The following is a 72,089-nucleotide window of genomic DNA, read 5'->3' as shown; positions in this document are numbered from 1 at the left end:
CTTTGCCAGCAGCCTCTGAGGCCCACAACCAGCCAAGTGAGCACTCTCATAAGCGTGGAGAGTCGACGGGCTCATCGGAGGGCCCATCCTTCCCGGGGGCAGCAGGTGATCTGGCTCGCGGTGAACAGCGGCCCACCAGGGCTTGCAGCGTGGCCACTTGATCCACCTGGAGGGATGAGAACATACTCAGCCTGCCCTGTGAGAAAGAAACTGCGAGCGGAGCGGTCGTGCTTCCCCCGGTGGGTGGACGGGGGCAGTGCCCCAGTGGAGCAGCGGCCGGAGCCTGGAGCGACTCAACCGACACGAGTAAGGAGCATACTGCGGCAGGCAGGGCAAATAAGAGAGGCCTAGAGCTGCAGGCCTGCACAGCATACTGAGGGGGGCTGCGATCCTAAGGCCCATGCAGACTCATTAGAAGCGGAGCGTGGCTTGGCGTAAAGAGAGCTCTGGGGGGGTTTGCAGTCGCACGCGGGAGCACTGAGGCCCTGGCTGCAGGCCTGGAAGCACATAACCAGACTGGTGCAAGCTGAGGTCCTGCACCTCGGGAGGATAGTAAAAGCTGGAGAGCGGTGCTATGGTTAGCCTACATGTGAAGGGCCCATGTAGCTGACAGGAGAAAGCTGTGGACGGAGGGCGCCTGCTCCTACCTGATCCCCTCCAGTAGGCGCTAGCCGGCTTGGGGAGCTGGGGAAGCCCGATACTGTTCTGGAAGTAGACGGACCTGCAGGGACAATCGAGGCCTCCTAACAGCCGCTCAGACTGGGACCCATTCCAGTGAGAAGGCTCTTTCAGTCACGGCGGCAGCTGAAGCAACTAGTTGACCAGGGACTGCGTGCAAGAAACACCGTGACCATTGGACCAGCCAATACTCTATTGTGGGACGCAAGGCTCCCCCATAGCGACTGACCCTCCTGGAGGTGGCGTGAAGTGAGATCTGTACTGTTCGAACTTGCATTATCGAGTTGAGTGGGCAGAACATACCCGGGGACCAACGAAGGACAGAGCCCAGGACACACAAGCCTCCCTGGTCTGTGAAACGTCCCTTAGCACAGTAGGCAGTGGATAGAGAGGTGCAAGCGGTTCGTCGACGCAGGGGCTCAGGACTAGCAGCTAGGCACGAGCTGGAGGATAATGGTTACACATCATGATGAGCACCCAGGTGAAAAAAGATAGTTCAGTCAAGGAGATGATCCTGAAGCAACCCTTGTAAGGGGCCACCGCGGCGACAGGGCAAGAAGATGAAGGGAACCCCGGAAACCTGGAAGAGGCGGACGCCAAGGCTATTAAAGCTTTCATGACAGCATTGTTCACATCCCTGCGCGAAGATCTTCAGGAGCTCAAAGGCCAGCTTGCAGCGGACCTCAAAGAAGTCAAGCGGGATGTGGAAGAAATCGGCAAAAGGGTATCAAGGCTTGAAGAACACGGAAACAGCCACGACGAAGAAATAGAATTGATGCAGCAAGAAATCCTTCGGCTCAAGGAGCAGCATATTGAACTACAGGCCCATGCGGAAGACCTAGAGAATAGCACCTGTCGCAACAACGTGCGCATCTGGCGAGTGAAGTCTGGGGCGGAGGAAGCAGACGTGAAAGAGTTAGTCGCGGCTCTCTTCACCCAAGTGTTGGGCACGGAGCACTCGACTGCAGTTAAAATTAACAGGGCTCATCGAGTGGGACTGCCAAGTGGGGGCAAGGCCCCACCACCGGACATCTTGGTCTATGTGCATGACTTCCAGCTTAAGGAACTTATCATCAAGAAAGCGAGGGATACACACCCCTTACAGTTTAGAGGTCATTCTCCTACCCTTTTCCAAGATCTGTCCGCCGCCACCATCCTTAAAAAAGGGAATTTTACCCAATCACAACGCATTTGAGGGAGAAGGGGATTTCCTAATCTTAGGGCCACCCCTTCCGCATAATTTTTCGGTATGAAGGTCAGCTACGACAGATCTGCTCACTCTCGGAGGCTAAAGAAATACTGGGAATGTCAAGACCCACGTCCCTGGAATTGCAGCGCAAGCCTTCGGCAGGGCCCAGACGCAACAGCTATAGGTGGCAGACTGTAGGTAAGTCGACGGCCGCCCACAAACCGGACATAGCCACCATTGCAAAAGAAAGAGAAGCAGTTATCTCCTCACTAGGCTCCTCTCCTGCCCGATCCTTCCTTTCCTGAACTATTAACAAGGTGGGCTATGGTTGAGTCTGAGGCGGAGTCGGAGCCCGCATCTGATCGTTTGTGAGGGACCACCAGGTTTACAGGTTCCCCCTCTCAACGTTTCCTTGGCAAACTGTGGTCTTTAGAGACTTTAGATCTTGCTTTATTCTGTTGGATGCCAGTGGTTTATTGTTTATATCCTTGGGGTCTTATTTACATTGGGTTACCTGCATCAGTTCTGGAGCTCCATGCTGTCCCACTGATCGGACTCCCCAGTGACCTCCTCATACAGGAGCCACCGCCTTACACTAAATGATGATGTCCAACCCCTACGGGTAGAGGTCTTAAGATTGTAAGTCTCAATGTACGGGCTTCAATCACCCTGTAAAACGCACTGCTGTCCTTTCCTTACTAGAGCATACCGACCCAGACATCTGCATGTTACAAGAGACCCACTTACTGTCCAGAGACTCGGTCGGTATGCGCACATGATGAATTCCCCGTCAGTACTGGTCCTCTAGCACTGCAAAGAAAAATGGGGGGGCCATCCTTTTGGGTGCAAAATTTGAAGGGAAGGTTCTTTCTACCCTCTATGAAGCAAAGAGCAGAGTCCTTGCACTTAGGCTCCAATAGGGGCTACCCTCTTTACACTGATTAATGTCTATGCGCCTAACTCACATCAAGAGCCTTTCCTAATCAGAACTCTCTCAGAGGGCCTAGCTTCTCCTGATGCCGCCATAGTAGTGGTAGGGGATCTCAATCTGGTTATGGACAATGACATAGACTGCTCTGGTGAGAGGAGTACACAGATGGGGGCGCTCTCCCCAGAGAGTAAACAATGGCTGATCGATAGTGGCTTCCATGATGTTTGGTGACTCAAGCACCCGGCATCGCAGGACTACACACACTACTCTGCTGCTCACAAATCCTATGCGCGCCTACACCTGTTTTTCGTCTCTAACGCGCTATTGCCCAGGGTAAGCGAGGCCTCCATAGAACGGCGTTCTTTATCAGACCATGCACAGATCACCATTACCATCCAATCAGGTGGAGACATGCGCGCTCGTGCGAGGTGGTGCCTGTGGGTGGGCACTCCTGGCACTATAAAGTTCACGCACCAAGTTAATTGAATATCTACAGAACAGCGACAAGGGGGACATCCCCCTGGCAGCCATCTGGGTACCTCTTAAACTTTTAATGAGAGGAGAACTTATAGCAATTTTTTCGGCTGACAACAAAAAGTGCAGGGAAGTCCGGCAGGGCATACAACAGGAAGTGAGGGAACTAGAGGCTATACATAAATGTACTGGAGCGCCGAGGATTTGAAGGAACCTAGAGAAGAAACGGCTCCTCCTAAAATGTTTAGACCTCGATAGGGCAAATATGCGCTATTACGCCTCCATCACAGGTTTTATCTGAGTAGCGATAGGTGTGGGAGAATGCTAGCACAGAGATTACAAACCAAGACTATGGCTGCTGCCATCTCATCACTTACGCAGCCATCAGGAGAGGAGGTACACTCAGACTCCCAGATAGTCGAAGAGTTTAAGCAATTCTATCAGTCCTTATATAGCGAGGAGACAACGGATTAACAAAATGCGAGCACCTATTTGGAATCAAGCAAATTCACTTGTCTCCCTGAGGCCCAGTCGGCGCAGCTTGAGGATCCAATATGCCTGGGAGATGTTATCACAGCCATTGCTAGGTTGAAATTGGACAAATCCCCGGGCCCTGATGGCTACCCTGCACTATTTTATAAAACATTCTGTAGGGAATTGGCCCCCGTGCTGACAAGGCTTTTTAACTCTTTCCTGGACAGTGGAGTGGTCACAGACTCCATGACAGAAGCTGCAATCTCAGTGATTCTCAAACCTCATAAGCACACTAGCTTATGCAGCTCTTACCGCCCTATCTCGTTATTCAACATAGATGCCAAGAACTTCGCTGGTATTCTGGCACCTGCATTCCATGGACAGAATTCACAGGTCCTGCATATTCCTGTCTGTGGACGCGGAGAAAGTGTTCGACAGGGTGCGGTGGAATTATTTATTTGACACACTGCATGGCTTTGGGTTCGGGTGCTCTTTATTCATTGGGTTCAATGCATGTACCATTCACCCCGGGCTCTTGTTAGGGTAAACGGGGTATCCTCGACCCCTTTCCCGATTGCTAGGGGCACGAGGCAGGAATGCCCGCTTTCGCCACTCCTCTTTGCCCTATATATGGAACCCTTCGCCCAACGGATCCGAGACCACCCAAGCATCTAGGTCCTCCGATTCGGCGGTGACATCCACAAAATAAGCCTTTATTTGGATGATGTCATCTTGTCTCTCTCCGACCCCCTCTCATCCCTGCCCGAGCTTCTGAATGATCTGGAGTCTTTTGGGAGGGTATCGGTATTTAAAGTAAATTTCAGCAAGTCCCAAGTTCTCAACTTGTCCTCTCCCCATGCACATATCGATCTACTGAAAAGGAGGTTCCTGCTACAATGGACCAGTGACCCGATAACCTACCTGGGTATACTCCATGCCCCTACGCTATCACTAACGCTGGAGCTGAACTACTCGGCTCTGGTTGAACAGAGCACAAAGGCGCTGGACGGGTGGTCCAGACTTAAGCTGGCCTGCTCTGGGCGCATAGCAGCGGTAAAGATGACGATCCTACCATGGATTCTGTATCTGTTTCAGACCCTACCCCTGGTGCCCCCTTCGAAATCTATGCGCACTTTACAACTGGCTATAAATACATTTGTCTGGGGAGGTAGAAAGGCGCGCCTGCCCTTATCCCAACTGGCATGACCCAAGAGCGAGGGTGGTGTGAATTTCCCGTTGGTCCATAGATACCTACAAGCCTCCCATCTTCGCTATGTTTTAGAATGGAACCTCCCTCTATCCCAAAAACACTGGACCTTCATGGATCAGGCAGTAGCCGGAGCAAACATATGGAGGGAAGTGTGGCTACCGCATAGGCTGAGAGGCTGGAGCCTATTATCCTCCCGGTCACAGCGGCGACACTTAAAATCTGTAATGCAGTGGTGCTCAAGAGGGGGCTTATAACATTCCCCTCCCCAATGAACCCGATGGTTGATAACCCAGATTTCCCACCAGGCTGTAAATCCGAGGTCGCCCAGCACTGGGGAGAAGCAGGTTGCAAACGCTTAGGCTCCTTGTTTGATGAGAAGGGCATCCTTTCCTTCGCTCAGGTGCACCAGTACTATAATCGACCCAACTCCAACAGGTTCTACTATCTACAACTGCGACACTGGGCTACCTCGGTGGCCTATTTGCCGCATGTCTTTCGCCGACTTACCCCTTTCGAACTATGGCTAATGCGCAAGAAGGATGACAAGCACGTAGTTGTGGAACTCTATACTTTTCTTGCAACGGGTCAGGACGGGAAGCGTTCAAAGGGTCAGCTGCGCTGGGCGGAGGGACTAGGGCGGGCCCTTTCAGATAAAGAGTGGGGGAATATTCATTATAGAGCACACCATACTGCTTATAATACTGCCGGAACCGAGTCTGCGCATTAGGTCTCATCATATTGGTACCTCGAGCCGGCACGTATCCTTCGATGGGATAAAAACCACATGGAGAGAGGCCGGCTCACTAGTGCATCTTCTTTGGCACTGCCTGAAGTTAACACGATTTTGGGAGAAGGAGCTGAATGACATAGATGCTGCCTGGGGACTGAGATTACCCATTTCCCGGCATACACACTATTAGGGCTCCTAAATGCGCTAACGTTCCCCCTCGCGCTGTCTGAGGGGCAGGCAAATGGCTTTGGCATTATTAGTAGGGGTGGGCGGAATTTGCGGAATTAACCTTCGCAAATTATCGCGAGAATGTTTAAAATTATCGCAAACAAGCAGAAATATCGCAAAGATGCGGAAGTTTTTTTCCGGCATGTTCGCGAGATTTTCTGCATGGTTGCGGGTCGCCAACTTACCCATGTGGTTGCTTGCGGGCGCGGCCATCTTGTTTTGAGTTCTTCTCGCGGTGCATGATCGCGAGAAGAAAGACGTGATCGCGCGACGCATGACGTCACTGCGGGCGCGAACTGTCGCGAGACAGCGCAAATGGCTAAAAACAATACAACATCTCATGGAGAACGCGACCGGATCAAGAAAACTTGTCGGCGAACGCAGGGATTCAGGTAAGGCGATCGCGCGCGCGCGAGAATGTATCATTTTACAGCGCGAGCAAGAAACAAATTATCGCCAAGCTGCGGAAACCGGAATTTTTGACATTTTCGCGCTCTCCGCGGAACGCAAAAATGTCAAATTATCGCAATTTCCGCGAACGGAACGAAATTTTTGCCCAGGCCTAATTATTAGCAGCGCAGCAAGTGATTCTAGTGAATTGGGGCACTCCTATGGTACCGAAACAGATGGCTTGGCTACATAGACTGTGGTCGGTGAAGTACTGGGTATTTAAAGCCCAGCGGTGCAGGGGAACACACCCTATGACTTCGGGGTTCTTCCTGTTTCAGACCTACAGAAACACAGAGTCTTCTGGGTGAAGTCAAAGATCAGTTTATTGGCTGCAGACCAATTACAGGTATCCTAGAAGTACAACAGCGTGTATGTTCTCAGGAAATTGCTGCAAATCACAGAAACAGGCTTCTCCTTAAATACAGAATTTCCTGCCTCAGGCATACATTCTTTAGTTTAAGATATGGCTATCACACGTATACATTACAAAACGAAAAGGCAGAGTCATGATGACCATCCCACATTCCAGTTAAGCCAGCCCGCAATTATTTACACAGCAAAGCTCAGATCCCACATCAGATATCGATAGGCCCCAATAAACATGAGCATCTCCTGTTTTGGGAAACAAGCCATAAAGCAGGAACAGTCAGGTGTGAAAGAGATTAGCTGGAGGCTCGTGTAGGATGAAAAGACTTTATGGTGTGTCAAGCCCTGATGCTAATCACAGGTGGCCAGAGGACGGGGAACTCCTGAGACCAGTTTGACCTGGGGCAGCGGAGCCAAGCTGCCCAGGTCACAGAAAAGTCAAGGAAAGGCACATGTGCTCTAAAAGGCCCGTTTTAGCTTCATGCTATATAGCCTATGTGAGGGCAACCATAAGATGGCCACCGCTACAAAATGGAACCCACGCAGTGATGTGAAATAGCGTATACACAGTGCATTCATAGCTAAAACGTTACAGAAAGCACTCGTACATACCGCATTAACCATTCGCGGTTCACTACTACCAGGATAGACAGGGGTAGGGCACTGCCTCCTACGCGGTCCCAAATTCAAAAGTACGACAGACCCTCCTTTTGCCCTTACATAGGCAATAACTACACTCATTTCAATCCGAGTCTAGGTCAATATTCACGAAGTCATGGAGATGTTGCTGTAGCATCATCCTATTACTTAGCTCGTCCCTCGATACAGGTTTCCTTACACATAATGTAGCACAGAGGCCACATATCGCAGGAGCACACTGTATGCACAGACAGAACAGGAAAAGGATGGCTAAGATCATTCCAATGACCATCAGAACTTTCCAACCCCAGGCAGATATCAGTTCCCAGAACCATCCCACCAGTAACCAATCTCCTTTATCCACGTGTATGGACTCAGATATTTTATGCAGTTTGGAGATGGCTTGATAGACTGTTGGAGCGTTGTCTGGTATGAAAATGCAACAACTGGATTGGATAACCTTACATACCCCACCGCGGTCTGCAAGTATGACGTCTAGAACCATGCGGTTCTGCAAAGTCATGAGGCGATCCGCTTGGAGCTCAGCTGTCAAATTACCAAGGGCACCAGCCGTAACATTAACAGTGGATTCAACCACACGAGTCAGTTGTCTGAGGTTCCTACTATTGACCATAGGTCCCCAAAACGGCAGGAAACCCAAAAAGAAATCTCCCGCTTCCTGACCGGCAGTATCCTCCTTACTAATCACGCCTCTCACAACTCTGGTCTTGTGATAGTCAGAGGCGGCAGTAAATGTTGGCGGTAGCAGATTTGCAATATAACATGTGCCCGAGAAATCAGGGGGCAACCATGTATATGCTCGGTCATTGCAAATAAAATATGTACCCTTGGCAGCCAAAAACGCAGGGGAAAACTGTGACGGAAAAGTGTACGTTTCAGTACAGTCACTTCTTCCCAGTTGAGCTCTAGGATTCTGACCATTACCTTGTAAACAGAACCGACCTATGTGGGGTACGACCCAGATTGGGGATGAGATTTTCCGCTGTCTTTCACCTAGACTAATACTATACCCCGTTGCGTTCCACCCTACATAAGCTCTCAACTCTTCTTTGGGAATGGATGAGTATGCATCGATATCTCTACTCATATCGGCAACTCCTTTCACTAAAGCTTTGTTATTGGTGCTAGGTCTGATGGAACGCGGTTGTCGCGGGGAGTAGGCATCTAGTGCATAGAGAAACATGGTCTGGAATGCCCATGACGATCCATTGTAACTATACGGCAGCACCAGATAGGGAATACCCTTATTAATGGTATGTGGCATTAAACCGCACACCCAACAATTTGTTGTATTCATGACTAGTTGGTGCTGGTGCAGGAGCTGAATAAACGAGTTATTCACAAACTCTGATCGTCTAACTTGTTCATGTTCAGGCAGAGGGTGAAAAGAGTGTGAGGAGGTAGTAGGAGGAGGTATAGTCTGTACAGTGGGGGCAATGGGCTCTTGAGAGGAGAAGAATACAAATCCTACAGTAAACACTACCATACTACATAATACAAACAGGCATAAAACTACAAAACGTTTGGTTGTCATTATTTTACATATTCTTGCTTTAAAGTTCATTTCCTCAGTGAGTCTCTCCATCTTACAAAACTCCATCCTCTAATCGTGCCGCTCGCGGCGGGTGAGTATCTTCTGCTAAGGAGTACGCCTGTCAGTCCAGGGAACGCCCTAGACCAACCAGAACCGTCGACCTAACGTCTTCGGCCTGTACCCCAGAGTCTTGGCACCGCGACCCTGCGGCTGAACCCGGATGGTGGTTCGAAAAACAAAAATCAAGAAAGTCCTTCAGATGGGAGAGCTCTGGTTTTCAAAAAATAAAAAGGTAAAAGAAAAAGAATATTTATTTGTCCGTGGGCCTTGGCCTTAGATTGTAACGAAAACGGCCAGGCACTGTTTGATCTTGAAACAAGAGTTCAGGCTCTGTGGTGTCCAATCGAATTGACGGTGGCACAGCTTCTTGTAAAATATCGTCACTTTCCTGCGCTGAAGCTGTTTCTTTTATGCGTGCATCACTGAACGGCACAAAACGAGGTACAGTGTCTGTTTCAGAGTCTGCGATACCCTCCTGGACCCACTGGTCATACGGCAGAGGCAAAGGGATCCTCTTCACGTGGGCGCCGTGGATCCAGTTTTTCTTCCCCTTCACTCGAACAGCTGATCTTGTCGACAGCAGCACGAGGTGAGGGCCAATCCAGCGGGGCTCCTCATTGGTTTTCCGCTGAAAGTTTTTCACAAGGATCCACGTGCCTGGTTTGATAGAGTGTCCAGGAGCTTCAGAAGCCGGGGGGAGAGTATCATGCACCTGTTGGTGTAAAACACGCAGTTTAGCTGTCAATTCGTGCAAGTAATCAAGTAACACTGGATGCTCGATCTCACTGAATTTCGTCGGTCTTGGCACACCCCATACATTGGCCGGGCGACCAAAAACGACCTCGTAGGGACTAAGTCCCACTCGTGAGTGTACGGTCATTCTGGTGGATAGGAGTGCTAGAGGCAGAGCGTCAGGCCATTTAAGACCTGAGCTCGCTTGGATTTTGGCCAGCTTAAGTTTGAGAGCGCCATTGTAGCGCTCTACTAATCCAGCTGATTGGGGGTGATTTGCAGCGTGAAATTTCTGCCTTATACCTAGTTCCTCACACACATTCTTCATCACTTTACCCACAAACTCACTCCCATTATCACTCCACACCATTCTTGGCATTCCAAATCTAGGGAAAAATTCCTTCTCAAGGGCTTTGGCTGTGGACAGAGCAGTGTTATCTTTTAGAGGATAGACCTCTATCCATTTTGAGAAAGCGCAAACAACCACCAATACATATTTCAGGTTGTTGCATCTCTCCATGTGGATAAAATCTAACTGTAAAACTTCAAATGGATATGATGGAGGCGCAAAATGACCAGCTGGAGTTGGGGTTCCCCTACCAGGGTTGTACTTCAAGCATACCATACAATTCTTGACCACATTCTCTGCACACTTAGGAATTCCAGCATTCTGCCATACTGGAGCCAACAACTTACAGATTCCTTTCGTACTGATGTGTGCCATTCCATGTGCCATAGTAACCACTGGAAGCACATATGCATCAGGCAACAACGAATGCCTCACACTAGTGCAAGATCACAAGGGCGAAAATTACCTAGAGTTATGGGCTCCCTTCATATCTTTACTATCTAGAAAACTCAGAGAAGTGACATGCACCAAATATCTACAATCTTACATCTGATCCCGAGGGCACAGGACAAGGCATTGCCCCGTGCGTAGTGTGGTGGGTTTCAGGGCAGGAGCAGGCTATTGGGGATGAGTGGCTCCAAATGACCCAGCCGGACATAGTGTGGGTGCCCTTTTCATGATTGTTTTTTCTTTTGTTTGCTGAGGGTGGGCTGGAGGGTTTCTGTTGCTCAAGTTTTTGTATTCCTGTAGAGATGTTCATTTTGTTTTTAGGGTAATCATATAGACTCAAACAAGCCAGACATCGCTTCCAGCCTCCGGGTTGTAGGCATTGAAGCCGTGTAAATGTGTCTTTTGCATCTATACCATGTTGCCGACCAAGGTGGTTGTAGGCATTCAGCTATTTATTGTTGATTGCTTGCTTTATAAACTGAATAAAAAGATTTGTTCCATAAAATAGTCACACATGCAAATGCTTTTAAACTGCACACCTATCGTTGAAAGGGGTGTATAAGTTAGAGATTTTATAATACAGGTTTTTGACACGCTTGATCACCAATTACTCTTCAGGGCTTTACAAGAAAGGGCAGGTGCTGATGAGGTGGTCCTACATTGGTTCTCCTCCTTCTTACACAGCTGCTCACAAAGGATAAAAATCAAGAACTTTACTTCCGACTTACACCCATCAGCAGGGGCATCCCCCAAGGTTCAGTGCTCTCACCACAACTGTTCAACATATACATGGATCCCCTCACCACCATACTTAAAAATGCCAAAATCCCTTTCCACCTATATGCAGATGACACCCAGATCTATCTAGAAACCTCCTCCATAGGCAACATTCACAGACTAAATGACACTCTGAAAGAAATCCAACACTGACTGTCTCTAAACCACTTAAAACTCAACCAAGGCAAAACAGAGATCCTCCTCATCTCCAACAAAGAAGAGAACCCTCAAATTTCAGAATGGCTAAAAGCAATGGATGCTCTCAACGGCAAGCTCACTCTGGCCAACTCTGTAAAATCATTAGGAATCACCCTAGACCCAAAATTCGACATGGCCAAACACATTAGGAACTCCGCAAAGAGTGCCTTCCTCAATCTGAAGCTACTCAACAAAATAAAACCCTTCATCCCAACCAAAGACCTCAAACAAGCCACCCAATCACTGGTGCTATCCAGACTCGACTATGGGAATGCAACCCTCACTGGTACAATACAATCTCACCTAGCTCCCCTCAAAACAACTGTCAACCCTGCAGCCAGAATGGTCACTGGAGTTAGGAAATACGATCACATCTCACCAGCACTCAGAGATATAAAATGTCTCCCAGTTGAATTGCGTGCCAGCTTCAGAACTGCCTGCCTCACGCACAAAGCCCTGCACACAGGAAAACCTGACTACCTGGCCTACAAACTCCAGAGGGCCGGTCTGACAAGGAACCTCAGGTGCTCCAATACCCTACTACTCATCCCTATGAAAACACGCAAACAAAAAAAAGCCGTACGGTCCCTCGCCGGAAACGCTCCCAAAATTTGGAACTCTATCCCAGCAGATATCAGGACTATCCCGTCCTTCACAAAATTCAAAAAACACCTAAAAGACCTCTTCCTCAACCGCTCCCTCCCAAACAGATAGCCGCCACCTAAATGCAAATCCCTGCTCGCCGTAGCTCCCCGACATTGTATCACTAAGACCTACCACCTCCTTGCTCTTTGAACCCTACCTGTTCCCTCCCCCCTCAAAGAGGTTCAATCCAAGACAACGTGCACTCAATGAGACTATCTCAGGACTTACATACTACTTCAATGCTGCACAGCACACTTGGACATCCGAACCAATATGTATACTACTGCCCTATTGTATGACTCTTGCACTAAAACTGTTGCAAAGCGCTCCAATACCCCCGGGTCCGGCCAGCGCTATATAAAACTCCTTAATAAATAAATAAATAATAAACTAACACTAGTTTTACACACACACACACACAATATAGTAATACCCAAAAAACAGCAATAATGATTTTTAATTGAACCTTTTCCTACCTATTTGTTGCCAGTAACAGCAATATAGTTGCTTCCCTATACAGTAGGTAAATAAATGACTCATAAGTCATGACACCACCCACTGCTGTCCGTCATCTAGTTGCATAATGGAGTTAGTGTGTGTGCATAAATGTGCTGCATTGCTACGGGTGACTACTTTAAACAATCACGAAGTGAGTAACCACCAAGATAAGTGTGTGATTTGCACTTTAAATATGTTCAGTACAACACAAGAACATAAATCCGTAAATAAGCGATGGACCGCATTGTTCTTTACCACACCGAAAATCCTTTTACATTTACCTAAATTGTTGTCGAAATGTCCCAGACTCGGCCCATCAAATGTAATGTGATGAATTAATGTCTTGTAAAGCGAGACGAATACCAGAAAAACACAATATGGAAAGAGCATCAGAAAGGACAAAAATACTAACAAAACAAAGAAATTTTCTACGCCCTCCTAAATGCCACTTTTAATTACATTAATTAGGTTTTCTCTTACTATAATATCAGTCTCTTTTGCTCATGTGTCTCCCTTCTCCCCAACATATATTTTTCGACAGTATATGTCACACATACCATATAATATAACCAAGCTCATAAGTATTTCAATCATCAACTTTGAAAGGATATGTGGCTGAATTATTCCTAACGCTGTAACCTTCTGGGATTGGCCGTGTGTGGCCATCTGCTTATATTGATTTGTGCTGTTTGTGGTGCATTAACTCTCAGGCATATATCATTATATTTGGATCTGAACTAGGTTCTACAGAGCTTCCTCCAATCAGTGGTGGACTAACACACGGACTTTAAAATTAACCTTTTGACCTCCTCTGAAAACAAGTGTCTTTCGTCTAGTTTGGCTCGTTGACCATTAAAGTGCTTGAATGTGTCCAGGTAAAAAATATGTTTTAGGTGACCAAAGTGCAATAAGTGAATATAATTATTGTCACATCTAATCAGTTTAATGACTATTATAGCTAGATACATGCTACAACTTTTCACTTTCTCTGTCCACTGCTGTTGGCACTGTGCATGTTGCTAAAGAAGTGCTTTATGCACACATTCTACCATGGACCTAGCCATCTATTAAACCTTCCATCAAGAATCTCAATCTATCCACCCTTCCATTAGGAATCCATTCATCCATGAATGTACCTCTTCCATCATCCTGTCCATCCACTCACTCATCAATCAATATGTCATCTTTCCATTCACCAAGCTATACATCCTTCAATAACACCATACTACCAATTCATCCATCCATCCACCCCTTCCTTCCTGAATCCGTGTCTTCGCCCCACAACCTCATCCATCCATAACCCACACATCCATTCATTCACCCATCAACACATTTGCTCATTCATCATCCATCCTCCTCAAAAACATCCATCTACTCACCCATCCATCTTTCCACATCACCAGTCATCCATCCATACATACGTACCTGCATGCATGCATCCACCAATCCACCCATCCACAACTGGCACATAACACTGATCGATTTCTGAACAATGAATGCATAAAACATTAAGGCATTCCATGTCAGTGATTTAGTTCCTGTTTATATTACACATTTTACCTAATCTTGCATTCCTTAAGAGTGCTCATAATTTGCAGGATGCTGTATTTCTGTATTTTTTTGTGTAGCATATTTCTCTGGTACAGTGCATGCTTTGAACTGAGTTGCCTTCAGGCATTTTTAACAGGCCACCATTAAGAGTCCTGGAGCAAAGGCTAAAGGCAGTCCATATTTCTCAGAGTGCCTGTCAGTGGGTCAAAAAGTTGTTCAGAATACTTGGTCATCCAATCCTTTGCCTCTCTGGTGAAAAAACACAGCAGTGGTCACTTAATTCAGTTGCAATTGAGATTCTATGCAAGTGTGCGTGAAGGTGGTACACAGATGCAAAAATGTTCAGAAGGCAAAAGTAAATGAAAATACAGGTGAATCGGTGTGTTTGGGGGTAGTGACGTTCTCTGGTTTTACTGAATAGGCAGCTACCTACATCATTATCATATTAAATATTTTTATTGATGTCATGACTACACTTTCCCAATTGCTTTATTAACTTTCTTGTTTTCTCCAATATGCTTGAAAATGCACCATTTGCCCACTCCTTTTTGAAAAATTTCCAAGGGTTAGAACACCCCCGGAACCCCGTTTATGACGGTCGAGCTCGCTCACTATGCTCACTCGCAACACACTTATCATTCACTTATGCCTCACTACTTTCAAATGTCACCAGCCACCACTGCTTGAAGAGAAGAGTTTGTTTGCTCAAATGATCTGTAGGTGTGGAGCACAAGCAGTCAGAGAAAATAGCCAAGTTTTGTGAGGATGTTTGTACATCAGGGAATCAGCCTGTTAATGCCTGCTTGATTTAACCAGCTGTAAAATATTACCACCAAGAAGTCAAGTAAGCACATAACTTCATTACACTTCAAAAGCCCTGTGCTCCTCTGCGACTATTCGGTTTCTGCCAGGGGCGTAATGCAGGCACCTGCAGGCCCTGTGGTTCAGGGGGCCCCAACCCTCCAGTGAAGCCCCCAGTTATTCAAGGGGGTCCCATTCTTCCCAAGGGCAATGAATATTTGTGAGATAGGAGAGACTTGGATGCCCCTCATTATATTCTACAGGGGGCCCAATCATTTTGCATTACACCACCAGTTTCTGCAAACCCGATGAACCCAACATGCCAGATTGCCCACTAGAGATAAAAAAAAATTATAATTACCTACTAGAGATAAAAAAAAAGTTTTATAATACTGGCAGCCAAAGAACCGACTAAGTGAAACCATTCAATTCAACAAAATAACGCTGCATCTATTATCTGCTGCCAAATGGCATCTATCAATGCCTGGAAATTGTGTCTGTTCTTCATCCATCTTCACCACAGCCTTCAAAGCAGCCACTCAACATTATAGTGTTCTCATTGGCTACCTCCTGTAGACTAGTGCCACTAAAAGATAATGAACAACATAAAAATGTCTGTGTCAAGGGATAACTTTTATTCAAAGGTAAAAATCCTGAAGCCCTCCCCAATTCAATACTCTAGAGGGCAAGACTGACGTTTGCCCAAATCCCACTAAAAAGAACAATACCGGAACCTGACAATTTTTTTTTATTTCTCTCGCATTCTGCATAGACATGCAATTATTTCCTGATCCTGTTGGTGTTAACTAAGAAGCATCATCAAAGCCTAGGGCACAGACCCACTGGCTTTGAGAAGACGTTTTTGGCCAGATGGCCTGCACACACCTGGTGCCAATTCTGAAATGGCTTTCATAAAGCTTACGAAAAAGAATTGCAGAAGTTCAAGATGGGTGCCACATGTACAGTTAGGCATATGCATGGGTGACCATTTTGGAATGATAAAAAAAAATCAAGAATTGCGACTTGATGCTGTATTAGCGGCGAGAATTGAACGGAGCACGATGGGGGCAAGCAGGCAATGGGTGAATTATTTTATTTAATAAAAAGAGCAGGAAAGTGGGAGAGTGAGAAAGGAGGGCGGAGCAGGTAGAACAAGGAGAGAGAAGGAAAGATAATAGTCCCTCACGAACAGCAGTGCAATGTGCTGAAGTTATCAGTGGAAGAATACCGCTCCCCTAATCAAAACGCAATGTGCCTAAAATTCTCCTTGCACAGGACAATGACAGAAATTGGGAGCACGGAACAGAGCCATCTAGTCATGAGCACGGTGCAGGCGTAAAGCCCACTCCAAATCTATACTGAATACCATAGGTCTGTTGACAATAGGTAGCTAACGCTGTCTGCAGATGAGACATAAAAATGGTTACATGCATTTTGTTCAGATTTTTTATATTTTCCTAAACCATTTCATAGTAGTTAATGGATAATATGGACCTTAGATTATTCATAATTGTGCCTTTTTGTATTGACAAATATAGCAGCCACAGCACCTTTTCAAGCGCAATGGGCTCATTTAGTGTTAAGTGGCTCACCTAATTTCAACTTGTCCACCTCATCAGTGGACATTTTGCACATTGTTTCTCTCCAGAAGCTTCAGAGATATGCAGTGGTGGCTGCCTTGAAAACGGGGGTGGTGGGCCTTGGGGGAATGGACAACATTTTTTTTTAAACTTACCGCCGCTGCACACTTCTCCTCCATCCTCTTCATCTGCACTGGCAGCACCGGAAGCAGTACTCTCCCAGCCAAGCATGAGCATGGTTGTGATTGGTCTGAGCGGCCTGTTTGGCCGCTCAGTCATTGCCTGGGAGCCAGGGCATGTTCTCCATCGGGCTGTGCAACTCAGCCAAGTAGAGAACATGCCAAGTGTGCATGTTTGTTGGGCGGCCAAACAGTCATGTACACTTAGGGAGGGCAAACCACTCCTCGCTCTGCTCTGGCGAGCTCAGCCTCGCCCCGGCCGACCTGGCTCCAGTCCCACACAGAAAAACTAAAAGGATAATAACGTCTTGCTATTATCATTTATTTTTGCACTGCTCAAATAGCAGTGGGGTGATGCTCCTGCGCCTTAGCGGAGGAGCCGCCACTGCAGATATGATTGGAGTTGCTCTGGTGAAGAAATGAGGTATAACATCAACAATCTCAAGCCAGCATGGCACCCCTACCTCTGTCATCCCTTATCCGATTTTTGAAGACAGACCCGTAAAGCAGTGGTCTCTCTTCAGAAATAACGGAGTTAAGGCTCTGCATGCAGGGGGGGCTTCTCCTAGCACATGGGCCCATTTTAGAGCTTTATCTCTCTGATTTATTGATGCAGGAAAAGCAAAGGAGGGCAGAGAGAAATTTTACTGTTGCATTCCTCCTCTTTTTATATAAGGGACTAGTCTTGATCTCGGTACTTTATAGTAATGGCTGGGCCAAGTGTACTTTGAGGAGCTTACGGATTGCCAATGTTGGGGCTGCTGTCCAGGCTTATTAATTTTGTGTTCAGGTATAGCATGTATCAACATCTAATGAACATTTCCCACCTGATTCTACCAAGGAAGTTTTTACTCACATGTGTTACAAAGGTACAGTCAGCGACCATAAACATATTCTAAAAGGACAACCTTGTAAATTCACCAAGGTGTTTAGAGATAATATTCTCCTAATTACATGGCTAAAAGATGCATTAATGGTCCGAAATATCATGTTTATGTCCTAGTAAGTTCAACCGAGGTGTGCAGAAAAAAACTGCCAATCTTAAAACCACGCTCCTTATTTCAAAATGAGGAATAACTGATTTTACTTTCTCAAATGAGATTTACTCATTGGAAATTTCCTCCAGATAGTGGAATTTCCCATTTGCAAATGTAGAGTTATGGGTAGGGTTTGTAAGTGTGTCTACTTTCAAATATTCCTCAGCAGTTTGCAGATAGTTCCCCACCCCTGACAGGCACTCATATCTACTCCCATCAGAAGCGTGAGGAGTGAATTTCCAGAGTGGGTACTCTGCTGTATTTCATAAGAGTCTATGGAAAGGTTTTTCTTCTTGGAGATAAGTGAAATATAGTAATGCACATTTGCATTTCATTAATGTATGGAGAATTGTTCATCTGTTTACAAATTCAGATGCAGAAATATTTCTGCATTTGACCATTCCTAAAAAACAACTTTGGTAGCTAAAGTAAGACTTGTTTCTAAGCAAAGGAACTCCTACTAGAGTTAACTTCCAGGGGCACATGTACAAGCCACCTGCGCCACCAGTACGTCACTTTTTGTAACGTACTGGTAGAGTGTTTTACTGCTCCATATCTACAAGGACAGGAAAAGCCACCCTGCGTGGCTTTTCCTGTCCTTGTAAATATTTGCCCTTTACACGCAGCACTTTGCGTGAATGGGGTATTCCATGGGTGTTGTTGTGGGTGTTCCCACGCAACACCCATGGAACTAGACACATTTCCAGATTTACGAGGAATCGTAAATCTGGAAATGCGTCTGAATGCTACGCCTCCCCAGGGCTGGCGTAGCAAGGCACAAAGAGGAGAAATGTTTTAATTTCTCCTCGTTTTTTCCTCTTTCAATGCATGCTGCATTCTACAGCACACATTGAAAGAGGAAAATGCCTATGGTGATTGTTTTTGTGTTCCTGCACAGAAACAATCTCCCCATGACGCAGGCATCCTTGCACCATGGTGCAAGGATGCCTGCGCATGGCAGCTCTTTGTGCGCCAGAGCAGGGGAGTGCACAGGAATGCAACATATTATTGTAAATATGTCGCATTCCTGTGCTTTGGAAGTGCCGCAGCGTGGCACAGCCAAAGGGCTTGCGTGGCCGCGCTGTGGCACTTCCTAGTAAATCTGCCCCCCAGTTTTTCCATTTATTCTGAAGCATGTGTAAATTGGACTCTCTCTGGGCTGAGCAATGAGATAATTGTCGTTTAAGCACTAGCCATGTTAAAAGCAATTGTCAAAGTAAAATCGATGACTGTCTTCTTCCAGGACATGGTACTACAATGTTTCTCATGACCTTATTTAAGTGATGGCAACTTGCCTTGCTTGCATTCTGTCAGTGCTTTCACATTCTGAAGTTCAGATGTCACACCCTGTGGCTAAACCATTCACAAAATTCTGTGGGGCATATTTCCTAGGAAATGGAGTAGCGTGGTGCTGCGAGCAATTTAACAGCGCCGCTCTGCGTCATTTCAAACATGCAGGGTTGCACCGTATTTATGAGAATACAGATCACCTCTGTGCTTTCCCTTGCACTGGCGCTACAAAAGCTGCCTAGTGCCAATACAGACACCCTTGCTTCATAGTGCAAGGGTGCCTGCATTGCAGGGATGATTGCCTGCAATGCAGGGGAGTTTGTGTTGCAGGCATGATTGTTTATGTGCAGAAAGGGACATGATGAAAAATGCAGCACACAAAGAAAGAGCAAAAACGGGAGAAAAATAGTATTCCTCCTCGTTGCGCCAATCTAACGCCTGCCATTTCAGTGGCGTTAGTTTTGGGCACTGCCTCAGATTTACAGATCCTTGTAAATCTGAGGCAGTGACAAAAAACAATGGGTGTTGTGGTGGAACACCCACAGCAACACCCATTGCACGCCCCTTTCAAACATATACCTGTGTGAAAGGGGACGGTATTTATTAAGTGGCGTCAAGCCATGCAAAGTGGCTGAACACCGCTTTGTAAATAGGGAGCAGGATGTAGTGCCACCAGAACATCCAAAAAAGTGACGTTCCGATGGCCCAATGCCCCTGGAAATATGACCCTCTGTTCTTACATTTGCACTATTTTAGTGGGATCCATTGTTTCTGTGGAAAATAATTTACAGTAAACTTTTGATTACTTTTTTGATAATAATTAACTTCACTGTCAAAAGTAAAGGATATTTTCACGTTTAAATGTGCTCTGATGCTCACACCATTTGTATTTAAATTTGTGATGAATTTGATGTCTGGGGTGACAGCGCAGCTGTCTGATAGAGGTTTTGTAAATATTTACACACATACAGTGGAGTTCAGAGGAGTACCCATCTCGCACATTCTGCAGTTTGGTGTATCATTCTGCCTTCAATGGAGGGCTGCAATTGTAATGAGTAAGACCCTCTTTTACATCTTGAAAGTATAATCGTTTATCTAACTTATTATCACATTCAATCTTCTATGCCACAAGTGTATTTTAGAAACAGAGCAATCATATTTTTCATTGAAATCGTTTTATAGGTCTCTCCTAGCGTTGCAGCACACATGCGCTGCTCGCTTTGCGAAGCATATTGAAGTAGGGTATGTTTTAGAAGTGAGTGGAAGCCGCGCCCATCTTTTTCATTGGCTGGCATCATCGTCCATGGTAAATTCTGGCTTCTGATTGATAAGAAGGCTTCTTAGTCTCTCCTTTTTACCGCCTGGTCTCCTTTTGGTACCGCCCATCACGACTGGATTATTTACTGTGTCCAAACTCGGGAGCTTTCATTACCAGCTCCGAGAACTATTTACTTTATTAAGGGACACATCACGCACAGGTAATGGGCGACGCTTCCTAACATAATTTGTATTTCACTTTCTGTTTTTGTTTTTTGATTTCAAACTTTTTTACGGAGCGCGGCGCCCGCTTCACGGACACCGCGCTCAGTTTATTATTATTTTTTTCCCCCGCCCGCACTCTGCTGTCCATGCATTTCCGCACCCCCCTTCCACCACCACACTCGGTTCCCCCTACAGTCCACGTGAGCTAAATGATGAAAAGAAGGGCCAGCTCCTCAAAATGGCTGATCCGAGGGTTTAAGGGAAATCATCGCCGTGCGAGGCTCGATGCGCTGCAGGTTTGTAGATGAAGACCCAGTGTAATCTTTCACAATTCACGGGAGATTGCACCGCCCCCTGCGCCTCCACAGCTCTCACTGCTGCCTTCACAGCGCCCTGCTTTCTCTCTCAGCCGCCGCACATTACACTCCCCCTTCTCTAAAATGTGTCCTAATTTCCTATGTTTACAGTAATATATAACTGTCAAGGGAAGCTCTATTTTTAAATATGCAACTGCAAGTGAAATTTCATTAAATGCAGCATTATTTGCTCATCTCAGCCTGGCTTCACATAGAATAATTAAGGCTTTTTTTCTCGTACGTTATTTTGCACCTGCCCATGGACAGTTCGCTACCCAGGGAAAAAAGATGTTGTTATGCACGTCCGGCTCATGATTTACACAGGCTCAAAGCATGCACGCTGTTATTGATGTAAGCAAACAGTCACTAACCGTACGTGAAAAGTATTCCGATTTATATTTTATAGAAAGAGCCTCCCACCCGGTCGCATGCCGTTTTGAGTGAGGGGGGTTCTGCCTCTTTTTGCATAATTGAGGGAGAGTTACAAGCCGTCCGGGCTAAGTGGGGGGCACAGTGCCCATACACATTCAGATCTACATATACGCTTTTCCTATAAGCACACGGGCACATAGGGGACATAGGAAGTACTCCCTGCTGGTCCGAGGCACAAAGGTGGGAGAGGAGGTCCGGGACAATGGCAGCTGGAAGGAATGCCTGTGCACTCTCTACACAGCCGTACAGCGCGAGAGGAGATGGTGGGGGAGGGCAAACCAATGCGGAGCTGCCAAGAACAGGTGTTCAATCAATCAATCAGTACTTGTAAAGCGCACTACTTACCCGTGAGGGTCTCAAGGTGCTGGGGGAGGGGGTGCCGCTCCTGCTCGAAGAGCAAGGTCTTGAGGAGTCTTCTGAAGGTGAGTAGGTCTTGGGTCTGTCGTAGGTGGGTAGGGAGGGTGTTCCAGGTCACCTTTCCTTTTCCAAAAATGTGGGATTGGAAACTAAAAATCCAATGGGAGTCAGTTCAAGCTGAGGCAACCAGATTAAAAGCAGATCCCAGAAGACATTGAGCAGTGTGTTCCTTTCGGTTGGGAGAGTGCAGGTGCAGTGTCTTTGGAATGCGCTGCTCTCACCTATGCATGGCAGGTTGGGGTCTTGTAGCCCCAACTGGTACTGCTAGGGAAGATGTTGTGTGATGTCGCCCTAGTCATAAGCAAGGAAAAAGTTAATAGACAACCACACAGGCTTGCCACAAAGAGATATTTAATGAAGCAACATGGATTTAAGGACCATCCAAAAGGACACACACCCTTGAATGCTACATAGGCAAAAAATAAGTCTGTTCCAGATTTCGGTGTCGATAGAACAACATCCTTCCTACTTGTGTTCGCCCTTCTCGAGGGACCCTAGAAATAGGGCAGAATTAAAGCACAAAGTCGTCCCAGTGGAGGACGTTTGGAATCTTTCACTGAAACATGAGTTGTCTACAAAAGACCTGTGTTCTCCTTTTCCTCAACCTGAATCACATTTTCTTTGTGTTTGATATAACACCCTAAGTGACCAAGGGTATGCTCAGGCATGGGCCCCGTCCTCACAGTGCCATTGGAGCTAAGCCGCACCTAACTGAAAAGGCCAATACGGCCCAACCTGGTCTTGGGTTGTTTGTGTTTCGGTTTGGAGAAGACCTGGATTGGCAGTTCAGGCTTGACTGTTCTTAGTGGCATAGTGCTAAGACTGATTTGGGTAATTCTGGGTCTAAACTGATTTGGCATTGTGGACAAAAGATGGTTTGGAATGCTACCCGAGCGATTGCCCATGGCGAGACTATTTGCAAGCATTCCTCCCTTCACTTTTTGGGGGGTTTGGCTATAGAAAACCTTTATGCTAGTTTTTCACAAGTATGAACTAAATTCTCTTTACGCAAATTACATTTGTTCAGCACTGTTTGCCAGGGACATAGTAATGAGCAAGTAGGCGATATTGTTATCTTAAGCCCTTTTGTTTCTATGTGCGCCTTTCTTCCAAATAGTATAACAGCACACACACACTTGTGAAGTACTTTGTTAGTAATAATGTTCATACCATCACCTCTGGAATGAAGGGTCTAAAGTTATTCAAGCACATTCCGTTGCACAGCTTCCACCTGGTGTAACTGAGGAATGTTTTGCTTGAGTAGCTGAAGGTGAATGCTGGTCAAATAGAGTGTGATGTTTGGATCCATCCTTTCTTGCGAAATGCTTCTAGGTTTGGTTGTCACTGTCCATGAGGAGGTATGGATGTGTGTTGTTTGTCATGCCGCGCAACTCTACAGAAGAAAGTATGGTGTTACTTGGGGGTTGAACAGTCAAGGTGGGAGGGAGGGTTGACATCTTGGAGAGTTTTTGGGTCAATTGCTATTGGTCCACAATTTGATCGAGGGTTGAGCCTTTATCATGTGTGGGCTATCACAGATTTGGGAAAGGTTAAGGTCTGAGAGGAATGCTTTGAGGCTATTGACCCCTGAGTCATCCAGGTAATTTCAGTGAAGGTTGAAGTCTCCTAGGAATATTTGAATATTTTGTTGACCCGCATTTGTAGCCAGGATATTCATTAAATGTTCGATGAAAACGAGGTTGTCCCCTGGTGGGTGGTAGAATGCATGTAATGAACATATTGGTTTGTTGTTATCAGTGATAGCTAAACACATGTATTCACAGGAGGAAGGTACCTGGAAGTCTGAGTGAATCACAAAGAGGTTGCTCCGCTGTATGCAAGCAATACCATTTCCTGGCCTCTCATTTCTATCTAGTCATGAGATGCAATAATTTGGGGATTCTAGTATGTCTAGTATGAGAGCGGATGATTCGTTTAGCCATGATTCGGTCAGAATAAGGAGGGCTGGTTAATTAGTGAGGATGAGGTCGGCTATGTCAGCGGCATGTTTTGAGGCTGACCTACAATTTAGGAGCATATATTTTAGCCGAGCTGTGGTAGGAGTTGTGTTGGGATTGTATAGTATGGGACTTGCATGAGGTTGTTTTCAACTATACCTCTGAAAATGTTTCTAGTGGCTCTAAAGGTATTGGAAGGGATGGATTGATTATAGAAAATCTATGTAAATTGTCTGAATGCGCCGTATTAAAGGGCGGTGAAGGAAGCTCATAGGAATGGAGTATGGAGGTTAAGTCCTTCGTAGAAAGAGGATTTATCCTCCAGATCGGCTGGGATAAGGCATTGGGGTAGGGTACTGTTCTAACCTTGGGAGTTCATGTTTCTGGGAGCTTGTGCACCACTGTTGGGTTAGTAGCGCATGGTTGATATGGAGGAGTGTCTTAGCTTGTAGTGTGGGCCACGTGCGCTTGGGTTGTTGCAGAATCAGGTCATGTAGAGTCTGGAGGTCCTCTTGACTTGTTGTAGTGATAGTAATATCAGATCGAGTCAAAGGTTAAGTGTCGGAATTAACATGTTTGAAGTGTGGAATGTGGTTAAGGGATTTGAGGTTAATCCTTGTGTGGCATTTAGGTGGGAATCGAGATTTGGTTCTTTTTGTTGCAGTCTTTCTGTGTGATAATCAATAGAGCAGGTGGGTGTGGGCGCGGACCATGAGGAGGTATGGATGTGTGTTGTTTGTGGGACAGTGGGATTAATGGTGAGGGGAGAAAGGGCGGGTGAGAGTGCAGGCTGGAAGCATGCAAGGGAGTGGGGTGAAATAGGAACTGTGTGAGAATTGGTGGTGCTGGGGGTGGAGTAGGAAGTGGGGAGGGGTATGCTTTCTTGAGGATGAGAAGGGAACGGGTGTGGGGTATGGGAGGGCCCGAGGGCATGATGGTGAGGTGCGGGGCATGTGGGAAGGCAGGATGAGAGGAAATGAGCATGTGCGGTGTGGTGGGGACAATAGGGATCATGGTGGTGTTGTGGGACGAGTAGGATTTGGGGAGAAGAGTGTCATCTGCAATGGTGTCGGTTAGGACTGGGGTGGGAGTATATGCCAGATGGGATACAGAGGGGAAATGTATTGATGGGGAATCAGACAGGGAGTAGCGAAGTGAACTAGGGGTGTGGTCTGCTGGGGAGGTGGAATGGGGTCTAACAACTCTTTCTTTGATGAGAGGAAAGATGTTATCCAGTAGACTTAGGTTACGGTCCGATGATTGCATGAGGATGATCCCATTATGATAAATGGGGATTGTTTCTGCAGCTTTGGAGAAAGGGGAAGGGATGATGGATATCGTGAGACTATGTGCTGTTTTCCTAGAGGAGGCGATCGAGAATAGGGTGATAAAGGCTTTTTGCCATTGGGCTCGTCTTTCAGTATAGAAGATGATGTCATTAGTTATATGACCTTTGTTGTTTGAGAAATAGGGGTCGGAGATAGGAATTTCGGGGTGAGATTTTAATAACTTATGTTTAAAGCCTTTGGCTGCTTTTTTTGTAAGGTTGGGGGGTATTTGATGGAATAGGTGTGTAGACCTGTGAGCTCCATAGTGGACTTGAACTTTATTAAAAGGGGGTAAGGTAGGGTGCCCTATAGTCTAAAGAGGAGCTAGGATAGAAAGGAATAGCTCTCACCTATAATTTTGTTGACTAAAGAATTGAGGATGATGTCTGTATTGCATGAGAGCCAAATCATTTTGAATGAGTCAGTCCATGATGGCCACCCCTTTTGCTACCCATGCCATTTCCTTGAAGGCAGTCCTCTTTTGCTTTCCATTAATTGGTCTCCTAGGGGTGTAGTCCTATTTCCATTTCCAATGTGATGAGTGGTCCTTTCTTTTCCTATAAGAGATTTTAGGATGTAGTCCTATATCTCTTTCTAACTACAAACAAGTCCTGGTTAAACCTTTTCTCTTAGTTAAAGATAAATAAAACGCTGCCATTTTGAATAGATTGTAGCGGCAGCTACTTACTGGAGAACACAAAATGGGCTCCACCCTGTGTGTGAGCTGTTAAGATTGTCTGGTCAATGCAACAATGTCACAAGAATATAGTAAAATTGTTTGTAATTGGGCCAGCCATATGTTTGGGACAAAGACCCATCTGATAAACGGGGATTGGGAAATACCGCTGAGAGCTCACAGCACTTCGCTTTCTAGCTAGCGTGAAGACGAGGTTCTTCCTCAGACCGATTCAATCATTACTGAACGCCACTATCGAGCAGGCAGGGGAGGTGCCAAACTTCAACAATGCCCAAATCACCTAGGTGCCTGACCGTGATCGCGTCAGCGGCGCGCCTCCCTGGTCAGGTGATGGCGTTACCTCATGCCCCCAGGACGATCATCGAGCGTGCTTGCACTATCGCAGGATCCTCTGCAGGGTTCGAGGAGATCCAGTGCCCGAGGATGATCGCCCATGCCCCACTCCGATCACAACCGATCGCGGTCTCCAAGCCGGTGGGAACGTGGCAGGAGGTCCCCCGAGGAAAGCCAGCCGAGGTTCACTGCTGGGTAAGACCGGAGCTCTTGACCTGGGACTTGCAGCAAAGGACCCATGCAGCCAGGGGCTCCGCACAACTTCCACTGGTCCTGGCAAACCAAGAGCACGCAGGAAGGAAGGGAGAGCCAACGCCTCCACCTCGCTCCGTCCGATCCCACCCCTGATCACTATCCTGAGGCAGGGGGACCGTAGCAGCAAGACTGCGAGTGAACACTGGGAGTTCCCAAGCTACCTCTTCACTCCGTCAATCTTACCCCTAATTACGGTCTCGAGGCAGGGGGATCGAGGATTGAGGCAGGACAACACCACAGGACCCACAGCTGTGAATGGTGTGAGCCAACATCTCGGGTCACATCGCCAGCGCTCTAGTCCATCGGGCCACCCGGTAAATGATGGAAGGTACGGTCTGCAACGCGGGTGTCTTCCACACCAAACCTGTCGGACCACAATCAGGTCCACATACTGTGTGGGAGAGGTCCCAGACGTAGTTCGGGAACAGACACCACGATGTTGGTACCCCCAGAGCTCTAACTCAGAGTCGTAGTTGGGCCCAAATGCTCAATGGATCCGGACTTCTCCTACCGGACCTGCAATCAGGTCCCATGTCAAGAATTCCTGTCACGCGAGGGGAGGAAAACGGTAACCAGCGAAAACGGACTACATCTCCCAGGATGCTTAGCGGTTGAGAGGTTATGTAAACAGGAGAGCTGTTACATAACTCAAGGAAAACACGCCCTTATGTAAACAGGAGAGCTGTTACATAACTCAAGGAAAACACGCCCTTATGTAAACAGGAGAGCTGTTACATAACTCAAGGAAAACACGCCCTTATGTAAACAGGAGAGCTGTTACATAACTCAAGGAAAACACGCCCTATAAAGGGAGGAACCGGGAGGTACAACGCTGTCGGATATTGTGTTTACACCGACGTACCTGCTTAGTGAAGAGCAGTGTTCCGGAGTGGTGCTCCAGTAAGGCAAGAACGGAGGTAGGTCGAGTCGTTACTCCCTGGGCCGTGTCTTGCCCCATCGTCACCTGTGAAGGACCCGGAAGCTCTACCGGATAACCATTGAGCTTCGCTTTTTGACTCGGCTGAGTCAAAGCGCAGTGGCGCTTTTGCTGGTTGGAGTCGTAACTCCCAGCCCGACCAGAGATACAGGGACTGCCAGCTGTAACGCACACCAGGAGGTGTTTGCCGCGTTACAGACTCGGAAGTCCACGGGATCGATCGAGCGGCTGCTCTCGGTTTAGTCTTCTTTGCTTGTGATTGGGGTATCGGTGACGTATCACCAGGAGGTGACTCCGCGTCCCGGTGCAGTCTGAGGAAGAGGTTGAGCGGCTGCTCCCTTCAGGTAGAGACCCCGGCTGGGTGTTTCCCTGACTCCTCGATTCTCCCCAACACTCTTCGTGCCCCTCACAGCCTACCGATTGGCATTGTCGGCCATTTCATTTCTGCCCTCTGTTGGCATACGCCGGAATCGGCGTATATGCAGAGGACGGTTAGGACCATCCGTGCTGTGGGCTGGTAACGTACTTAGCCTGGAGGATTCCAGTGACTATAACCTTTGTTTATTCCTTGTATTATTTTTGCCTTCATTAAAATAACTAAACCTTCACAAGTGGTTGCGTTCTCATTATCGTGTCTGTTAAACGATCCTGAGATGTTCAGGGCGTTACAAAATATCCGACCATAATAACACTAACTGTCTCCCGGTCGATAACAGACATGGCAACACTTGATGATGTGCTGGCTGCTTTAGCGACCGTGCAAATTGAATTGGCTGCCTCCAGGCAAGAAACAGCCGATGTAAAAGCCAGACTGGATGCTATCCAATTGGACCCGCTCACGCCCAGCACCTCCCTCACGAATCAGACCCCTGCGGTAGTAGTGGAAATGCCGGTAGCCGTCCCCTTGGCAACACCAGAGAGGTACAGTGGGGATCCTAACACAGTGCAGGTATTCCTCACACAAGTGGCGCTACATTTATCGTGCAAACCAAGGGCGTTCCCCACGAGTCAGGCTCGTGTGGCTTTCCTTATATCCTATTTGGCTGGAAACGCGGCACAATGGGCCGTACCTCTGGTGGGCAGGGACGACCCCATCTTATGTGATTGGGGTGCTTTTCGCGAGGAATTCCTGAAGGTCTTCGACAGAAGGGCTGACTCGTACACGGCGGACCGTGAAATGCTTGAGTTGAGACAGGGATCCAACGACCTGGTGCAGTATCTCAACGCGTTCCGAAGGCTGGTTGCGGAAACCAAGTGGCCTGTTGCTAAACAGACGGAGCTCTTCCATCACGGGCTGTGCAATGAGCTCAAGGACGCCGTGGCTCATATTGACCCACAACCCAAGACATGTGAGGGCCTTATCAACCTGGTATTACGGCTGGAACATAGGCTAAGTGAAAGAAAGGGGGATCATGGGAGAAAAGGAAAATCCCTTCCATCCTATGTGACAGTGGGAAGTCCTGAAACTGCCACCGCATCCAAGGGAGAACCCATGGACATCGGCGCAATACGAGCGAGCCTCACAGCCACGGAGAAAGAGTCACGCCGTAAACAAGGATTGTGCCTATATTGTGGCAAAAAAGGCCACTACGTATGTGAATGCCCTGCCAAACCGAAGACGTCACGTTATCGGGCCAACCGGTCGGTAACAGCCGTGGTGGACGTACCGGCGGAAAACTAGAGGACTCCCAGACCAAAGAAGGGGCATCTCGGAGTCACTCATCCATCCCTTCACTTTCCAACTCTGTCACTAAGGGACAACGACACCTGTTTCTCACGGTGCACGTGGGAGTGCATGACCAGTGGATACCCGTTGTGGCCATGGTGGATTCAGGGGCCACTGGCATGTTTATGGACCACAACGAGGCATGCAGGCTAGGGCTAGTGCTTCTTCCCAAAGCTGTACCCGAAGACGTCTATGCTGTAGACGGAAGGCGATTGGTGACGGGGCCCATCGGGCAGCACACGGGGGTCCTTCCGATGAGATGTGGGAGGAACCATTTGGAACAAATCGATTTTAACATCATCCGAGCGCCCCAATATGGCGTCATATTGGGATTGCCGTGGCTACAGAAACACAACCCCTCTGTGGATTGGCCAACACATCGCATCGAACTGACGTCACCGTATTGCATCCTGCATTGTGGAATAAGAACGGAATCCCTTGACGCAGATGAGAGCGGGAGTCAGACGGTGGCTACAGCGGCAGAAAAGGATGTGGCTCTCCCCCAGGCTTATCACAGTTTTGAGGATGTATTTGATGAGGTGAAGGCGGAAGTGCTACCACCACATAGACAGTATGACTGCCAGATCGACCTGGTGCCAGGGGCCAGCGTTCCCAGCGGCAGGCTGTATGCCCTGACGGAGCCTGAAAACGTGCATCTCCGGGGGTACCTGGATAAACTCCTCAAGCTAGGATTCATCCGCCCGTCCAAGTCTCCGGCAGCCTCGCCACTCTTCTTCATCCCGAAGGCTAATGGGGAGCTCAGAGCCTGTGTGGACTTTAGGGCATTGAATGCGATAACCGTAAAGAATCGGTACCCCTTGCCTCTCATCAGTGTACTTCTGGAACAGGTCAAGAAAGCTTGTATCTACACCAAGTTGGATTTGAAAGGGGCATACCATCTGGTGCGCATGAGGGACGGAGACGAGTGGAAGACCGCCTTTAAGACCAGGTTTGGCCTTTTTGAGTACCTCGTCATGCCGTTCGGTCTGTGCAACGCCCCGGCAGCCTTTCAGTACTTTTTGAATGAGGTATTCAGAGAGGAGTTGGATATCTACGTGGTCGTATATATCGACGACATCCTCATCTATTCGTCCAGTGTGGAGGAGCACGTACACCACGTCAAAGCTGTGCTCCAAAAGCTGAGGGAAAACATGCTGTTTTGTAAACTCAGCAAGTGTGACTTCCACGTCACATCCGTGAAATTCCTCGGAGTGATGCTGAGTCCAGAGGGACAGGAGATGGCAGAACGAAAGATCAAGGCGGTGAAAGAATGGCTGGTGCCCCAAAGCGTGAAGGACGTCCAAAGTTTCATTGGCTTCGCCAACTTTTACAGGCGGTTTATAGATGGATTTTCAGGATTGGTGGCCCCAATCACACAGCTACTGAGGAAGTCCAAGGAGTTTGTCTGGTCCCCTGAAGCGAACAAAGCCTTTGAGGCCCTGAAAAGCGCCTTTGGTAAGGCGCCGGTGTTGGCTCACCCCGATCCGGATCTCCCCTACGTGGTGGAAGCGGACGCATCGGATGTGGCGCTGGGGGCTATCTTGTCCCAACGCAACCACGACACAGGGGTGCTTCATCCCGTTGCGTACATGTCCCACAAACTCAACGACGCCGAACGCAACTACCATATTGCGGAGAAAGAGCTTCTCGCAATCAAGGACGCCTTCACCGAATGGAGGCATTGGTTGATGGGGGCAAGACATGTGGTATCGGTGTACACGGACCATCGGAACCTACAGTTCATGACGGCCACAAGACACCTTTCTCCCAGACAGCTGCGGTGGATGATCTTCTTTGCGGGGTTCAACTTCCGCATCACATATCGGCCGGGGACGGAAAACCGGAAGGCGGACGCCCTGTCCCGTCAATCTGCAGTTAAGGAACCATTGCCTGCGACCGAGCATTCCATCATTTTCCCGAGGATGGTATTGGGGGTTATCCAACCGGATACTTTCCTGAGGGGAATAAAGAGAGGGATCAGGTCATTCGCATGGCGGAGGTGGCTCCTCAGTCACAGAGAATGGCAGCTGAAGGACGGGATACCCCTGAAGGGCAGGTGCCTATTGAAACCCACGCCTAGGCTAAGGAAACAAGCATTCATCTGGTGCCATGACTCTCCATGCGCAGGTCATTTGGGATTTGAAAAAACGGTGGCTAGCATGGGACGGCATTTCTGGTGGCCAACCATGAGAGTGGATGTCAGGAGGTGGGGACAGGAGTGTCCTACGTGTGCTACCATGAAGGCCGACCATGGCCGAACCCAAGGGCTCTTACATCCACTTCCGACCCCGGATAGACCATGGGATAGCATATCACTGGACTTCGTGGTGGGCCTACCGGTAGACCAGGGGATGACGGCAATACTGGTGGTGGTGGATTACTTGACGAAAATGGGGCACTTCATCCCCTGCAAGAGAGTCCCTACGGCCGGGGAATTGGCGTCACTACTCCTAAAGAATGTGGTACGACTGCATGGATTACCTGGGGTGATCGTGTCGGACCGGGGGTCGCAGTTTACTGCGCAATTCTGGAAGACTTGGTGCACTGTGCTGCATGTTAAGACCGCCCTGTCCACCAGCTACCACCCTCAAACAGACGGCCAAACCGAGCGCCTGAACCAAACGCTCAAACAGTATCTGCGATGTTTTGTGGACCAGGGCAGGGAAGAATGGGTCGACTTGCTATGGGTTGCAGAGATAGCCTATAACAACGCCACTCACAGCTCCACACAGTTATCTCCGTTCTATAGCAACTATGGCCAACATCCCAGGTTCTTGCCATTTCTACATCCGTTCAGAGAGGACAGGATTCCCGCCACAGCGGACAGGGTGGCACACATAAAAGACACGTTGATGCGCTCAAGGGCTGTCCTAATAGAGGCCAAGAGAAGATACAAGGCTGCGGCAGACAGGAAGAGAAGGCCCGGGCCACTGTACCGCACTGGAGACTACGTCTGGATATCCACAAGAAACATGAGGTTTCGAAAGAACAGTGTGTTCCATCCCAAGTACATGGGCCCCTATCGAATTACCAAGTGTATGGGTCCCGTGAACGTGAAGGTGTGCTTGCCCCAGTCATTGCGGATACACCCTGTCTTTCATGTATCATTGCTCAAACCAGCACCCTCCAAGCCGTCTGGGACACCTAGGCCGGTATGCGTGGAGTCGGAGGTGGAGTATGAAGTGTCGGGCATACGGGCGTCCAAATGGCGCAGGGGGAAGCTGTGGTACCTGGTTGCGTGGAAAGGCTATGGCCCGGAGGAGCAGTCATGGGAACCGGCTGAAGGGGTTCATGCTCCGCGCTTGGTCTCCTTGTTCCATCGGCGTTTTCCTGCCAGCGCTGGACCCGTGGGGAGCCGCTGAGAGGGAGGATGTACTGTCAAGAATTCCTGTCACGCGAGGGGAGGAAAACGGTAACCAGCGAAAACGGACTACATCTCCCAGGATGCTTAGCGGTTGAGAGGTTATGTAAACAGGAGAGCTGTTACATAACTCAAGGAAAACACGCCCTTATGTAAACAGGAGAGCTGTTACATAACTCAAGGAAAACACGCCCTTATGTAAACAGGAGAGCTGTTACATAACTCAAGGAAAACACGCCCTTATGTAAACAGGAGAGCTGTTACATAACTCAAGGAAAACACGCCCTATAAAGGGAGGAACCGGGAGGTACAACGCTGTCGGATATTGTGTTTACACCGACGTACCTGCTTAGTGAAGAGCAGTGTTCCGGAGTGGTGCTCCAGTATGGCAAGAACGGAGGTAGGTCGAGTCGTTACTCCCTGGGCCGTGTCTTACCCCATCGTCACCTGTGAAGGACCCGGAAGCTCTACCGGATAACCATTGAGCTTCGCTTTTTGACTCGGCTGAGTCAAAGCGCAGTGGCGCTTTTGCTGGTTGGAGTCGTAACTCCCAGCCCGACCAGAGATACAGGGACTGCCAGCTGTAACGCACACCAGGAGGTGTTTGCCGCGTTACAGACTCGGAAGTCCACGGGATCGATCGAGCGGCTGCTCTCGGTTTAGTCTTCTTTGCTTGTGATTGGGGTATCGGTGACGTATCACCAGGAGGTGACTCCGCGTCCCGGTGCAGTCTGAGGAAGAGGTTGAGCGGCTGCTCCCTTCAGGTAGAGACCCCGGCTGGGTGTTTCCCTGACTCCTCGATTCTCCCCAACACTCTTCGTGCCCCTCACAGCCTACCGATTGGCATTGTCGGCCATTTCATTTCTGCCCTCTGTTGGCATACGCCGGGATCGGCGTATATGCAGAGGACGGTTAGGACCATCCGTGCTGTGGGCTGGTAACGTACTTAGCCTGGAGGATTCCAGTGACTATAACCTTTGTTTATTCCTTGTATTATTTTTGCCTTCATTAAAATAACTAAACCTTCACAAGTGGTTGCGTTCTCATTATCGTGTCTGTTAAACGATCCTGAGATGTTCAGGGCGTTAAATCCCAGTCCTGTGGGGTAGAGAGGACCTGGACAGAGATCGGGGGTGGAATCCCCATTGTCGATACGTCCGGAGCTGTAGATCGGAGTTGTCGCCGGCCCCCGATGCTTGATGGATCAGGACCTCTCCTGCAACCCCACCAGTGATGAGGTAAAAGGCCGGGATAAAGTTGAACAAAGTAGTTGGGAATGTTGCAGACGTTGTTGCATATATTCCGTTGCAATTGTTGCTGGGGCTAACAGGGATATCAAAAATGCAATCCCAAGTCAGTGGAGCTCTCTTTGTGAGCTCCTCACCAGTCGGCCATTTTGATTCGCTATGGTAGACTGGCTGCCCTCAAACATCTCTAACTTCGACTATGTTTTACACTGTAAGTGATGCCAATCGGCTTTCGGCCCCATCCTACCAGATGATCAGTATATTTCCTTTTGTTTAGTATTTCAACTAAGATTTTTTCCTGAAACGCCACTGCTATATAATGATCTGTTTGGTCATCTAGCGGCAGAACATTGGAATTTCCTACCTCTGTGTGTTTGATCTGGCGCCGGGATGTCCCTATGGGGATGATGGCTTGCGCTTTATAAATAAAATAATAATCTATTATGTATCTATTATGTATTTTTATACATGTTCTATATGTTATGCATATCTCCAATACATTTTAGGGCACTTCAGAGCATTTATGAACACTGTATACAAACAACAACAGCAGGGCAATCTTCTTCATGGGACATGCCATCCTTTAGCATATATTTTTTTAGGTGAGATAGCCCCAGAGAGAGGGGAGGTTGCCATAAACGTTCTTATTTGATTTTCATATAGCACACAATACTGATGTTTAGCCAATTACTGTGTGTACTCATTCGGACTTGTCTTAGCCAAGACCTTTTGATTTTACTGAAATTTTATATATAGTTACTTATAAGGGTTTTCTGCCAGCCTTCTTCATTCATTAGTCTGTTGCCGTGTCATTCACATTTTACTTCTGCCCACCACATTATGCAGCAATTATTCAGCTCACTTCAGCTATTGTCTAACTTTGCCATGGGTGATGGCATTCTGCTCTTTCGCAAAGAGCACATCTGCACACAAAGTAGTTCCCTTCAGTGCCAAGGATTGCTATAGCAATGTGACTTTTGGTGACCAAAATTGCTTTTTGCTTTTAGCTCATATTTTCTTTTTAATATTGTTGAGGGTCCAGCAACTTTCCCAACTATAAAGTGTTACAAGAACCATGACACAACAAATCAAGCATTGACAAACCCAAAAGGATGGCAGCCAGGCAAGACCTAATAGCTTTGCCAATGTTTATTCTTTCTTAAGAGATGACACAGCCAACGTACAGCATGATATGGCAATTTTAGCAGAATCAGAGAATTAGGCCCTAATGGAGTCTGGTCCACCAGAGCAATGCACAAGTTCAAGTGCACTGAAAGTGAAATGAGGGAAGAAAAGGAGCACCAGCTCAGGGTCATGATTCCTTCAAAGAAACTCAGGGGAATATTCACAAGGAGCTATCGCTGAATTAACGGCACTTTATCACAGCCAAAGTCGTGATAAATTTACCTCCCCATTCACAAGCTGGTGCTAACAGCCCACAGCACCAGTTTACCCGCGATAGCAGCCGCAAAAAACATCGCCACAGAAGATCCCCACGACTATCGCTAATTTAATGTAGAGTGGGTGGTCCCGTGCCAAAAGCAGCGACCACACCACTCCTCACCATTCTCAACGAACAGACAGATCGGCAATAAGAACACAAAACCGGCGATAAGGCGCATTAGCACCAGGAAATCTACACCTGCTCTGACCTGGTGTTAAGTCGGACGGCAGCCAGCACCACAAAAGGGAGACCAGCCCAGGGCCACATCAGAAGGGCAACAGATGCCATGGAGCCACACATCATGCAGCCCGGACACACAAGGTGACCACAACACCCACCCACACCACTCCCCAGACCACCCCTCCCTGGCACCCCCCCCAAAGACATGCCACATCAGCTACACAAAAACATGTACAAAATATTCTGCATGACGTCGCACAATCACAACAGTTGAAATGCATGTGTCATCACAGAAATGAGCATCACACATTCACTTTCGAAGCAACAAATACAACTTTATTAAAATGAACACCGAAATTAAATAAAGACACATGGCGGCTCCCCGTGGGACAGTCCGTAGGTCACAGCCTGCAAGACATAAAACATGATGAGAAGGTGTGTCCTGTGCACATCAAAGGAAAGAGAGAGAGCAAAGGAGAGAGAGAGGAAGAGAGGGAGAAAGAGAGAGAGAGAGAAGAAGAGAGGGGGGAGAGAGAGAGAGGAAGAGAGGGGGAGAGAGAGAAGAAGAGGGGGGAGAGAGAGAGAGAAGAAGAGAGGGAGAGAGAGAGAGAGAGAAGAAGAGAGGGGGAGAGAGAGAGAAGAAGAAAGGGGGAGAGAGAATAAGAGAGGGGTAGAGAGAGAGAGAAGAAGAGAGGGAGCCGCCATTGCACACCCAGGCCAAACTGATCACCTACTGCCACTGGTGTGTTTCCAACCTCTTGCCAGCATGTAGTGCAGTCCATTAGGGCACACATCGGAGTCAGAGCCGTCATCTGAAACAGAGTCCAGATACATGACTGGCACAGTACACGCACTCGCACAAGACAACAGCGCCTGCCCGTACATGCACACCCAGGCAGAGGAATCACAAAGGCACCAGCCGCCCACGGAGCATGCCCACCCATGCACACCCAGGCCTCACTGCTCACCTTCCGCTACCGGCATGTAGACTGAATGTTCCACCAAGTGCTGCTGCAAGCCACAAGCCCGAGGCCCGCGGACATGGCACCCTCCACACCATGCAGCCACGCTCCGCAGGCCACCAGGTCTCACGTGTGTTGCTGGGTCTGGAATGCTCCATGGCTGAGGACATACCAGTGCACCCAGCAACATCGCAGGCTGCACACCCGCTCAGTTTTGATTTGTTCAGCATAACGTACATCAATTGTGTGTCTTTTGCACACCCTATCAGCCCAATGGGTGCCACTAAGTCTGTGACCCAGAAGCGAGGCCACGTGGTGGTAGGCCTGCGCTACCCGCTAACTCTGGCCTACACTGCGGTCCAGAAGGGCACACGAATCCTGAGTTGCCTGGACCACCGGGACAGGGCTTCATCGCAGGATGCCCCCCCGCTCAGTAGCTTAAGGTGCCACTGACTCAGTGCACCCAAAGTCACCGTCCCGTGGCGGGGGCCTGTGCCTGCCGCAATGCGCCGGGTTCGACTAACCCTGTGCAACCCCAGTCAGTGACACGTGTTGGCCGGCCCGTTTCATAGGCAGGACTGGGTTGCCACTAACCCTGTGCGCAACAAAACTCATGTGCCCTTCATGATTGGGAACCGTGGCATCCGTCATCCAGTCACCACGGGCAGAGGGGTATGTGACGTTGTTGACCCCTTATGTTGGTAGAGTCGCATGGCCTGTGACGCCTGTGCTGGATGGGTGTGGTGTGCGTGTAAACCTGCCCTCAGGGAGTGGCTGTGACATGCTGAAAACTAGACCAGTGACCTGCACACCACATGCGAGTTCACCTGCGACAGGGAACAATGAGGGCCCTCCCTCTGAGTGTAAGCGGAGTGGTCTGGCCGCCGTGTCATTGGTTACCAAACCGGAAGTGGCAGTCCATGTCGCTGTCCAAGGTGAGTGCATCGGAGTGTATCGTGGGTCAGTGGAAGGTCATGAGGCCATGTGCGGGACCAAGCAGACGCAGGCCAGGTGGTGGTAATGAATGCTAGTGCCTGGTCCTTCTGACCACAGTCCCATCCATGTCCTTGTCCCCGGGTGTGTGCCCTGCCTCTCCTGTGGGTGTTGCAGAACCGGCTGCCGCACTGTGTGCCACTGACACATCAGGGGCCTGAGTGGATCGGGCTGCCACACTGGGAGGCACTGACACACCAGGGGCGGGGGTGTGGATGGTGTGGGGGCAGCAGCATTCATCGGCATGGTGCCATGGTGGAGGTCTGTAGGGCATGATAGATCGCAGCTACATTTCGATGATGTGCAGTGATGGCTGCCATCGTTTCTGCCTCCGTATGTGTGCCAGCTCACCGCTGTTATCACTGGAGCCACTCTGAGCGGACAGCTGTTCTACTCTCTGTGTCATGACTCAAGCCATGTCAGTCAGGGATTGTTGGAGACCATGGGGCCGACATAGACACCCAAGGATGGCATCCAGTTTGGCAACCATGATGCCGAAGCCCAACCGGACCTGCTCGGCTGTCTCCATCTGGCACTCCAGCACACGGCGTTGGAAGGCCATGTGTTGTTCCTGGAGGTCTTGGGAGGGTGCCGGGGCTGTGGGTGCCTCCTGCTGGGTGGATTGGGTGGTGGGTGGGGTCTCATCGATGTAGCTGGGCTGCCCTAAGCCTGGAGGTGAGGGGCGGATGAGGTCAATGATGTCTTGGATGGTTTGGGTGTCGATACTCGCGTTGTCCTCCTCGTCATTTCGTGAAGAGTGGCTGGGACTGCTCTGCAGGAGATGTTGACTTTGCCCCTGCGATGTGATGGGGAGATGGTGTATTACTATGTGTCCACATGTGTGTAGATGCATGGTACAGGTTGACATTCAGACAGCATGGCATTGTACATTGTGACAGTCTGTACATCTGGGCGATGACCCAGAGTGATTGGGGTGTGCACTGTGCTCTGCTTGATAGTGCATGTGTGCCATCGTGGCCATCTCCACCCGTCCCCCAGTACCTGGTGGTCACTCACGCTGTTGAGGTTGTGTTGTATCCTGTCGAGCAGTGTCCGGTCCCCTGACTCCGGCCACAGTATCCACGCTGATGACTGTGGATACCAGCTCCTCCCTGTCATCCAGCTGTGGCGCTGGGCCCCCACCTCCAGTCTGCGTTGCTGCCTTCTGGTTGGCGGAGAGTTTTTCCTTGGTCTTCCGCTTGATGTCATTCCATCGCCTCTTGACCTTGTCCATTGTCCGCTTGTGCTCTCCGACGGCATTCACTTTGTCGACGATGTCCCACCATATTGCAGTTTTGGTGCCCAGTGACACGTTGGAGGTGATGAAGAGTTGTTGATGGTGTTCCATCACCTCAGTGACTATGATACTGTTCACCTGCGGACTGAACTTTGTCTTCCTCGTCTTCTTGTCCTTGCCCTTCCCTGTCCCCGTGGTCCCAGGCTGGTCGTCCGGGGTGCCTGTGGGGTTGCGCTCGTCCTCTGCGCCTGCTCCGACTGCCTCCATGGTGCTTGGGTGTAGGTCAGTTTGTTTGTGGGTGTTTTTTCTGCTTTTATGGAGATTTTTCCCACCTGCCAGGTGTGTGTTGCAGGCCTGGCGCTGCTTATCGCTGATTTCCTCATCGCGCTTTGGCCCATCGCAGGTTTTTTGGTGTAGTGGTTTGTGTTTTTATCTCCATCGAGGTGGTTTTATCGCAGACATTGTCCACAGTTTCGGCAGACTATTGCATGCTACCGCCTTGTTGTGAATCCCACGTTGTCACTGGGTTATTTTACCGTGATGGGCTGCGATATTGAAAGTTGAGTAACGCTACTCATGCTGTAGTTATCACGCGTTCTTGTGAATATACCCCTCAGTGTTCATTGTATTTTGTTTATTTGTATAGTGCTTTCTTTGATTTAACGCTGCTTAAAACCACTAAGCAATATACTGTACAGAGACATGATTCAATGTGGTGAATGTGTGTTAAATTGTTTTAACATAGACTGATATTGTGTTATGCCTCTATGGTACTTATTTAGGCTCATTCAAAATACATATTTTTTTATTTTAAAAAAGGTGCTCCTTGGGAATGAAAAAATTACCCTCAAGGAGCCTTCCGTTAAATGATGTTGCTATAGATCTCAAAACCTCAGACGACTGCAGCGCCTATTCGCCCTTCACAGAGTGGGCATAAAAACATGGCTTGAGACCTGCAATGTGCAGCTTGACTGCAGCAAAACTCTGCGGTCAAACCCATCAAATAACCCATTTTAACAAGCAGGAAATCTTAGTACAGCTTGTTCCTCACAAAATAGGATGCCTCGTATTTAGAAGTAGAATATTTGTGAATTAAAGTCGGTATGTTTTACTCGCCCCCTAAAAGCTATTTCCACTGGCAGGGCTGGCTAAAATAGTCATCCAAAGTCTATATTTTATATTTATTAAAAATGCAGTCTTTGCTGAAGTTAGATTTTAGATAAATATTTAGGAAAATTAAATTTTTAGAAAGTTACCATTTCCCTTCCTGATGCTCCTCAGGGTAATTTACATTATCCTGCCAGCAGCTACCCTGGCAGTGCTTGACCTTAAAGAGGTGTGGTAACTACTCCCAGAGCAGGACTATGACTTAGGCCTGGTGACAGCTTGGGCTGGGTGAGGCGGCCTGTGATTCTTAAAAGCTCAGAAAGCACAGGTGGGAAAGTTCCAGGAACTTCATTAACTTGAAAGAACAGAGGTGAAACCTGCCCAGTGATAGTTTAATGTGAGGAGAGACCTAGAAGAAGGCAAGCCTTCACTTCCTAGGCCCTCACTAGCCACGCTGGCTCCAAACCCAGTGGGAGGTAGATTATCCGCACAACCACTTTGAAATGGACACTGAAGTGGGCACTGCTCATTTTCCTGACCATGCCTCTGGGTGGGCATATGGGCTTTGCACCAGGGAGGAAGAGTTACCCCCTTTTGGAATTCAGGAGCAAAGTGCACCGTGGGATTCTTTGCTGTGGGGGAAACAGGAATTGATAAAAATGTGGGCAGGGTTATCCCGTGGATTTTGCTTACCCCATTGGTTGGGAGGACATGAGTCACCTTCACCCACTAGCTAGTGCAAACTATAAATGTGCCACCCCAAGGAATCCTCCTCAGACCACTTTCTGGACCTGCTGAAGATCAGAAGAGGAATGGGTCCAGCTTACTTTAACCTGCGAGGGGCCCTTAAGGACTGGACCTGCTCCCTCTTGTAGCCAGGATAAAGAGGTAGACTCCAAGGGTTAGTTGGCTGACTTTATGCATGGCTAAAGGAACTTGTTAGAAGACTGGACCCTGCTGATGGTCTCTACTTGAGTGAATTTTACAACCTAAGTGCTGTCCCTAAGTTCCTCAAAGCCCAAAAGTGACCCAGAAGAGCTGCTACAGAAAGACTTGAAGCTGTGACTCAGAAATGTTTTGGACTTTCACGATCTCCTGAGCATCAGCAGGACATCATGGCAAAGGTGTACGATTTTGATGCAACTGTGTTGGATACAGCTGCAGTATTGCCCCCTGGAGGATTTTGAGCTCTATAAAAAAGATTAAGGGCCTATTTACGATGTTGGGTGTACTTTCATCCACCCAACATGTTGCAGAAAGGAACCTCCCGACCTTAGGTAGGCGGCTCCAACCTCAGTATTACAATAGGACCACCCATAGAGCAGTCACATACATCCATTTGTCAATGGAAGCTTGTGCAGTGGGCGGAAAAGGCCCACAGCACAAGCTTCCCTTGACAAACATCCCTGGAAACATTTCATGGAAACATCCATGCACCGTGTGGCAGGCACCTCATGTGCCTACCACGTGGTGCAGGGATGTTTAGGAGGGCATCATAGGCACCCCCAGACCTCATTGCAGAGGGCCAGGTGGAAGGGGGCCCTGCTAGACACTTTCCATCAGCCTTTTCATGTCAGAAAGGCCAACATTAAATGGCTGTCAGAAAGTGCCATCATAATCCCGTCTGCGGAGGTGAGCCTTGGTTTGGTTTAACGTCATTATGGGATTATGGTGCCTTCCGATGCACCGACGGGCTCCTTGAGTTCATTGGAAGCACCGCAGATGGACCTTCCACCTGATGCCTCCACCTGCCGCATCGTAATGCAACAGGTGGACAGCAGGGGCAGATGTCAGAAGGACAACAACCGACCATCGGTCAGTTGCGGTCCTTCCGATATCATAATCAGCCCCTAGGTCAGAAGGTAAAATTTTGACTGGGAGGCACCCGCTTGTTGTATCAGACCTAAGCTCTATCGTGGGTCACCTCAAATAACGTTTTTGTCCAATTCTACTGCTTCCATAGACTATCATTAGTGCTTAGTTTTTTTTGCTGCTATTTTTTCTTAGCACTTTAAAAAATCATATCTCAGGTTCACTGCAACGGAGTTTTGATATTTTGGTGTCATTTATTTTATTAAAATTGACTTTATTTTTCTACTTCAGTTTGGGATTTTTATGATTGCTCGTTTGACTTTATTATTGTTTTGGTATAGTGTAATTACTTTAAACATTGCCCTGAGTTAAGCCTGTGTGCTCTGTGCCAAAGCTATCATTAGGTTGAGCTCAGCTTAATTTACTGGCCTTGACAAGTTAGTGTTATTACTTGTTAAGGCTGCCAACCATCCACCCAAAATAATAATCAGCTTTCGCAGAATATGCAGAATATATATATATATTACATGGTTAAGCCTTCTTGTTGAATTTTTGCAGTAGTTTCAAAGCTCATATTTGACAGAAAAGAGGTTTAACTGTGAATTATTTCTCATAATTCACAGTGCTGAATTCATTTGGGGGATATTTTACTTCCATAAACTAATACAAAGTTAAACACAACAAGTCATGTTTCGGCGCTGGTAAAAAGAATATATTTTTCACAATGACAGTGCAGCTCCTAGACCAGTGCTTCCCAAATGTTTTGGAACCACAACCTAATTTTTATAATGAGAAACCTTTGCGACCCACCTAGCTTGACATGAGACGGGTGTTTTTTTTATGTAACTAAAGAATCGTGTGATAGCTTACTGTCATTTACTGAGAGCATGTTTTCCATTGAAATACCACTAACTTTGTACAGACATACACTTTCACTTATAAAACTATATTGCACACAAATGATAATGTGTGGAAATGGGGTTTCAGTGAATATTTATCATTTGTGCATCGCCAATTAAAATGTCTTGATTTGTTTTGATCCTGTTAAATCTTTTTTCATTCACACTTCAGAATTATAAAAGAAATGTGCTTCATTTTTGCTTTCTAACCGCTAAATCTGTACAGCTCATGTGCACCTGTTAGACCTGTCAGCCTTATGGTGGTCTTCCCCTAATCATTTTGGTTTTTGCTTCCGTTTTGCTGAAGTTTTTGGTTGGCCTTAGGAGTCTGAGCGTTTTACTACTGCTAATCAGTGCTAACGCGCATGTGCTTCTTCTCTTTATGTGTGTGTAATTGGTGTATATTTGATTAACATATTTAATTTACTTGTTAGTCTCTTCTAAGGTGGTATTACATATACCCGGGGCTTGTGAGTTAAATGCTACTAGTGGGCTGCAGCACTAATTATTCCACCCACAGAAATAGCCTTTCAAACAGGTCTCGGGTCTGCCACCGCAGTGCCTGTGTGCAGCTTACTGACACTTTGACTTGGCCTTTAAAACTACTTACCAAGCCTTAAACTCCCCTTTTATTATGTATAGGGCACCCCTAAGGTAGGCCCTAGAGATCCTTAAGGGCAGGGTGCCATGTAACTAAAAGGTAGGACATGTACTTTTATGTTTTGCAAGTTCTGGAAGTGACAAACAGCCCATTTAATTTTTCACTACTATGAGGCCCACTCCTTTCACAGGTTAGCATTGGGAATTCCTTAATACACTTTTAGGCTGTAATTTCTGCTCAGAGAGGGATAGCTTTTTCATTTTGAATATGTTTGGAATTGTATTGATAAATCCTACTTACTGGTGAAGTTGGATTTGACATTACTATTTCAGAAATGCTACTTTTACGAAGTGGATATTTCTCTGCATTTACTGCTCTGTGTGCATGACAGCCTGTCTACAATACACATCTGGGGTGGTTGATAGCTACACTTTGTGCATTTCCTCTAGACATCCACAACACAGGAGCACCCATCTACATACATCTACATTCTGATGGCCTTGCCTGGGCAGGGTGGAAGGGAGGGGCTAACACTTCTCATGAATAGGCAGTGTCCTGTCCCCACACATATGACTGATTATCCCCCACAGATAGCCTGGCAAACAGGACTGGATTGAAAGGGATAATTGTGCACTTCAGAGAGCTGCTTTGAAGTCAGCCCCACATCAAAGGCACTTTTGGGTATATGTAATGGGTCTCTGACCTAAAATCAGACCCTACTGGACTTGTAACTGAAACTCTACCAGAAAAACTGCTGTATGCTGCTTACAGGACTCAACTGGACTGCTGAACTGAAAGGTCTGCTATTCTGTTTGTTGCCCTGTTGCCTGCTGCTCTCTGAAGAAGAGCTGGACTCTGCCTTTACACCAAGTGATCACCAATGGTTTGTTGGCTAGCCTCCTGTTTCTTGAGACTCAGGATATCAAGGTCTCCAACCCCTGTCCCTGTGCCTGTCTGACTGGAAGTAGCCCAGATACTTGCAACATGGATTTGGATGCATTTCCTGTTTGCTTGTAGCAGAACCGGCGCATCGACCCGGTTGCAAGACTAGACTTGGCGCATTGCATCGGAACCAACACTGTGCTCCTGAGATCTACGCATTGGACAGCGCATTGCTGTCACTGTAGTTTGGTGAGATCAACACATCCCCTCAACTGCGTGGCAGAATTGGGAGCATGGTTCTACGTCTCTTGACTCCAACGCCTGTCTTTGGAACTGACGCATCACCTTCACTTCATGGAGAAGATCGACTCATCTTGCTGGTTGTGACCAGGAAAGGTACTTTGTTTACCGGGGCCTACGTGGGTCCTGTAGGCGGCGGGCGCCCCATCATGGTCGGACCAAACTTTTACTTTGCCCTAGTCCAGAATGAAATAAAGCAACCTTTTTAGTGCTATTTGCTTCAAAGTGCTTTATTGTGTTTATTCTTTTAAAATTTTACATCTCAACTTCTATACATTAGATTTTTATCATTTCAGTATTGTTTTGTTCAGAATATAATAATCCATTTTCTATCTGTGTGTGTGTGTTGCACAACTACTTTACACATTGCCTCTTTAGTATAGCCTCTGTGCCAAGCTACCAGGGGGTGACCACAGGTAAACTTTTAGTGTGTATCTTAATTACCCTGACTAGAGTGGTGGTTCCCGTCTGGCCTGAGAGCATACCTCAACCAACCAGGAATCCAGTTTCTAACGACAGGGATTTACATTTTGTTGTGTGCTATATAAAAATAACATTTTACAGTCTTTCCTTTCCCACTCCCTGTACTCCAGCAAAATTGTTACATAATTCAATTTACTTTTCTTTCTGTGACTTTAAAGTGAAATACGTTTGTAAACACCAGTCCCCATGTTAAATAAATAAACAGCAATTTATCAGAAGACGTAGCCTGACATTTGACCTATATCTTTGTAGGCCAACAAATGTGATAAGATAAATGAAGAATTTAAATGCATCTATCAGCTGGCGACTCACCAGTGGATTGCGACCCACAGTTTAGCAAACATTGTCATAGACTATTCGATAGTGACAATGTAGTGGAGAAGAAAAGCACATCTTAGAATGCATGTTTTAAATTTCCTTACAATGCTTTCCATTTAAGATTTGATTTTATAAAAATACACATTGTTGTATAAAACAGACCTTAAATATTAGCACATTACCCCAAACAAAAACACATTCCTCAAATCATTGACAGACAAATCTTTCTAAAAAGTACTAAAATAAATTAATAAATCATATATAAAATATATAATGAATGAAATGTTTAATGGGAATCTAGATTGCCATCTGGGTGTTTTGGTAACATTTATAAACCACTTGGCATTTGGGCTCATAGTTTATCATGTAGGCCCATATTACACAGTTATGGGTTATGTATTTTCAAGTATGTATGTTCAAGTAATCAACTGTCAAAAATGATTGGAGTGCTGAATAAATTATAACTTAGGGGCTCATTAGGATGGCGTAACGATCGCCACCGCAGGGCCGGCGGTGACAATCGTTACGCCATCCTAATGTAAAATACACCCTGCCATATTATGATGGCAGTGGGTATGGAGGCGGATGCCAGCCATATTACGATGTGGGTGGTTTAAAGGCCTTTCCATGGTGGCGATGCTGCCATAGAAAGGTTGGAGGGGATTGGCTTTGGGGGCCACCTGGTAGGTAGGGGGGTGCACTTGGGGGGTGCCCATGGTACCCCCCTGCAGTTTCCTGCACCAAGTGGCAGCAACCGCGTGGTGCCTGCCACGTGCTGCAGGGAAATGCTGTGCCCTTATTTCTGTCCTAGACTTTCTGGTACTTTTTTGCTAATGGAAAAATATATGGCTTGCTTCACAAAAAGTTAAGCAAATCAGATATCTGCAGTAGATTTATATCTATGATTTCTGACTGTTGTGGAAATGCACAAAAATATGGAATATTATTTTCTAATGAAGGTGGGTTTCGGGTCTACATTTTAGTTTAAGTTTTGATCAAACATTTTGGCACTGAACATTGTCTGAGGATGTGTTGATGCTCCCTTTGATTTCCTCGGCCATCCACTGTTTTCACTTTTTTGCTGAAGTCTTTTTGATAAATACTTTTGCAGGACCCTTTGGGGATGATGTTGAGTGCAACCTCTACTTCTGATGGACATGTTAGGTATTTATTAATCCTCATTGAGTGATGGCCATTAGATGTACCTGTTGCTATGACAATGTTTTCCCTCTGCTTTTATTTCAGTCACAATTCAATTCTTCTAATGAAATGTAACTTTTTGGTGTCTCATTATGCCCATCACCTTTGTACTCATGGGTTGTATATTGGTTACACCTGAGGTGCTTCTCTAGCTCCTTCAATTGGAAACATCTCCATTGGTTTATTGATGCACACTCTGATGCTTTATTCTTCTCACCAATATCTCATTGTTTTGTCTTGCATCTTTGTGCTCCCATTTGAAGAGGAGGAATGCTTTCAATCAATCAGGATTTATAAAGCGCATCTAATCACTCGATTGAGTATCAAGTCACTGCAGGCCTCTGAAGTTTATTCGAACACCCAGGTCTTGAGGGCCCTTCGGAAATTCCAGAAGTGAGATGATGGTCCGGAGGCGTGTGGGGAGGCTGTTCCAGGTCTTTGTTGTGATGTGTGAGAAAGAGCAACCTCCGTGTCTGTTTCAGTTGATGTGGGGAGTAAGGTCAAGTGAAAGGGAGGTGGATCGTAGTCTTCTCAATTGTTAGTGAAAGTTCAGGCTGTGATTAATGTAGTCAGGTCTTTGGTCGTGTAGAGCCTTGTGTGCATGGGTCAGCAGCTTGAATTGGCATCTCTTCTGTACAGGGAGCCAGTGGAGTTTCCTGAGGTGGGGGTGATATGGGTTCATTGGGGAAGGCCGAGGTTGAGTCGAGCTGCAGCGTTCTGTATGGTATGACATTTCTGTAGAAGGAGTGCGGCGGTTCCTACGTAGAAGGCATTGTCATAATCCAGTCGGCTGCTGTTGAGGGCTTGTGTCATGATTCTTCTTGTGTGTAAGGGTAGGATGTATGACAGAATCATGTATGCTACTACCACGCATGACTTTACAATCCAGTCTAAACCACAAATATGTCTGAACCACGCAGGTCTTTACCATGCATACCACTACCACGCATGCCCATGCACATAAATGATAACTACCTTTACCACGCATACCATTACCAGGCATGCCTTTACCACGCATATCAGTACAGCACAATTTTGATATATGAAAAAAAGCATTTATTGATTGAGGAATAGTTTTTTCCTTTTAAACATAAAATTACATATTTTCTACTATGTAATATACAGCTATTTTCACGCCTTAAAATTATTTCACTGAAAATAAAAACATATATAATGTAGACATATTTATTAGAAATTATGCCATTACAAATGAAGTCCTTCTTTTGTTTTTGTCTTTCTAAAGTAATCGCAGAAGCGCTAAAATGTCTGTTCTAATAAGTGATGACTTAAACAAAGACATTTCATATAAATACACTTTCAGTCATAATATGAAACAGGTTAATAAGAACTTTCTAGGTCATATTTTGTTTTGAAATGTGGTTGTCCCTTCAAAACAAGTATAAAACGAGCCGTCCACCATTTTGTGGCCAGTGGTACACTGACACTGGTCATGACCACACATCTGTTCAGCTCGGTGAGACCTATGACTGTTAGCTGTGGAGACAGTGCCATCTACCAGTCAAAATAAGTACAAAGTTTACCCATAACAGATCCAGAATATAAGCATATTGTTCTGAAACTTACATTTGAATATTTATTTCATTATTTCACAGATATTGACACCTCATCCCCAAAAATAATTCATACTGTACCCAATTTAATTACAGTAATGCGAGTAATTTTCAACTAGATTTTCCTGCATCTAATTTAAAAATGACCGTACAAAATTTCTTTCAGTTTCTTTTTGATTTATTTGTCTACCTCAAATGATATTATCCCTCAAGGCAGGTGCTGGGCAATGACTGGGGGCAAATTTAACAATTCAACTGCGCTGGAAGCATCCCTCAGAGTTGGTGTTGGACAGTGACTTTCAGCAAATGTAATGATCTAACTCCTCTGGGGCATCCCTCATGGAAGGTGCTGGACAGTGACTTGGGGCAAATTGAATAATTTAACACTGATGGGGTGTCCCTCAGGGCAGGTGCTGGACAGTGACTAGGGGCATATTTCATAATCTAACTGCGCTGGGAGCGTCCCTCAGGGTAAGTGTGGGACATTGACTGGGGAAAAATTATTCATCTAACTCCGTTAGGGGCTAGATTGTGCTGTACAAATTATCAATGCTATTTCACATTTCCAGCGTGGTTTGTAAACTGTTCTTTTTCTCTCTTGATAGGCAAAATTAACGAAACAATTTGTCTTTTCTTCCAAACAGGTATACAAACAGTGAGCAAAAAATTAAAAAGAATGTTAAAAACACCGTACCTAATCCTAGTTTGCTCTTTATTATGGTCACCCCAACTAGAACATCAAGAACATTGCAAGGCGAAAAACATAAAGCCCAAATGGAATTTTGAACATCATAAGCTATCTTTCTGGTAAGCAAATCTAACCTTTACATGTATCCATCTCTAACAAACAACATTATTTTTCTAGGATGTTACGTGTTAAATTAACAAAGCAATTTTACACTTTCAAACAAGCTTTCTACCAGGTTCCTTTTCTCTTTGGGTAGCCAAAGTTAACCAATTTGTCTTTTTCCATATATCCATAAAAACAATTTCCAATAAATAAAAGCATTGTAAAAACACATTATCTTACCTTTTTTCTCTTTTTTTTTTGCAGAGTTTTATATAGCGCGAACTCGACCCGGTATCGGGTATCAGAGCGCTTTACATAGCACCAGTTACATGCGGACACGCATTCATTTTTGTTAGGCATGGTAAGATTAAGTAATTTGCCCAGAATCACAGGATGTTCAGCATCATTACTGAGACTCGAACCCAGTTCCTCAGGTGAGAGGTCGAGCGCCCTAGCCCTTAGGCCAACTCCTCTCTCCTTCTTTCTTTTTTGGCAACAGAGTCTACAAACATGTCTGTAGCTAGACAAGCTTTCTATGTAAAGTCAAGAAGGGGCAATCAACTGTTGAAATAAAGTGGCTTCCTTTATTGTAAGGATAGATTGACTGAGTCCAAGAGTAATTTGAGGTGTGTGCAATATTTATCGTCCCATTTCACAGGTTGAGTGGTTACCCTTGGAGACTATGTGGAAAGCACATCTGAGCATAACCACTCGGCCTCTGGAATGGAAAAAGAAGTTAGAGAGAATATGCAACAAATCAAACATCTCATCTTGCATCCACCTCCAGTGAACCGTATGGCGCAGTCTTGAGGGAGGTATCATAAAAGGAGTTGAGACAGAATATCGAGTTGGAAGGGTCGACACACAAATATCGAGTTGGAAATACCGTTATTCTGAAATATCGACAGCAAGTATATTGTGGTCAAGAATATTGAATTTAAGGTAAGAAATATCGTTTTTAAAAATATACAAGTCGTTAATATTATTTGCAAAAGTATAGTTGTTTAAAATATCGATTTTGTAATTAGTGTTATGTATTTTAGTTTATATTTAAATGTATGTGATGTGTATAAGTATTGTTTATGTTTTTTAATATATGTGTAACATTTTTAGTAGTTATCAATTTTATTTTAATTACGTTTTGCGTTTTTTAGTTCCGTAGCGGGTTGTGGGTTTATAGGAAAATAGGGTGGGAAGACATTTTATTATAATAAACTCATGAATATTTTTTATTTACTTTACATTTTATAGTGTTAATTGTGGGAAGTAATTTATTTGTAATGAATTATTAATTGGTTGTTAATTATTATTAATTGATAATTATGGTAACTGTGTCCATTTTTTAGGTGCAGAAGCAGGTTGTGGGGTTTATAGGGGTAAAGAGTGGGAAGTAATTTTTTTGATTCATTAATAAATAGTTGTTAATTTATATTATTTAATTGATTAAAAAAAAATTAGGAAATTGTTTAATTAATTTTAGGTGTGCGTTGTGGGGTTTATAGGGGGAAAGAGTGGGAAGCAATTTATGTTTAATTATTTAATAATTAGTTGTTAATTTAGATTAACTAATTAGTTGATAATTAATTATGGTAATAGTGTGATTTTTTAGGTGTGCATTGTGGGGTCTATGGGGTAAAGGGTGGGAAGTAATTTATTTTTAATTAATTAATAATTTGTTCTTAATTATTATTAATTAATAGATTGAAAATTAATTATGGAAATTGTGTAGTTGAATTTTGGTGCGGGTTGTGGGGTTTATAGGGGTAAATTGGTGGGAAGTAATTGATGTTTAATTAAATAATAATTAGTTGTTAATTTATATTAACTAATTAATTGATAATTAATTCTGATAATTGTGTGATATTTTAAGGTGTTGGTTGTGGGGTTTATGGGGTAAAGGGTGGAAAGTAATTAATGTTCAATTAATAATTGGTTGATCATTAATGTTAATTAATTAATTGATATTTAATTAGGATAGTTGTTTATAATTGTTTGTGGGTTTTACATTTTTAGGGGTAAAGGGTGGGCAGTGAATTTATTTTACTTACTTTATAATTAGTTTTTATATATTATTAGTTTTTTAATTGAAAATAAGTTTTAATTGTGTCATTAATTTCATTACAGTTTAATTTTACCTGTGGTTTGTGGGGATTATAGGGCTAATGTGTGGGTACCTTATTAATTTTTATGAGTTTTAATTTGTTTTTATATTAAAAATATTTCTACCCCTACGCAATCCAACACTTTCCCTACTGTTGCACTCACTGGAGTGGGACTAGTAACTTTTACCCTTCCGCTATGCAACACTTTCTTTACTGTTGCACTCAGTGGAGTGAGAATAGAAATGTTTACCCCTATGCAATCCAAAGCTTTCCCTACTGTTGCACTGACTGGAGTGGGTATGGTAATTTTTACCCCTCTGCTATCCAACACTTTCCCTACTGTTGCACTGACTGGAGTGAGAACAGTAAGTTTTATCCCTTCGCTATCCAACACGTTCCCTACTGTTGCACTGACTGAAGTGATTAATATAAGTTTAAAGACTTTTAGCAGGGACTTTCTTAATAAAATCAAGAAAGTGTCCTGGCAGAAGGACTACTTGCTTATTACACTAGATGTATGCAGTCTCTACACGGCCATCAAACACTCAGATGGAATATTAGCATGTAAACATTTCCTCATGTCACGTTCCATTTCATTTTTGCAACACACAGATATGTTGTTGGAGATGATTAGGTATTGTTTAGAGAACAATTTCTTCATCTTCAACGATGTCTTCTACAGACAGACCCAGGGAACTGCCATGGGCACCTGCTTTGCTCCTAGTTATGCCAACCTTTTTATGGGGCACTGGGAGCAGCAGGTGCCCAAACTGCACAATCTTTATCGTGGCCATGTAAAACATGGCTACGATATATAGATGATCTTTTCATCATCTGGGAGGGCAGTGAAGAACTTGTCAAAGACTTCATTGATGATCTCAATAGCAATGAGGTCAATTTGAAATTTGAAGGGACCATCAGTAGATCTAGCATTGAGTTTTTAGATCTACAGATTCAGGCAGTCAACAACACATTAACCACTAAATTGTATCGTAAAAAAACATCAGGGAACACGCTATTACACGCGGAAAGTAGACACCCTAAGGCCCTCATCAAGAGCATTCCGTTTGGTGAGTTCCTCCGGGCTCGGAGGAACTGTAGTTCTGATTCCGACTTTGAACAGCAATGCAATGTTATGCAAGAAAGATTTCTGGAGAGGGGATACAAACTATATGGGATTACACAAGCACACCTGAAAGCAACTGATTTCAAACATGAAGACCTGTTAGTCCCCAAAGTTAACCCAGATGATGGTAAAAACCAAGTTGCCAGGTATATAACGACTTACAATTCAGGCTCATATGATGTAAAAAGATGTCTTAAGAAGCACTGGGACATCCTAAAAACTGAACCAACATTAGAAGAAGTTGAGAAGGATGGACCCAGTGTAACTTATAGGAAGGCTGATTCTCTGCGCAATAAACTGTGTAAAAACGAAGTGAGTAGTGTAAGATCAGTATCAACAGATGTTCAGGGTTTTTACACCTGTATGATGTGTAAAGCCTGAAAATTCAGTTTGAATGTAAAAAAAGTTCATTACCCTATCACAGACGAGGATAGACACATTGAGAAACATTTAACTTGTCTATCTGATTATTGCGTATATGTACTGAGCTGCCCTTGTGCCAAGAGATACGTAGGCAGTACCATGTTTGCTGCCAAGAAACGAATCTTGGAACACATGAGGGCGATTCAGAATAAGGACAAACTCTCCCCAATAGCACGGCATTATGAGGAATTCCACAAAAGCAACCGCAATTTGTTGAAATTCTTTGTAATAGATCGAATACCAGCAACCATCAGGGGGGGAGATAGAATTCGCAAACTACGGCAACTAGAATCCCATTACATCTTGGAACTTAACACCAAGATTCCAAGTGGTTTGAATTCGGAAGAGGAACTAGCCTGGTTTCTTGGGCAATAGTCAATTTCCTAATCGGGTTACTAGTAATTTGTATATTATGTGAATTTTGACTCTAGACACTTCTTTAAAGACATCCATGTTTTTAGCAGTTTTCCACAAAAAATTTGTCTAATTATGATATTGGCCTAATTTATAATTATATCCTATTTTGTTTACATTTCCAGATGGTGCTGACAAATGAAGGTTACTGCTATTCAGATTCTATAGAAACTTTTGGTCTTTAGTTATGATATGATGATTGTGCTTAGGAGATCAATTACCCACTGGGGTTGTATAATGCACTTAGGGTTAGAAAATTGCAAAAATTAAAAAAATTGGAAAAGAATACAGAATGTCATAAGATTTGTTCAGTCACTTAGGTGCCGATCACGATCCGGTAAAAAATGTCCCCGTGCGACTCGTATCGGGTCTTTTTACCGTACGAATCGTACAAGTGCCGTACGAACTGGCAATCACGATTCGCATGGTAAAAAGTCCATACGAACCGCACTGGGAATCATTCCCCACACGTCCTCGGGTCGGAAAATGTGTCCGACACGTCCTCGGACGATTTACCTTACAAACGTGAAAAGCCAAGTCCGACCGAGGAATCACGATCCATCCCGTGCGTCCGAGCGTACAACCGTATGGAAAAAACACCGTCCGCACCGAACTCCTATAGCAACCATGGAGACATGTGCCCGCATACGCGCCCAACACTCCCCCCAGCCCCCGTACGTCCGACACGTACCCCCCGTGTATGTATACCCCCACCCGTCTAGGTACACCCCAGTACGCTCAAGTCGTACCCCCACCCCAGTACGTGTCGTACCACCGTCCATGTACACCCCAGTACGTTCGAGCCCCACCCCCACCCCAGTACGTGTCATACCACCGTGAACCTACACCCCAGTACGTTTGAGTCCTACCCCCACCCCTGTACGTGTCGAACCACCGTGTATGTACATCCCAGTACGTTCGAGCCCCACCCCCACCCCAGTACGTGTCATACCCCCGTGTACCTACACCCCAGTACGTTCCAGTCGTACCCCCACCCCAGTACGTGTCGTACCACCGTGAACCTACACCCCAGTACGTTCCAGTCGTACCCCCACCCCAGTACGTGTCGTACCACCGTGAACCTACACCCCAGTACGTTCGAGCCCCACCCCCACCCCAGTACGTGTCATACCACCGTGAACCTACACCCCAGTACGTTCCAGTCGTACCCCCACCCCAGTACGTGTCGTACCACCGTGAACCTACATCCCAGTACGTTCCAGTCATACCCCCACCCCAGTACGTGTCGTACCACCGTGAACCTACACCCCAGTACGTTCCAGTCGTACCCCCACCCCAGTACGTGTTGTACCACCGTGAACCTACACCCCAGTACGTTCCAGTCGTACCCCCACCCCAGTACGTGTCGTACCACCGTGAACCTACACCCCAGTACGTTCGAGCCCCACCCCCACCCCAGTACGTGTCATACCACCGTGAACCTACACCCCAGTACGTTCGAGCCCCACCCCCACCCCAGTACGTGTCATACCCCCCGTGTACCTACACCCCAGTACGTTCGAGCCCCACCCCCACCCCAGTACGTGTCATACCCCCCGTGTACCTACACCCCAGTACGTTCCAGTCGTACCCCCACCCCAGTACGTGTCGTACCACAGTGAACCGACACCCCAGTACGTTCCAGTCGTACCCCCACCCCAGTACGTGTCGTACCACCGTGAACCTACACCCCAGTACGTTCGAGCCCCACCCCCACCCCAGTACGTGTCATACCACCGTGGACCTACACCCCAGTACGTTCCAGTCGTACCCCCACCCCAGTACGTGTCGTACCACCGTGAACCTACACCCCAGTACGTTCCAGTCGTACCCCCACCCCAGTACGTGTCGTACCACCGTGAACCTACACCCCAGTACGTTCCAGTCGTACCCCCACCCCTGTACGTGTCGAACCACCGTGTATGTACATCCCAGTACGTTCGAGCTCCACCCCCACCCCAGTACGTGTCATACCCCCGTGTACCTACACCCCAGTACGTTCGAGCCCCACCCCCACCCCAGTACGTGTCATACCCCCGTGTACCTACACCCCAGTACGTTCGAGCCCCACCCCCACCCCAGTACGTGTCATACCCCCCGTGTACCTACACCCCAGTATGTTCCAGTCATACCCCCACCCCAGTACGTGTCGTACCACCGTGAACCTACACCCCAGTACGTTCCAGTCGTACCCCCACCCCAGTACGTGTCGTACCACCGTGAACCTACACCCCAGGACGTTCCAGTCGTACCCCCACCCCAGTACGTGTCGTACCACCGTGAACCTACACCCCAGTACGTTCCAGTCGTACCCCCACCCCAGTACGTGTCGTACCACCGTGAACCTACACCCCAGTACGTTCGAGCCCCACCCCCACCCCAGTACGTGTCATACCACCGTGAACCTACACCCCAGTACGTTCGAGCCCCACCCCCACCCCAGTACGTGTCATACCCCCCGTGTACCTACACCCCAGTACGTTCGAGCCCCACCCCCACCCCAGTACGTGTCATACCCCCGTGTACCTACACCCCAGTACGTTCCAGTCGTACCCCCACCCCAGTACGTGTCGTACCACCGTGAACCTACACCCCAGTACGTTCCAGTCGTACCCCCACCCCAGTACGTGTCGTACCACCGTGAACCTACACCCCAGTACGTTCGAGCCCCACCCCCACCCCAGTACGTGTCATACCACCGTGAACCTACACCCCAGTACGTTCCAGTCGTACCCCCACCCCAGTACGTGTCGTACCACCGTGAACCTACACCCCAGTACGTTCCAGTCGTACCCCCACCCCAGTACGTGTCGTACCACCGTGAACCTACACCCCAGTACGTTCCAGTCGTACCCCCACCCCTGTACGTGTCGAACCACCGTGTATGTACATCCCAGTACGTTCGAGCCCCACCCCCACCCCAGTACGTGTCATACCCCCATGTACCTACACCCCAGTACGTTCGAGCCCCACCCCCACCCCAGTACGTGTCATACCCCCGTGTACCTACACCCCAGTACGTTCCAGTCATACCCCCACCCCAGTACGTGTCGTACCACCGTGAACCTACACCCCAGTACGTTCCAGTCGTACCCCCACCCCAGTACGTGTCGTACCACCGTGAACCTACACCCCAGGACGTTCCAGTCGTACCCCCACCCCAGTACGTGTCGTACCACCGTGAACCTACACCCCAGTACGTTCCAGTCGTACCCCCACCCCAGTACGTGTCGTACCACCGTGAACCTACACCCCAGTACGTTCGAGCCCCACCCCCACCCCAGTACGTGTCATACCACCGTGAACCTACACCCCAGTACGATCGAGCCCCACCCCCACCCCAGTACGTGTCATACCCCCCGTGTACCTACACCCCAGTACGTTCGAGCCCCACCCCCACCCCAGTACGTGTCATACCCCCGTGTACCTACACCCCAGTACGTTCCAGTCGTACCCCCACCCCAGTACGTGTCGTACCACCGTGAACCTACACCCCAGTACGTTCCAGTCGTACCCCCACCCCAGTACGTGTCGTACCACCGTGAACCTACACCCCAGTACGTTCGAGCCCCACCCCCACCCCAGTACGTGTCATACCACCGTGAACCTACACCCCAGTACGTTCCAGTCGTACCCCCACCCCAGTACGTGTCGTACCACCGTGAACCTACACCCCAGTACGTTCCAGTCGTACCCCCACCCCAGTACGTGTCGTACCACCGTGAACCTACACCCCAGTACGTTCCAGTCGTACCCCCACCCCTGTACGTGTCGAACCACCGTGTATGTACATCCCAGTACGTTCGAGCCCCACCCCCACCCCAGTACGTGTCATACCCCCGAGTACCTACACCCCAGTACGTTCGAGCCCCACCCCCACCCCAGTACGTGTCATACCCCCCGTGTACCTACACCCCAGTACGTTCCAGTCGTACCCCCACCCCAGTACGTGTCGTACCACCGTGAACCTACACCCCAGTACGTTCCAGTCGTACCCCCACCCCAGTACGTGTCGTACCACCGTGAACCTACACCCCAGTACGTTCGAGCCCCACCCCCACCCCAGTACGTGTCATACCACCGTGAACCTACACCCCAGTACGTTCCAGTCGTACCCCCACCCCAGTACGTGTCGTACCACCGTGTACCCAGTACGTTCGAGTCCTACCCCCACCCCTGTACGTGTCGAACCACCGTGTATGTACATCCCAGTACGTTCGAGTCCTACCCCCAACACAACCTCCTAACTACGGAGCGCACCCCAGGCCCCAACATCACAACCGCATGTACGAGTCGTACCAAGCCACACACAAGGACAGCACCGTACAACCAAATGGCCCATGTACACACCGTACACACGCTCAAAACGCACGGACACAACCAGGACACAACAAAACAACACAACAATACACCATTCGAATGGCACAAAGCCACTAAACATGGCCAAAAAACACCAAAACAACACCTTCACTGACCTGCAACTGCCAAAAACAAACAGAGGCCCAATACACCACCACTCCTTATAACCAACCCACCCACAATTCAAACACAGCCACACCCACCAATGGACCAATAAAAAGGGCCCACACACACAAACCATGAGCCTTTGCAACAGACCCACTGCTGCCAGACCCCACAGACAACCCACAGCACCAGACCTCAACCTTTACTACACCTTACACTTGCACACCTTCACACAACCACCTTCACAAACACACCCTCATCACATTCACACACACACGCACCTGCACAACCACACCCACACACCCACAACCATCCACACACCACCCCCACCATCCACACCCCCCCCACCATCCACACCCCTCATCATGCCCACTACCAAGAATCCAAAGTTCAGTAACCGAGAGTTGGAGGTTCTTGTTGATCAAATCCTCAGAGTCGAGCCACAGATCTTTGGAACATTGGTCAGAAACACCAGCCAGGCAGCAAAAACAGCCATGTGGCAGACCATCGTCGATGCTGTGAATGCTGTTGCGGACACCAGATGGACCAGGCAGGAATGCCAGAACAGGTGGTACGATCTGCGGAGGAGGATCCGAGCCAAGAGGCAGGATGAACACGACCAGGCCAACGCCACCGGAGGAGGGCCCTCCCGCAGACCCGTACACTACCATCCCTGGGAGGAGAGGGTGATGGCCATACTGCCGGTGGAGGCAGTCGAAGGATTAGAAGGACTCCGAGACCCGGGTGAGTACACAAACAACGCACCTCACATGGGGGGAATGGCATCCACAACCAACATCACTAACAGGCACGCAACCACCACAAGCCATCGCATGACTCAACCACACTCCATGAGCACGCACATGCCACTGCTGCCACCATGCCCCATGCACCCAGCTGGACAATGTCAAGTCACAGGCCACAGAAGACAACAACACATGACACGGTAACCCGGATGTCGGGAGGCTGGGCCCAAAAAAGCACATAGTGCAACTCAGAAGCAGACAACAATTCACTCTACCCATATGGCCTAGGTCACAGCCAGACAAACAGTGTGTCCCAACACAGGAATGACTTGCCAGCAAATGGCGGACGCCTTGCATCAACACATGGGGGTGAAGGCACTGTTTTGCACATGACAGCAGCTAATGAACAGCCAACATTGTGAAAGAGTGGCAGCACACACCACCACAGCAGCAGCGCACAGACACACATCACACCCAATGGGTGCCTGGAGATCAGAAACAAACTCACATCAACAAGCCAAGGGCCACTCAAAGATCTGCTAACAGTGTGTGCCCAGGAAGCTGGGCCGAGGTGACAGAGGGTGACACACGGAGGGAGGGAGAGGGGGACAGAGAGGGAGGGAGAGGGGGACAGAGGGAGGGAGAGGGGGACAGAGAGGGAGGGAGACGGACAGAGGGAGGAGGCTGACACACGGAGGGAGGGAGAGGGGGACACAGAGGGAGGGAGAGGGGGACAGAGAGGGAGGTAGAGGGGGACAGAGATGGAGGGAGAGGGGGACAGAGAGGGAGGGAGATGGACAGAGGGAGTAGGCTGACACACGGAGGGAGGGAGAGGGGGACACAGAGGGAGCGAGACACAGGGAGAGCTAATCAGCCGTGTTGCGTGTGTGAATGTCTGCTCGTCAGCAGGTAGACTGCGTGCATGTAGACAAGGATGGCCAGTGCCAGAACCCCCCCTCTTCACCATGGCAAAACACAGGGCCATGTCACAACCTGTACACGAGCACAAGGACAGCTACCTGGATCATATAAGTGTGTGGATCCACTCCATGTGCGCATGTACAGTGCAACACGGAAGGCGCCAATGCATGGCTCGCCACACCTGCCCACTCCACTGCTGACTGCAGTCACACTTGACGCAGCAAGTAAGACTGTGCCACACATAGTTAAAGGGGCCAAAGTGGTGGCCAAGGGACACACCCATGCACAAGTGCACTGTGAGTGGAATGCAAGACAGATCCTAATTCCAAGAGGAAATGTGCCAACTTTGAAACGGATGAAACATGGATGTTGCATGGACCAAAATTAACATTGTCTCTCTCACACACAGGTCAACGTCGTGGTGCACCCCCCAACACTGGGGGGGAACACTCACAGGACCCGGATCTGCAGGAGCCCGATCCCACCGGCAGCGACCACTCTCACCACTCTGCGGACGACCCCGACCGACCTGGCCCCTCTGGTGTCCAACCACCTGCAGCACCTGCGTCAGGTACAACTGTGCCAACCACCACCCCCACTCCTGCCACATCCCAGGAGACACCCAGGATCCCTGCCCCAACACCACAATGCAGCCAGGCTCGCCAGGAGGGACACGGTGTCCCGGGCACCCAGGAGGAGGCAGGCGACAACGCCAATGCCACCCCTCAGGGGTCCCGGAGACCCCATGTGCCCACAAGTGCAGGCCAGGCGCAAGTGGGCAGGGGTGGTGGGAGTGGAGGACGGCGGAGGCGCGAGCCTGACCAGTTGGCTGGGGATCCGGTATTTTCACATGTCCGTAACATCCTGGACTCATACCGGCAGGACACCACGGGCATGGCCCAGGTTGTGTCCGTCCTCGAGGGGATCAAGGCCCAGCAGGCCCAGCAACATGCGGAGCTAATTGCCTGTCTACTGGTACACCAACGGAGGATGGAGGACAGACAGGCTGAGCAAGTGACGGCATTCCAGGGGATTCACGCTACACTCCGTCGGATGGCCGACACCATGGCCGACCCTCCCTGTGCCAGAAGGCGGAGAACATCACCACCCACAGGGAGGGATCAGGAGGAGGAGGAGGAAACATCCGACGGAGCATCCCAGATGTCGTCACGGCCCGCTGGTGAGCTTCCCCGCAGGAGGCCGGGTCGTCCACGGAAAGGACCGTGAGGGTGGCTGCTACATCACCATCTCCCAGGACACCTGGCCTGGCACCTGGCCCACTGGAGCAACAGCATCACAGCATCAAGAGACATTCTCTGCCACATGGCCCTGCTGGTCACTGGCTGACCAATGTTGACAATGACTGTGGCATGGACTCTGAGGATTTCCAATGGCAAGGACACCAACTCCCCTACTGAACTTTGGATTCCCTAATCCCGGAAAGCCCCTCACTTTGTCCCCCCCCCCCCAATAATAAATCACACTATGAAGAGTATATGCCTGCTGGTAGCATTATTACCTAACATGTGTCTTGTAAAGTCTAAACATGCCTGAGTCATCTTTTCTCTTCAACCATCCACACCCTGGGGCCTGAGTCTGGCACAGGACACATGGGTCACAGTTCATTAGGCAAGACATACATGGAGCACCATACACACCCGTGATGGGCACAACCAGCTGAGGGGGTGGCCGAACAACCGTGCTGACACACACATTGAGTACACCAACAGTCATGCGCAGAGGTCAGGGATCCAGTCCAGTGTCCTGGGTGGCACCTAGGTATGTGTAGACAGGTGGCAGAACCATGTCCTGCAAGCTGGAGTCCGGTGGATGCAGAGAATGGGGGCCTGGACAACGTTGGATGCATGGGGATGGCACATGTCACAATACCCACGCAGTCATGGACATCATGCCCAATACACAGTCACAGCCCACACACACAGCTTGCATCTTGCGAATCGACACATTGACACATAGCCACAATCAGGGAATACCATGCCAGACATGCAGGATGCACCGTGCCAACACACCAGCATTGACTGAGAAGAGGCACCTTGGAGGCATAGGGACACCTTTATTAGTCATGTATTCGGGTTTGCAGAGGCAACTCGAAGTACACATGAACACATCATGTGGAGTGACATGTGGGTCCAACACTGGCACCCCACTTCTGCAGCACAAATGCGTGATAGCCATGGTACTAGCACACAAGCGTTGGCTAACAGCTAAATACCCACAGCTGCACACGGAGAGCCTGCCATACACCATAGATCCGCTGATGTGGAAGTCCCACACCATGTCAAGCCAATGCTAACCGTATGTGTCCGAGGGCAGTGTCACACACATTGATGCCATCATCACAATCCACTATCCCATCACTGATGACTGTCAACCAGGCAGACCATCTATTCAGGTGTACACAGCTGCATGTTGTGTCCCATGGGGATGCGACATGGCTGCAGAGGAACCAAACCCCGACAGGGGCAGTGTGCACACATCGTGAACAACTGCCACACCCAATACACCCCAGATGCATCCCTTACCCCATGGAGACTTCCAAACGTGTCCGTGCCTGTAACGCTGAGTCAACACACGATGTCATGTCCATGAGGAATAGCAGTGCCACAACAATGCAACCAGCAAACGGCATGCGCAGGTACCTGGGGAAGAGAGACACACAAGAAGTCAGCCACAAAAAGCACAGCCACTTGCATGTGCATTTACTCGACACATGTATGGATGACAACATGCTAGGTCACAATTATGACTGGGGAAATACTACCATCACTGCCACCATCACTCCAGTGACACACCCACACACACCTCTGACCCACGTGCCATACATGCAGGTGGAGACACACATCACAACGCATGCCACACGGGGACCAATGCGTGCACACTCAGACACTGGTACTCACCACTAAGCAAAGAAGTCGCGTATGAGCTGAGTCCGGATGTCCTCTTGCGGCTCCACATCCTCCACATCACTAGCCCCATTGCCAAGCCCTTCGTCCTCCACGGGTGGATGGTCCTCGTCATGTTGATTCAGGATGAGTGGCACAGCTCTTTCAACTGCCATGTTGTGCAGCATGCAGCAGACCATGAAGATCTTGCAGACCTTCGCCGGGGCATAAGGGAGTGCACCGCCGGTCTTGTGGAGGCACCGGAATCGGCTCTTCAGCATGCCATACGTCCTCTCTATCACTCGCCTTGTCCGGCCATGGGCGGTGTTATAGCGGAGCTGTGCCGGCGTGATGGGGTTGCGGAGAGGTGTCAGCAGCCAAGGCATGTTGGGATAGCCAGCGTCCCCTACATGGGAAGCACATGGACATCGTTAGAACTGGTGAAGCGGTCGTGCTGGTCGGCTATACAGAATACAGGACAGACAGACTGTACCCACCAACAACACATGCCCGTTCGTTGCGCAGCTGCATCATCATATCAGGCATCCCGCTACGCCTCATGATGTAGGCATCGTGTGCTGATCCTGGGAAACGAGCACAGACATGTGAAATCACCATATTGGACAGACACACCACAAGGGCATTGATGGAGTGGTAGTGCTTCCGATTGCGGTACGCCACCTCCCGTGCGTGTGGTGGTACCAAACCTACATGTGTCCCATCTATGGACCCAATGACATGGGGGCATCCCTCCCAGGGCATAGAATCCACGCTTGACCTCAGTCATCTGTTCAGGGGTTGGGAACTTGATGAAGTCATCCAGGTGAATCAACATGGCCTCCAAGAAATCATGCATCACACCGCTGAACATGCTCTGGGACATGCCACCAACATGAGCTATGGTATTTTGGAAGGTACCCGTGGCAAGAAAATGTAGGGCAGCCATTACCTTCAGCTGGGGTGTCAGTGCCGTAGGATACCTGTGCTGCGGTTGCAGGTGTGGTGCCAGTCTCGCCGTCAGCTCCAGGATCAACGGTTGGGTGAAGCGGTAGAGCCGGATCCTGTCATTCTCCTGCATGGCAGCCAAGTCTGGAATTCTTCGGGCAAGAGGCGGCGCTCTGCAGTAATTTGGAAGTGACAAGGAAGAGTGAGTGCACTACGACAACAACTCATGTCTACTGAGCACATGTAAATCTGGCAATACACACATGCTACATAGGGAGTCAGGTATGTGCTACATGCCCAGGACACGTATGGATGCAAGGTGACACTCCTTCCAAGACCCAGCTACACACGGAGATTGAGAACCTCCCCATGCCACGCCATGGGAATAGCTGTGTCCCAGTGCAAGTGAACAGCCCGACGCAAGACAGGAGTGACATACACCCACACATCAGCAGAAGTGGGATGCCGATTGCAGAGACTGGTTGCGGAACACCGGAGCCACAGGTCACATGACATTACACTAGGCCTGCCCACACACCTTGCCATGAAGGTGCACATGTCATGACTCACCACACATTCCTTGTGAGGATGCTGACATGGCCTTGTCACGCTACTACGTGTCCCATGCATACATGTGCACCTCACATCCGATACCACATGTGGCATGGTGTGCGGAACAGTGTGCAATGACAATCTACACACAGACACATGTTGGTTGCTGCAACGGCTGCAGCTTTTGAGGGTGCTACAACATCAACCTGATGAAAATCCCGGACACATAAATGACATAGTCACATTGTGCACTGTGGGTAGTGACAAGTCATGTGTCATGACCCCTGTACCGGGCATCATGGGACACTTCCGTGTGTTGGTGTCCGTGCCATGCCAGTGACGCTCACCCCAAGTGCGCAGTACGACATGCACACATGTCAAAGGAGTCAAGGGCATGCCTGGCACACATTGCACCGTCACACAGTACACCTATGCACATCTCATCATACATCTGGTGCCTTCTCCACTCAGGAGGCATGTTCCACATCACAGCCTGTCACACCTGTGCCCCACACATGTAGTAATGCACAGACGATGCCTTGATGTCCATTCCTGGACAAGTATGTCCATCCATGGACAAGTATGTCCGCCCTATTCCTACCTGTGTGTCGCCTATCACCACTGTGATGTGTAAAAAACAGCGTACTGCTGCTAAGAGGGCCTGTGTATGTTCCCAAATCACTGTGGGAGTGCTGCGGTATGTGTACCCATCGTGATGGCGAGCGTACAGGCATTTGTACGGTCCGTACCACTACGAGTACGCATACGCGTGCAGACCCATAGTGATAGTGAGCGTAGATGCGTGTGTACGGTCCGTACCACTACGAGTACGCATACGCGTGCAGACCCATAGTGATAGTGAGTGTAGATGCGTGTGTACGGTCCGTACCACTACGAGTACGCATACGCGTGCAGACCCATAGTGATAGTGAGCGTAGATGCGTGTGTACGGTCCGTACCACTACGAGTACGCATACGCGTGCAGACCCATAGTGATAGTGAGCGTAGATGCGTGTGTACGGTCCATACCACTAAGAGTACGCATACGCGTGCAGACCCATAGTGATAGTGAGCGTAGATGCGTGTGTACGGCCCTATCACTATGGGTCTGCACGCGTATGCGTACCCGTAGTGGTACGGACCGTACACACGCATCTACGCTCACTATCACTATGGGTCTGCACGCGTATGCGTACCGGTAGTGGTACGGACCGTACACACGCATCTACGCTCACTATCACTATGGGTCTGCACGCGTATGCGTACCCGTAGTGGTACGGACCGTACACACGCATCTACGCTCACTATCACTATGGGTCTGCACGCGTATGCGTACCCGTAGTGGTACGGACCGTACACACGCATCTACGCTCACTATCACTATGGGTCTGCACGCGTATGCGTACTCGTAGTGATAGTGAGCGTACATGCGAGTGTACGGCCCGTACCACTACGAGTACGCATACGCGTGCAGACCCATAGTGATAGTGAACGTACGCATGCATGTACGGGCCGTTGCCATGCATTTGGGGTGCCCTAGGGCCCCGAAACGCACCGTACCTGTGTGTGATGCTCCAAATTACATAGGGGACAAGTATTAAGGCCTACATGCATGCTGGTTGTCATGGAGACAAAGTTCAAATTTCGAAATTGTTCTGGAAGGTGCACAGCAGAAGTCAGTTGGAATTATTCTACTTTGTTGCAATGTGTTTGTGGGGCTGACATCATGCAGGAGAATGAAACCGATAGAGAACCCACAGACTGCTAGGTTTGAAGGGATTGGTGGAAACATAGGATGCAAATGTGAGTGACCAATCACTCTGTACTCCTGTGCATGAGACTGGGCAGAAGGGCACATATAAGGCAGCCAGGTCCCATGAGGGAGTACTTGCCTGCACATCTTTGCATTCGTCGACCCAGCTGCTGCTACTGATTCCCTGGAACCATGTCAAGGGCTGTGGAGAGGACACAGCCATTCACCCTGGAGGAGAACATGGCTGTGCTGGATGTGATCCTCCCACAGTACTCCATGCTGTATGGGCGACCAGGGTATCAGGTGAGTGCATAGGCCACTGCCACAGACTGTCCCTATGTTGTGACTGTGACTTCTGCCATTGTGTCCAGGTGTAACACACATGCCATGTACTGTCGGGGGGGTCCCAGGGGGGGGGTGCCTGATGTCTCCCAGCAGTGCCCTGAGACAGGAGGGGTGGGGGCCTATCACTCACAGCAGTGCCCTGAGCCAGGAGGGGTGTGTGCAGAGTCCTCCCAGCAGTGCCCTGAGACAGGAGGGGTGGGGGCCTATCACTCACAGCAGTGCCCTGAGACAGGAGGGGTGGGGGCCTATCACTCACAGCAGTGCCCTGAGACAGGAGGGGTGGGTGTGATGCACAGTGTGAGCCTTGATCATTGATTGTGACATTGCCATCATTCCACCTGTGTACCCACTGTGGCACGTACTGCTTTTTCCCTCACCAGGGGATGATGTCCCTATGACAAAGGTGCAATGCGTTGGCTGCATGACATGCCTTGTTGTAACCAGCTAATTTGTACCCATATGTCTCTCTGTGACATGTGGCTGGTGTATTGATGTGGTGTCACTTGTTCCTCCTCACAGGTAGGCGCCACTGCCAAGGAGCAGATCTGGCTGACCGCCGTCAGTGCCGTGAGGGGTGTGGATGGTCGGAGGCGGAGCCTGCCCCAGGTGAGGAAACGCTGGCAGGATATCCGGTGCTGGACGCGGAGGATTGCACGGCTCCTGCTGGGGGACTCACCTGAGAGCCACAAGAACCGCGGCCGCCGCCGTCTGAGCCACCTCCACAGGCGTGTGCTGCCGGTGGTCTTTCCAGACCTGGAGAGGCTCTTACAGGCGATGCAGCAGCCGGAAGGGGGTAGGTACATGTGTGTTTGTTGTGTGTCACCGGCATTTGTAAGGGCACAGTAGCATGAATTCACTGGCATGGTTTAAAGGTGCTGTGCAGATCCTGTTTGCCCCAGTATAGCGCTGCGCCCCTGCCACCCTTCCCCTCCTTGCAATGTGTTCCCTGGTCTGTGTGTAGTCACTCCTTCACAAGGTAATGTAGGCTGGCGCTTTGTCCACGAGAACAATGACTGTAGCATCATGTGTGGGGGTGGTGTGTAACAGGTTGTGGGACCTTGCCTGTGCACTGTCAAGTTCACTGCATGTGGGTTCCATGTCAGTTGGCACTGATGCTGACTCCAGACATGGGAGTTGGTCTCTCATGTGTCATGCCTTACAGCGCGCATGTCCTATGTAGTGGCCTGTGACATGATGTGCATGAGTGTGCGATACACATAGTGCAGGGATGGTGACGTGTGTTGCAGTCATTACCATTCAGTAGCATGTAGTTGCGTGCCCACTACTGTCCCCTGGGGCACCTTTTCCTCAGTGGTGTATGTGTCATCATAAACGTGGACAATCTCAGTGTCTACAGCGTAGGTTGTGCTCTGTGCCATTGTCCCCTGTCACCATGTATATAGACGTGCTATTTTGTACAGGTGTCCACTGTGCAGCCTGACCTGATTGTCCTTCTTCATACTCACAGTTGCCAGTGCCTGTGTGTCTTGTTATACTCATCTGAGGATGGGCACTGGTACCTCATTATTTGTACAGGCGCACCTTGGCTGTTTGGCGTCCAATCTTGCTTTTTGCCTGCCCCTGTGTGTCTCACCCAGACTATGAGATGTTGGTGCCACCTGTGTCTCAACAATTTGCCTCGTGTAGGGTCTTGTTGGGGCGGGCAATGCCTATGTGTCAAATCCTGATTTCTACATGCTGGGTCTGGGCAGTGTGTGATGTGTCTGGACACACACGCAATGTGCAGTGACCGAGTCATGTTGGGCATGTTTTCAGCATTACCTATGCAGCATGTGTCTCAAGTTCATGGATATGGTCCCTGGTCATCGGTATTTTCGCCAACGCTGTGTGGTGCAGATGCAGTGCTGGATTGTCCCCAGGGCCTGGGTGCTATGTCAGACTCCGTTTCCTGTGTTTAGCTATTGTCTCATGCTCTCCATGGTATTTCAGTGGCATGGTGGCTCAACCAACTGTGTGTTTCATGCCCTACATCGGTACCTTGTTTAGTAGATGTTAGGGATCTTCCTTTTCAGGCTATGCAGTGTTACCTATGTCGATTGGACTCATGTGACTGATGTGTACAGCTGTCTGATTAATTTCTGTCTCTCCACCCTGCCCACAGCATCGTCGGGGGACACAGAGGGAGACATGGACACAGGCAAGGCGGAGGGACCGAGCACCAGTGCCAGCCGTGACATCGGGGCTGGCACATCGAGTGGGACAGAGGTGGAGGATAGTGCGGCCGAGGACCTGTCGACTGTCACGTCAGAATACGAAGCTGACAGGTCCGAGGAGGATGTCTCCGAGTGGGCGGTGGCTGCACCAGCAGCTGACAGCAGAACAACACCTCGCACCGCCCCCTCAGTTTCCACCAGCCGCCTCCCACTTGCTCGTGTCCCTTCCCAGCGTGCCCGGTCACAGCATGTCTCCTTCCTGCCAGGCACCGCACCCCCTGCCCCTGTCTCCACTGCTGCCGCCAATGCAGAGTCTGTGGACATCCAGCGGCAACTGCAGGTTGGTCAGGCTGCGATCCTTAATGTCCTCCATGCCCACGGCAAAACCCTCACTAACATCGAGGCTTTCTTGGAGGGCATTCATTCATCGCAGGCTGACCAACGCAACTTGCTGAGGTCCATAGACTCCACACTGACTGCAGCAGTGGGTCTCCTGCAGCGCGACCTCCCCCCACCTACCCCTGCCCCATCCACACTTCCCACTCCCATGCCTGTCCCACGTACACCCAGACGTCGGCATGCACCCACATCAACGGACACGGGCACCACACCAGCAGGGAAGGTCCACCGCACTCCTCCTGACACGCACACACAGGGTGAGGTAGGCACACCCACTGGGTCGGGGGGCAAACGTGTGACACGCAGCCATAGTGGGAGTCCGCATTCCACCCAGTCCACTCCCTCCAAATCCCCTCCCCTCAGCTCTCCTGGCCACATCTCCCCCAAGGACTCCTTCATGGCCGCTCTGTCCCTGAGCCCCACAGTTACACCACCACGCAAGCGGTCAAGGAGGTCCCCGGTCAGGGTGGTTGAGTCTCCCCCCCTGTCTCCACCCTCCCCCGGTGGCGCTGTGACCTATCCCTCTGACCCCCCCCCTCCTTGGGGCATGAGGTCCCTTCGGGTGCAGGGGACTCCCTGGAGGACCTTGCAAAGGTGTGTAGTGCCATCCTGGCCTCCGCCTTTGGCACTGACCCACCCCCTGTGGTGGAGTCCTCCATCCCTGCACCCACAACGCCACCCCTTTGCCCTGATGTCCCTGCGGTGCCTGTTGCTTCCCCCCCCCCTGATGCCCTCACCAGTGTGGAAGACGATGCCATTTGACTGTGCAGGCAAGGTAGGGGACACGCATCCCACTGTGTCCCCCATCCAGCTGAGAATCATTGACTGCCCTATGGGCTTTGTGAAGATTGAACTGCCTGCGATCCACGGACATTGTGCTCATGCTGAATAAAGCTTAATTTTGTTTTCATTATCACACTACTGCTATGCTGGTATTGGTGTTGGTGGGGCTGCTACATGGTTTTGGGTGGTCTGTGAGGGTTTGGGTGTGTGGGATATGTAGTAGTGTACTGCTCATTGGTGGGACCCTGGGATCTGTGTGCCATCACAAGGTGTTGGCTAACTTTCTTTGTTCATGTAAGCAGTTACTGCATGGTGCACTTGTCCCAGGGTGTATTCCTTCCTCTGTGTACCCAGCTTTCTTCCCTGCAGGGTGTTCCCAATGTTTAGCGCAGAGCTGTGTCTACATGAGCTGTGTGTGTGACGGAGCCCTTCTACTTTGGCCATGCATGCAGGGCCATGTCTCCACCTGCAACAATCGTGGCATCCTTGGTGATCACTGTACTTGTGTGTGGAGTCTGTTGACATGAGTTCATGGGGACATGTTCCCTTGTAGCCAGTATGCATGTGGATAATTATGGCCTCACACACATGTGTTACACCCCTCCTGTCTCAGGGCACTGCTGGGAGGACTCTGCACACACCCCTCCTGTCTCAGGGCACTGCTGGGAGGACTCCACACCCACCCCTCCTGTCTCAGGGCACTGCTGTTAGTGATAGGCACCCACCCCTCCTGTCTCAGGGCACTGCTGGGAGGACTCCACACCCACCCCTCCTGTCTCAGGGCACTGCTGTTAGTGATAGGCACCCACCCCTCCTGTCTCAGGGCACTGCTGGGAGGACTCCACACCCACCCCTCCTGTCTCAGGGCACTGCTGGGTGGACTCTGTACACACACCTCCGATTTCAGGATATGTACGCTTGGAACATACACGGTGGGGGTACGCTCAATGCATTCGAGGTGAGGGTACGAGTCTACTTACACTGGTGTGGTGGGGGTACGCTCCATGCATACGCGGGTGAGGGTACGGGTCGTACTTACACTGTTGGGGTGTGGGGTACGCTCCTTGCATACGCGGGTGAGGGTACGGGTCGTACTTACACTGTTGGGCTGGGGGGTACGCTCCTTGCATACGCGGGTGGGGGTACGGGTCGTACTTACACTGTTGGGGTGGGGGTACGGTCCGTGAGTCCGCGGGTGGGGGTAGGAGTCGTACTTACACTGGTGGGGGTGGGGGTACGATCCGTACGTCCGCGGGTGAGGGTTCGAGTCGTACTTACACTGTTGGCATGGAGGGTACGCTCCATGCATACGCGGGTGAGGGTTCGAGTCGTACTTACACTGTTTGCATGGGGGGTACGCTCCATGCATACGCAGGTGGGGGTACGGGTCGTACTTACACTGTTGGGCTGGGGGGTACGCTCCATGCATACGCGGGTGGGGGTACGGGTCGTACTTACACTGTTGGCATGGGGGGTACGCTCCATGCATACGCGGGTGGGGGTACGGGTCGTACTTACACTGTTGGGCTGGGGGGTACGCTCCATGCATACGCGGGTGGGGGTACGGGTCGTACTTACACTGTTGGGCTGGGGGGTACGCTCCTTGCATACGCGGGTGAGGGTACGGGTCGTACTTACACTGTTGGGCTGGGGGGTACGCTCCATGCATACGCGGGTGGGGGTACGGGTCGTACTTACACTGTTGGGGTGGGGGGTACGCTCCTTGCATACGCGGGTGAGGGTACGGGTCGTACTTACACTGTTGGGCTGGGGGGTACGCTCCATGCATACGCGGGTGGGGGTACGGGTCGTACTTACACTGTTGGGCTGGGGGTACGCTCCATGCATACGCGGGTGGGGGTACGGGTCGTACTTACACTGTTGGGCTGGGGGGTACGCTCCATGCATACGCGGGTGGGGGTACGGGTCGTACTTACACTGTTGGGCTGGGGGGTACGCTCCTAGCATACGCGGGTGAGGGTACGGGTCGTACTTACACTGTTGGGCTGGGGGGTACGCTCCATGCATACGCGGGTGGGGGTACGGGTCGTACTTACACTGTTGGGGTGGGGGGTACGCTCCTTGCATATGCGGGTGAGGGTACGGGTCGTACTTAAACTGTTGGGCTGGGGGTACGCTCCATGCATACGCGGGTGGGGGTACGGGTCGTACTTTCACTGTTGGGGTGGGGGGTGCGCTCCTTGCATACGGGGTGGGGGTAGGGTCCGTACATATCCGTCCCCACGCTATGTGATGCTTGTGCGGCCCGTACCCAGGCCTTTGCCACGTGGGTGCGATCCGTCCCGCCATTGTTGGGGTGACGTGTGTGGGCGTGGTCCGACTCGTACCCACGCTCTTCAGGCGTGGGTACGGGACGTACCTGTCTGGTTGTGTTGCCGGTTCGCGCGGTGACGGACTTCCGTTGTGGCGGTCGCTGGCTTATCAGGACACGCCCCCACCCCCTCGTGGTGACCAGGGCATGGGAGTCAGGTATGTCCAGGCCATGTGTGGTGTGTGACTTATGTGGTTGTTTTGTGGCCTGCCCTGGTCCTGCCACCCCCACCCCACCCCACTTTCCCCCCTCCCTTAGTTATTCTGACCTTCTGCGGCGTCTGCGTCGTAACCTGTAGAGGAGGTGGACTGCTATGAGGGCAGGGATGACTCGTAGGTTCGGGTCCATGTCTGTCCGTCGCGTACTGGTACTCCTTGATCGCGTCGTCCTGTCGCATACGGGTCCTCCTTGATCGCGTCGTCCTGTCGCGTACGGGTCCTCCTTGGTCGCGTGGTCCTGTGTGTCCGTCGCGTACTGGTCCTCCTTGTTCGCGTCGTCGTCTGTCCGTCGCGTACTGGTGGTCCTTGTTCGCGTCGTCCTGATTTCCCGGCAGTTTTTGGCTGCCGCAAAATATTCACCGTGCGGGGTGACGTCGGTGCGAATCGTGATTCCTGGGTCGTGAATGGCTGGCTGCGAGCGTCCCGACGTCAGGTCGGCGCTTTTCCGGATCGCATTGGTAGGTTTTTATTGGTCGGTCGGGCTTTTTTACGATTCGTACGGTACTGGTGTACCCGTGCGAATCGTAATTCCTTGTTTGTAAAAATTGACGACCGGGTACGCGTCGGACGGAGATTATGATCCGTCCGACGGTTCGTACCCGGTTTTTGCCGGATCGTGATCGGCACCTTAATGTTTACCCACTGGGGTTCTATTGGGCTGCTATACTTCCACACACATGTATTTTCATACATGAATTGACAGAAATACTCTCATAAGGTACATATGTATTAAGAGTGTTGGGTGGAATTACAATGCTCAATCTTTGGAGCAAAATTTGCAGCAATGTTTGTTGAACGATTATAATTTGACATTTTTAGTATGAATTTCAATATAAGCTGTACTGTGCATTGTGCGTATCAAAATTGTTCGCTTTAGGTCTCCCATTACATCTTATGACAGCATTTTACGTATTAGAAATGCTTAAAATTTGACTTTTGTTTCTTGCGATATACTTGCACTTTATCAGAGGTTAAGCAGTTATAGTGCAGGGATTTATTTAGATTCCTCCACTTTTCTCTTTTTCTCTTTTATAACTTTAGCATGGTTTTTATTCATAGGCAGCGTTTACTGGCTGTTGCCGTTTGGAAACAATCAATTGTTAATAAAGT

This window comes from Triturus cristatus, chromosome 2_2 (genome assembly GCF_964204655.1).
Source record: "Triturus cristatus chromosome 2_2, aTriCri1.1, whole genome shotgun sequence".
NCBI lineage: Eukaryota > Metazoa > Chordata > Amphibia > Caudata > Salamandridae > Triturus > Triturus cristatus.
This window is presented reverse-complemented; position numbering follows the sequence as displayed.